The following is a 72089-nucleotide window of genomic DNA, read 5'->3' on the forward strand; positions in this document are numbered from 1 at the left end:
ATGGAATATTAGGCGGAGAAATGTAGAGATATACTTTAGTAGGAAATATAGAAAAGCAGAATATTTTTTAAATGGTGAGAGACTGGGAAGTGTTGATATTGCGAAGGACCCACCATGGCGTCCTTGTAGACAAATCACAGAAATTGAACATGCAGACACAGCAAGCAATTCAGAAAGCAAATGATATGTTAGCCTTTATTACAAAGGGATTGGAGTATAAGAGTAAAGAATTCTTACTGCAAATACATATGGCCTTGGTGAGACCACACCTGGGGTACTGCGTACAGTTTTGGTCTCCTTGCCTAGGAAGAGAATACTTGCCTTAGAAGGAGTGTAACGAAGGTTCACTAAATTGCTTCCTGGGATGAGGGCATTGTCCTATGAGGAGAGATTAAGTAGAACGGGGCTATATTCCCTGGAGTTTAGAAAAAATGAGAGGTGATCTAATTTGAAACATATAAAATTCTTAAAGGTTTTGACAGGGTAGTTGCTGGGAGGAGGTTTCCCCTAGCTGGGGAGTTTAGGACTAGAGGGTCACAGTCTCAGAATAAGGGGTCGGCCAGAGGGGATAGAAAAGGAACAGGAATCTCAAAATTGATTAAAGAAACAATAACAGTGGAGAGGAGGGATGATATGTTAGAAGGATCATCAAATGAAGCCCTATGAGTTGAATTGAAGAACAACAAAGGGGTAATCACACTGCTGGGCGTGTACTATACACCCCCAAACAGTCAGAGGGAGATAGAAGAGCAAATATATAGGCAAATTTCTGCGAAGTGCAAAGACAATAGGGCAGCACTAGTCGGTGATTTCAACTACCCTAATATTAACTGAGATAGAATCTGTGTAAATGGTATAGCGGGTGCAGAATTCTTAAAATGTATTCAGGAGAACTGTTTTAGCCAGTATGTCATCATCATCGGCGACCACTCGAATTTGAGTATGGTATGTCCTTCATCAATCATCTACTTGTGGGTCTTCAGGTGGCTGTAGAGGCCAATCCGAGATCCACAGACTCTACTACAGTGTGGGCATGTAAGACTATTGGTAGTGACTGGAGTATGGGTCTTCTTAAGTTGTTGTCTCTCCTTACGGCGCTGGCATTTATCCTCAGCGGCACGCTGGAGATTCTTATCATGCAGTGCGGCACCATTGTGGATGCATTTTCTCCAATTGTCTCTGTCCAGTGCGATTTCATCCCGGTTATTAATATCGATATGGAACTTTTTAAGGATTACTTTGATGTTATCTTTGTAACGCTTCTTTTGACCACCAGGAGACCTCTGCCCTTCCTTCAACTGGGAGTACAGAACCCTGTTTTGGGAGACGTGAGTCTGACATGCGAATGACATGTCCAATCCATCGGAGTTGATGCTGCATGATGAGCGTAGTGATGCTGTAGATATTGGCCTCTTCAAGTATACTCCAGTTGGTACGCTTGTCCTCCCAGCTGACCCTCAAGATTTTGCGTAGAGAGCATTGGTGGTATTGCTCTAAGGCTTTGAGATGTCTACTGTACGTAGTCCAGGTTTCAGCTCCATATAAAAGGGTGGGAAAGATGATGGCTTTGTATACAAGAATTTTAGTTTGGACTTGGAGGTCATGATTTTCAAAGACTCTCCTCCTCAGTTTAGAAAAGGCTGCACTTGCACAACTCAGGCGGTGATGGATTTCAGAATCAATGTCAGCTTTGGAGGATAAATGGCTACCAAGATATGGAAAGGTGTTGACATTTTCAAGGGTGTTATTATCAATCTTTATAGAGGGAGGAGTTGCAAGCTGATTAGGTGATGGCTGGTGGAGCACCTGGGTTTTCTTCATATTCATGGTGAGGCCCAGAAGTTTGTAGGCTCTGGAAAAAGCATTCAAGGTGTTTTGTAGATCATGCTCGGAAAGAGCTGTGGTGGCGTTATCATCTGCATACTGTAACTCCATAATGGTAGTGATGGAGACTTTGCTCTTGGCCTTAAGCCTGTTGAGATTGAAAAGTTGGCCATCAGTACGGTAAAGGATTTGAATTCCGGTGGGCAGATCATTGCCGATGAGATGGAGGATAACTGAGATGAACACTGCAAAAAGGGTTGGAGCAATGATGCAGCCCTGTTTTACTCCTGTCTCAACTGTAAAAGGCTCTGAAATAGAACCACTGCTGCTGAGAACTGCTGCGGACATGTTGTCATGTAGCAGCCTCAGAACTAAGATGAATTTATCGGGGCAACCAAGCTTAGACAAGATATGCCATAAAGTCTGGCGGTGGACGGTGTCAAAAGCTTTAGTTAAGTCTATGAAAGCTATGAACAGTGGTTGCTTTTGTTCACGGCATTTCTCCTGTAATTGACGTGCTGTGAAGATCATATCAGCTGTTCCTCTGGATGGTCGGAAACCACACTGCGACTCCGGAAGCACCTCCTCAGATAACGGCAAAAGTCTGTTAGCAAGGACACGGGCAAGCACTTTTCCTGTGGAAGAAAGAAGGGAGATACCTCGGTAGTTACCACACACCGACTTTTCCCCCTTTTTAAAGATAGTAACAATCAAAACATCTCTGAGATCTTGTGGAATTTCTTCCTGCTGCCATATTTTTAGGAGGAAGGCATGTATGTGTGTCAGGAGCTCAGGGCCACCTTTTTTAAGGATTTCTGCTGGAATCCCATCTGAGCCGGCAGCTTTGTTGTTTTTCATGGACCTGATGGCATTCTGCACTTCTACAATGCTTGGGGGTGCCCCCATTTCCTCCCTTTCTGGTCTCTGCGGTAATTGATTGATGGACTCCAGATTTGCGCTACTGTGTCGGTTGAGCAGTTCTTGAAAATGCTCCCTCCATCTTGTGTCAATTGCCTCCTTGTCCTTGAGCAGAGTTAAACCATCCTTAGAGCGTAAGGGGTTTAAGCCACGGTAGCTTGGTCCGAAAACTGCCTTGGTGGCACTGAAGAAGCCTCTGGAGTCCCCAGTGTCAGCCATACATTGTATTTCTAGGGACTTTTGAGACCACCAGTTGTTCTTCATCTCCCTTATTCTCTGCTGGATATCTGCCTTAACTCTAGCATGAGCCTCTCTTTTGGCCTAGCCAGTATGTAGCAAGCCCAACAAGAGAGGGGGTAGTTCTGGACTTAGTTTTAAGGAATGAAGCTGGGCAGGTGGTAGGCGCATTGGTGGATCAGCATTTTGGTGGTAGTGATCACAATTCCGTTAGATCTAGAATAGTTATGGAAAAGGTCAAAGATAGACCAGGTGTAAAAGTTCTCGATTGGGGAAAGGCCAATTTTACTAAGCTGCGATGCGATATCAAAAGTGGACTGGAAACAGCTACTTGAAGGTAAATCAGTGAGAGAGTGAGCGCAGTGGGAGGCATTGAGCAGAGGAGTCTGGGATTGTTCTTATCTTTGATCCTGAAGTAGTCAGAGGATGTGGCATTGGCGAGGGAGAGACAGTATTCCATGAGATGATTGAGCCAGATCTGTTGCTGGATGATCAAGCTGATCGTGCATCAAGTGTACTCAATTCTGTGGACTTTAGACTTGAGGCTGCGGTGGTGTGGGCTGTACCATAGGGAAGTTGGGAGTCGGAGACCTTGAATTACTTGAGGTTGTAGAAGGCAGAATTAAGGAAGCTGCTAAGTAAGTCAATGGCAGCAGCGGTATCGCAGCAGATGGAAATCCAGAGGAGGAGGAGTTAGAGAATTAGAAACTTTGGGTTTGACGGTGTCAAATACGAAGACTTTGGGGTTGAATTTCGTTGGGGGTTCTCCCAATTGTCCAGTGTAATATTGGCGAGAGATCCGCAGAAACCCTACAGAATTGGCGTAGATGCCATAAACACCATTTCTACGGGCTTTCTGCGAATCCTCCACCAGAGTTCGGGTGGGCAATCAGGAGAACCCCTGCAAAAATTCAATGCTTTTACTCGCAAGTGTGAAGTTTCCTCCCAATATCCCCGTGTTGCCCAAGTTGAGCAAACAGTTAATCACAACAGAGCCGTTATTATCGCAGTTAAGCACTTTAACAAGCAGGTTCAGAACCCCTATAAAGAAAATGAGTGTTTCACCCATGCAGAATCTTTACAGCCAAAATAGAAAAATCGTCAAGAATAGCGTTTTTTTTTACTTGTACTGTGATGAATTTAATTATGCAGACAAGAAGACAGCAATATCCAGTTCTACCACCCTCACACCCCCAATCCACAAAGAAGAAAGTCTGGAGGTCACCAGCCAGGTCACATCAGGTCCAACAGCTGTGGAGGTTGGCAGTTGGCCAGGAAAATATTCCTCGATATCAAGAAAACCAAGCAAAGTGTCAGCTGTGACTCAGTGGGTAGCAGTCTTGCCTTGGAGTCAGTAGATTGTGGGTTCAAGTCCCACTCCAGAGACTTGTGCACAAAAATCTAGGCTGACACGCCAGTGCAGTGCTGAGGGTCCATCTGCTTTCTCAGGTGGACGTAAAAGATCTCATGGCACTATTTTGAAGAAGAGTAGGGGAGCTATCCCTGGTGTTCTGGCCAATATTTATCGCTCAATCAACAAAAATAGATTATCTGATCATTATCACGTTGCTGTTTGTGGGACCTTGCTTTGCGCAAATTGCCTGCTGCGTTTCTTACATTACAACAGTGACTACACTTCAAAAGTACTTCATTGGCTGTAAAGCGCTTTGGGACGTCCGGTGGTTGTGAAAGGCACTATAAATGCAAGTTTTTCTTTTAATAGGCATGCAAGACTACAGTAGGGTGACCATAAGTCCCCGTTTTCTGGGGACAATCCCCGGATGAGGTACTGTGTCCCTGGGCAAACAATGTCTCCAGAAGAGTCCTCAGTTCCCAAAACTTGTCCCCGAAGAGTACTCCTGGGCAGTGAGTGTACCCCCCGAGCTGTCAGTTTGTGGCTCTAAAGCTAAATTAAACAGCAACTTGTACAATGGCCAGAGTGACTCACTGTGCATGCACGACTGGGCGGTCTTTCTGCGCATATGCCGGTTGTTACTGAGTTTCCAGTCGAGCGCGTGCTGCTGGATTGTCGGTGCCGGAAGTGACTGGGAGCACGGTGAGGGAGAGGCAGCTGGGGAGGGCCCAGTCACAGTCACCGGGGGAAGGGGGTGCGGGCTAATCCTAGACACTGGGGGGAATCAGGTGTGACCTCAGTCACTGGGTGGGGGGTGCGGGGGGCAGGTGTGACCTCAGTCACTGGGGGGGGAGGGGGTCAGGTGTCTGAATGCGCTTCAATAGTGTGTCGTCACATCCGCGGTAATTATATGATCATTTGTTTTGAATCTCTAGTGTATATGCGCAACTGTTAAAATATAGGCTGCTAAAAATTTTTGCCTCGCTACGCTCACAACCTACAGTTTCCGTTCTGGCTACCTTGCTGTGCTCCCACCCTGTGTGTCCCTGGATTCGGTCTAGAAAATATGGTTACCCTAGACTACAGGTGGCGTGCCTCAGAAAATCAAACTGTTCACAACAAAATAGTCAAACTCAACACAGTAGAGTAGTTTATTCAGAAAGAAAATGACAAAGACTTTTGGGGTTCATTGCATTTGAATTATTCCACTTTGTAACATTCAGTTGTGGTTACCTACAGAAAATATAGACGTTAAATGTGAAGAACGTAAAACATCAAAGGATAGTTTATTCAAGCAAACTAGTGCCATGAAGGGAGGGGGAAATATCGCTTCTCAAGCACAGCTTAATCTCTTGTTATGTTGTGAATTTTAACTCCCATGACCTTATATATCCATTTCAGGAACGTATCAGATAAACGAGTATAAATGCCTGGTTTTTTAGATTTTGCACACCCATCTCCTGATGAAATAATGCCTTTGTATACATTTTTCCTTCTGAATTTGGTTATGCATATTAATGGTCCACCAGAATCCCCCTGAAACAAAGTAGACAAAAAAATGTCAGTAAAAAGGTACATAAATTCAAACTTCATTTAAAATTCAAATTTGGAAATTAGTAATCGATCTTCTGTCACGTTGAGTGCTGGGAGTCAAGACCAAGTGTAGTTTCCAGGGGATGATGGTGAGGTAATGAGGTGGAGCACAAGAAATAAGTTAATGGTATGTTAGGTGTAAAGAGTCAAAAACAGAAATATAAAAATATTATTTAAAGTGCTAATAACAAAATAATTAAAAATCAGTCTACATGAATATAATTAAAAATATATAAAGGCCTAGAAATTCAGTTGGGCACGCCAGCCGTTAGCGCCTTAGGAGGAGTAGATCTCGAGCGCTAGGCGCTTAGCGCCCGGGCGCAGCGCGATCTGTGCCTCGCCCCAACTTCAGTACACATTTAGCGCCGGCGCAAAGTCTTAGCGCGCGCCCTGCTGCGCGCGCAGATCATGACGTCATTTACTAGTGCAACGCCCTTTGTGCGCCCCGAACCGGAACTTCACTCGCGCCGCCCCATTGTGCGTCGGGCGGCCCGAACGACTGTGAAGTGGAACGGTACACAGCCGAGGCGGGCCGCGGGGAGCGCTAATTAAAGGGCACTTACCCTGCACTATAAAGGCCAGCCATTTTGCAGCATTCACTCTTGTGCAACGGTTTTTTGGAGAGAGACCAAGGAGGAGAGCTTACTGGTTTGGACCAACACTAGGACAGGTATTTTTGGCTCAGGCCAGAGCTTAGCAATTATCTTTGCCTTCATTGAGAGCTCATTGTTTGCCAGCATATATTGGGGGCTGCATTGGGTGCCAACGCTGACTTTCAGCTTTATGCCAGAAGGGCTTACAGACGCCGTGAGAGAGTGGCAGCCCTGGCTAGACGCAGAGGGGGCAACAGGCGTCGCCAACTGAGGCCTTACCCACCCAGGGTATACCGCCAGCAGTCCTCCTATCTGACCATGTCTGCCGCGATGTGTGTAAGGAGGCTGCGATTCAGAAGGGAGGTGGTTGCAGACATCTGCCAGCTGCTTCAGAGAGATCTGCAGCCACAGCTGATGCACAGGACGTCTCTGTCGGTGGCAGTGAAGGTGACTCTCAACTTCTATGCCACCGGCTCCTTCCAATCCGCTGCTGGGGACATCGCTAACATCTCCCAGTTCGCCGTGCATTGCTGCATCCGCCAGGTGACCGAAGCCCTTTTCAGAAGGAGACATCAATTCATCTCCTTCCCCATGACCTTGGACAAGCAGCAGCAGCATGCAGTGGGATTTGCAAGAATAGCGGGCTTCCCCATGGTGCAGGGTGCCATTGACTGCACGCATGTGGCTTTGCGGGCACCTCTGGAGCATGCCGAGGATTACCGCAACCGGAAGGGCTACCATTCCCTCAACGTACAGCTGGTGTGTGACCACAGGCAGCGCATCCTAGCTGTCAATGCCCGCTTTCCAGGCAGCAGCCACGATTCCTTTATCCTGCGACAGACAACTGTGGCTGACATGTTCCAGGCACAGCCTCCCCCAAGAGGATGGCTTATCGGGGACAAAGGCTATCCTTTGTGTACCTGGCTCATGACCCCGCTCCACGCGCCCACGACCCCTGCTGAAGAGGCATACAACGAGAGCCATCAAGCGACTAGGAACATCATAGAACAAACAATCGGCGTCCTCAAGCAATGGTTCCGCTGTCTCGATCGCTCCGGGGGAGCCCTCCAGTATTCGCAGGACCGAGTCTCCCAATTCGTCGTCGTTTGCTGCATGCTGCACAACCTGGCTATCCGCAGGACTCAGGCACTGCCACCTCACGTTGGACCCCCACCTCAGGAGGAGGAGCAGGAGGAGCATGAGGAGGAGGAGGAGGACGAGGAGTACCAGCACAGGAGGGAGGCACAAGGTCCAAGGGCCGCCCGTCGGCGGCTTATTGAACGTCACTTCTAGGCCCCCTGTCAGGGAATGGCTTGTGCCAATGAAAGAACATGATTGCAGCCGCTCCGCAAGCCCTCAGCCAGTTAAGGCAACAAACACTTCAAAGATCAAACATGGACAATGTTAATAAATAAAATGCTTTATTGTACAAACTCAGGGCCCTTCCCACATGAAAACCAAAAACAGACGAAACCCCCAAAAAACACTCACACACATGACTCACTCCCACAACCTGGAGAGGATTAACAAAACAGTGCAACTAAAATGGCCGTCATCCTCGGCCTTCGTAAAAAACAAACATCACATCCTCGGCCTTCAAAAAACAAACATCCAATTCTCGGCCTCAAAAAACAAACACAACTGGCCACACATTCGACTTTTTGGCCCGCTAGGTCGATGCCTTGGCCATCTTTGTGTGGCCCCTGCCCGCCCTGCTGCTCCTCCTCAAAGTAAGGCCATTGGCTGCTGCAAGGCTGGGGGCAGGCTCCAGAGGGGCACATGTCGTGACGGCAGATGCCCTTGGGGGTCGGCCTAGTCAAGGTCTGGCCGTCGAGCGGGCGGCTGTTGAATGCTGCAGCTGTGGCTGGCCAGCATCAGTCGCTGCAGCAGCTCCTGGCAGCTCCACTGGGGGAGTGGCAGTGGCGGCTGGAGGAATGGGGGCAAGCTGGCGGATGGCAGGCGCTCGCTGGTCGCCTGAGACACTGGCACTCGCCCGGGCCAGCACTGCAGCATGCGCACCAATCTGCCGAGGGACAGACTGCTGTGCTGCTGCAGCGCGCCGGGTGCCCTGGCGATGCCTGGCTGACACAGCGAGTGTGGCAGCAGTGAGTGCCCGTGTTGACCTGTTCAGTGACCTCATCAGAGCACCCAGTGACTGCACGGCACCACTGATCAGCTGCCCACTCGCTGCCTGAGCTGCCCCGAATGCCACACGACTCGCTGCCTGATCTGCCCCGAATGCCGCCCGACTCGCTGCCTGCTCTGCCCCGAATTCCGCCAAACTGATGGCCTGTGAGGCTCCGACGTCGGTGACACTTCGAGAGAGGGACTCGATGGCCTCAGGCAACCGTGCCACTACCCCCATGAGCTCCGTGTGCTGGCGCTCCGAGTCAGCGGACAAGTTCTCGAGGCGTTCCATCTCCTCGGCGAAGACCATCTCTGGACTGGAGGCCGGACTCTCCCTCTGGGGAGAAGGCCACCGAGCTGGCCGACCCTTCCTGCATTGCTGGAGGCCGCTGGGCCCAGCAATTGGACTCCCCTCCGACCCTTCCCCCCTCTGGGGAGAAGGCCGCCGAGCTGGCACCCCCCTCCCGCGTTTCTGCAGGCCGCAGGTCCCATGAGCTCCCCTCCCCTCCGACACTTCCGCGACGCTCCCCTCCAGGGAAGACGTGTCCCCTACATTGGCATGGGTTGCCACGGCTGAGGGTTCCCCTGATGGGCCGCCTTCTTCTTGCTCCTCCTCCTCCTCCTCCTCTGAGGGGCTGTCACTGGCAAGTTCAGGGACCTCCTCCTCACCATCTGAAAGCAGGAAGGCACAAGAGTAGCTTTAGAGTGAGGAGAGGGCGTCAGCGAGGGATGCATGAGTAGTGGCATTCAGCGCATTGGTCGGACAGTGGCAAAGGATGTAGATCTGATGCGCAAGTGGGATGAGAGAGGTCCAAACATTGATGTCCTTACCATTGGTGCCCAGAACAGGATCGGCATATCCACATGCAACGGGCCCAGTCACCCGGGCACCCATGATGCGCTCCACGCGATGTTGAAGCTCGGTGAGCGGCTGGATCTGGGGTCGCCTCCCCCGGTCGCAGTCCGGCTCTTCCTATTATTAGCCAGCTTGGCCTGCAAGAGAAAGGACGGCCTCTAAGTACAGTGTGTTGCCCTGATCTTGTGTGCACTGCCTCCCATGGTGGAATAGCCTGGCCAGTGTGTCGCCCTGATCTTGTGTGCACTGCCTCCCATGGTGGAATAGCTTGGCCAGTGTGTTAAGTGCAGAATGTGCAATTGATGTTCATGCCTGTCCCATAGCTGCTGGATGAGGGCTGGCCATTAGGGCTTTCAGGTCCCTTTGCCCATAATGTGAGGTGCACATGCAAGGATGAGGAGGTCACTGGAAAGGGTACTCACCCTGACAATCCGCGTGAGGTCATTAAACTTTTTGCGGCATTGGACACTGGTCCTGGGGACCTCGCTGTTGGCTGACACCTTGCTGGCGACATGCCTCCAGGCTCTCCGGTAGGCGCGGACCGGCGCCTTCCTGCCATTGTCCGGGTACAAAATATGGCGCCTCTTCTCCACACCACCAACCAGCACACTCAGATCACGCTCTGAGAAGCGCTGCGCTCGTTCACGGGCCCTCTGCATGGCTTCAGGCGCTATTTGGGTCCAGCAGCAGTGTTCAGGCCTAGCTGGAGGGCTCCACTATCCAGGGCGTGGCAGCAGACAAAGTCGACCCTTCCCCCTTAAGAGCTGGCCGGCGCCAGGGTGTCTGCTGTCAATCACGAGATGGCCGCACCTGCGCTGCGCCCGGCCTGGGCGCTCTCGCTCAGCACCTCCGGCTTAGCACCTAAAGAGAGGCGTCCAGCACCAGTTTTAGCGCTCGAGCAAACTCTTAGGGCGAAGCTAATGAATATCGCAGAAGTGGCCTCGATTTGGCGGCGGGCGCAAACTTTAGCGGCCGCCCGACTTTAACGCCCCAAAAGTGGCTACAATGAATTTCTAGGCCAAAGACCTTATAAGAAAAATGTAAAATTATTACCCTCACATCAAGATAAAAAAACACCAGGAATTTCCTCAGTGTTCAGCTGATCGGCCACTGTAACTTCAGCAGAAGATTGACGGAAACCCCACTGACTTGTCGACCCTGGGTTTCAAAGTTATGGCGGCTGATCGGGTGAACACTCGGGGATATTCCAGGTGAATGAACCTATAACAAAAATATAAAATATTAACCCACAGGCAACTATAAAGGGATTATAGCAAAGATAGAAACATTTCAACCTACATGAAGATATAAAATTTTCATAGCAAAGATAAAAGATTTTAACTCCACTCTAGGATATATGAAACCAAAAACCTGCAAAGCATAGCCTATCTACAGCACCTGAAAGTTGTGTGTGGTTTGGGTAAAGGCGAGAGAACAATATGGGGTGAGGAATGAGACAACGTAAAGGAAGAGATGGTGTGAACTGCTCAGGTCTGATACGATGCAGTACCTACTGTAATTGCATGTTGAGGGGATGGCATGTAAGAGCAGAAACACCTTCTTTACAACGTTTGAATTTATCGAATTTGACATGAGATTCTCCAGTTTTCTGAAATCTGACGCTACCCATATCCAATCCAACCAGTTGTTGATCTAAAAGTATATTCAAAAGTGTTTCAGTATAGGTTATACTGGTAGAGTGTAGGGGCACGAAATTGGGCTCGGTAGCGCCCACTGTTAGAACGCTACGGGTGCCATTCAGGGACTAGAATGGCATCTGCTGCGCGTGCGCACACCTCTGCTGTGAATCGTGCCAGACGCCATATTGGTGAAGGCATTAGCACACATGTAGCTAATGTCCGCCGGAAGTATGCAGAGCAGGCAGATCATGACATCAATCAGCATGCAATGCTGATTTGACACCAGCGATGCCATTTTGGAGCTCCATGCCCTCTCTTAACCTCGCACAGCTGAACACGTGTTAAGCAGCATGAAGGACCCCCCACCAGCGCTATTTAAAGGGATCATCAACTACTTACAGATTACTTGTTGGTTGATTTCTTCTGGCTGTTGTTACAATTCTACAAGTGTTTGGTACTTTCCTGGTGAATCGTGGTGGTTTGCTGCATGCTGCACAACATCGCAATCATGAGGGGACAGCCTTCGCCACCAGCTATCAGGCAAGCAGTTGAGGAGCAGGAGCATGAGGAGGAGGAGGAGGAGGAAGAGGAGGAGGAAGGGAGGCGCCAAGCTGGACAGCCCCTTTCTGCCTGGGCTGTCTATGAAGAACTAATTCAAGTGCGATACCAGTAACCGCAACCCTAATTCCCCATTCACCAATAGTCCCACATTCCTTACCTTCCCTCTGTTACTGACAAATACATTGTCCTCTTGGCCACAATGCAAAAATAAAAGCTATCACAAAATAAACATTGCAAATAAAATCTATAAATGAAATCATGCCATATTCCATACACAGTTAAACCAATCACCAATGTGCATTCCCTTAGTGTCTGTCTTCCATGTGCCTTTGCCTGTCCTACTGTTCCTATGAAGTGCTACCCCAGTGACTGCAGCATGGTTGGTGGAAGGCTGCTGACTTTCAGTGGGGGAGACTACAGATGGCCTTGCAGAATGACCTCGAGTAGATCTGGGCCTAGAAGGCCCGGCTTTCGACTGCACCACCTCGGCGTGGGTGGCAGCAGTCTGGGCTGACTGGCTGACAGGCAACAGCAAGGGCGTTGGCGGAGTGACAGGGGTGGGAGGGCAAATGCTGTCATCCTGAGAGAGGACAGCAGGTTCGATCTCCACGGAGCGACTGTCACTCCCCTGGGGTGGCACCTCAGCAATCCTAGTAATCTGTTGGAGGACAGATTGCTGGACTGCTGTGACACACTGCAAGCCCCTTTCAACACTGTAATCCACAGCCATGATGGCAGCAGTCTGAGCTTGCATGGCAGCAAGCTGACCTTGCATGACTTCAGTCTGAGCTTACCTATGGCCTCCTCTTCAATTGGATTGCCAGCTGACACTGGATGGAGTGTGCTCGGCACTTGCTTTGCTCAGTTGAGTCCTAAAATGGCATTCGGATTGGCATTAGGACCCCAATTATAATACTTGTGTGACTGGCCTTGGCTACCTTTTCCAAGGACCCAGGCAAAATGGTGATGGTCATGACAATGGCTGTGTAGGCTTGGGCATCAGACTCAGGAAATAGACAAATAAGCTTTAGCAAACTGCTGTGTGTGCTGGGGGAGGGGGGGGCCATGCATCAGCTCTTGGGAGTTCTGCAGAAGGAGGCAGTCAAACCCCAGCACATGCTAGGGGTGGGGGAGTGGCTGCATGTTTCAGGGCACCATTCATCCTCACCCACATCCCTATATTATGAAGTACTGTTGGCCTGTGCCTATAACCTTTTTTGCTTTCAGTCTTAGATCATCCCCTTTTCACTGATCAACTGTGCTGGCAATTCCTCTGGCCTGAGATGATTTACCTGGCTTTGGCTAACCTTCCACCCTGGCCACCATTTAGAACTCCATTCCCCTACCTCTATTGCCCCTCAATCCCTCCGCTTTCCATTCTCCCTGTCCCTCTCCTCTCCCCTGTCCCCCCACTCCTCCTCTCCCTCCCTTCCCTCCCCTTTTCCTTTACCCCCTTCCTTCCTACTTTACCCCTCCCCTGCTCTCCCCCTTTCCTCCTCCCCACTCTTCTCCTCTTTCCCTCACCAACCCTCCCATCTGCCTCATCCCCCTCCCCCACCTTGGTCCAATAATTCCCCCATCCTCTAACCCTACTTGAGCTGAATAACACAACTGGGGGTAGATTTCCATCTTCACCGTGTGTGCAAAGCCATGGGAGACAACTAGTTAAAACTAAATGTGACCTGCAGTACATGGCTTAGATTATTTATTTTGCGGTCCAATGGACATTTATTTATATAGATTCTTTTTTTGCCACGCTCTTTTAAAACCAACACATCTGATGAAGGGTCCCATCCAAACTATTAACTTATCTTAAATTTTCAGATGCAGTCCATTTTTAGCACTGTCTGTTTTTATAACACTTTAACTTGCTGGTATGCATTGGCTTATTTCGGTAACCAAGTTTAACCTTAGGATTATTTAACTTGGAAGCATTATTTTAATATCAAAGTTAATCACAACTCAGGGACTGATTTATCTTCAGAATAAAATCTATGTTAATTGGTTCTTTATACACCACATTTGTACCAGTGTGTCATTAACATTTACAACACAGTGCAACAACAGCCAGGAATATTAATTACAATTAACTAACTTCTGAATCAAGGAAACAGGAGGAAAAAGGATTGTTTAACTTACCTTACATGAATCCTTTCTAGCTTTTTTATCACCAGCACATAACATGTCCTTTGTTATGAAAGGATTATAGTTATAGTATGCTTTACTGTTGCAGACCTTCCTGGCAATGATGGCTACATTTATTTCCCTCAGGGTATCAGATGTTTTCAGTTCTGCAGGATTAGTTGTTCCCCATCCTGCAACACTGCACTTGGTTCCAGCTTTAACATCTTCTGTTGATTTAGGCAGCTCCAGAGTTGACACGTACTTGTTCAGAATAGCCTCATGGGCCAACTGTCCCAAATTAAGAGAGAAAATAGACTTGATTATTAGTTTTAATACAAAATAAGAACTAAATACCAAGAGCACTGATCTCACTTAATATTGATACAACCGTCAGCACTGTGCATTGTTCCAGATTTGATATTATTCATTTTGGCAGCATCGGTTGGAAGTAAATTTGTTCTGAATAATCTCGCTAGCCAGTGGTTCATTTATTAGACTTATTGCACTAATAGTAGGTCTAGGTTCCTCCCACTTGAATACATTTCCACTATATGTTTTTTACTGCCTTCAATTAAGGTTCAACATTTGTTTACATAATCAAACAGTGAAGGACTGGAATGCTTTCTACATGAAAGGTTACTGTGAGTGGTAATTGCCAGCTGCTGAAGGCAGAGTAAGTATTTTGGTGGCAAATTGTGAAGCATTTTCTCAGAAATTCAAGAATTTTTGGAAAAAATTATTTTGAAAAGATCAATTCCAGCTGGTTTTTTTATGAACATGACAATATCCATTAAATACTGGGTACATTTTCCCTTCTCCTGCTAGTCTACTCACCCGTAACCTCCTCAGAATATATGGCCTATCCCCCTCAGAGCTTCTCGACAGCGGTGTTTCCCTTAATCATATAATCCAGTCAACACTGGAAAAACTCATATTTTAGTTGAAGCTAAAGTACTTTGAGTACTTCAGACTATGGGGTTGATTTTAGCCCCCGGAGAGGAACCAGGCAAAGCCACCATACCCGTCTGGGAGCGGCATAGGGCGGGCTCAGACAACTTTAACAGCTGGGCCTGATTCGAATGCCATTTGCCAACTTCTCAAACAAAAGTGGTCGGGAATTCGGCAGGAAACCTGGTCCGGCTGTTAGGTGGCCACCGCCGGGGACCTCGATCAGGGGAGCCCGGGCCAGGGGAGGCCCAGAGGTGCACTCCTGCTTCTTTTGGCCCACGAGGAAAGCTGTAAAATATTTCATAACTTACATTGCTGGGCCTCTTCAGGTCCTGGTGGGTGTTCCCGGTAGGCTTGACCTAGTGGGGAAGTCACCACTTCCCACTCGTTCAGGCCTCAGGTTACAATGGCAGATCGGGCCCCGATGATGTCACTGGGGCCTAATTTGCACTTTAAAGAGGTCCCTGCCAGCTTGCGCAGATGTCCTTGCCGCCTGTAATTTAGTATTGCAGTTGGCCAGATCAGGGTGGGAAAGTAGTGTGCAAGTGTCGGGTTCCATTTTAACTGCCCCCACACGGTTTCTGCCAGGTAGGGGAGAGTTAAAATCCCACCCCTATGAATCAAGCTGGACTCTCATATTTGGGATTTTGGTACCCTGATATGTAACATAGAAACATAGAAACAAAGAAGATAGGAGCAGGAGTAGGCCTTTCGGCCACTCGAGCCTGCTCCGCCATTTAATGAGATCATGGCTGATCATCCAAATTCAGTACCCTGTCCCTGCTTTCTCCCCATATCCCTTGATACCTTTAGCCTTAAGAAATATATCTGACTCCTTCTTGAATATAATTAATGAATTGGCCTCAACTGCCTTTTGTGGTAGAGAATTCCATAGGTTCACCACTCTTTGGGAAAAGAAATTCCTCCTCATCTCTGTCCTAAATGGCTTATCCTTTATCCTTAGACTGTAACCCCTGGTTCTGGACTCCCCCGCCATTGGGAACATCCTTCCTGCATCTAGTCTGTCTAGTCCTGTTAGAATTTTATAAGTTTCAATGAGATCCCCTCTCATTCTTCTAAACTCTAGTGAATATAAGCCCAATTGACCCAATCTCTCCTCATATGTCATTCTTGCCATCCCAGGTATCAGTCTGGTGAATCTTCGCTGCACTCCCTCCATGGCAAGAACATCCTTCCTCAGATAAGGCAACCAAAAATGCACATAGTAGTCAAGGTGTGGTCTCACCAAGGCCCTGTACAACTGCAGCAAGACATCCTTGCTCCTGTACTCGAATCCTCTCGCTATGAAGGCCAACATACCATTTGCCTTCTTAACCGCCTGCTGCACCTGCATGCTTACCTTCAGCGACTGGTGCACAAGAACACCCAGGTCTCATTGCACTTCCTCTTCTCCCAATCTATTGCCGTTCAGATGATAATCTGCCTTCCTGTTTTTGCCATCAAAGTGGATAACCTCGTATTTATCCACATTATACTGCATCTGCCATGCATCTGCCCAATAACCCAACCTGTCCAAATCATACTGGAGTTTCTCGGCATCCTCCTCACAGCACACACGCCCACCCAGCTTTGTGTCATCTGCAAACTTGGAGATATTACATCTAGTTCCCTCGTCTAGATCATTAATATATATTGTGAATAGCTGGGGTCCTAGCACCGATCCCTGCGGTACTCTACTAGTCACTGCCTGCCACTCGGAAAAAGACCCATTTATTCCAACTCTTTGTTTCCTGTCTGCCAACCAGTTCTCTATCCAAGTCAGTACCTTACCCCCAATCCCATGTGCTTTAACTTTACACGCTAATCTCTTATGCAGGACCTTATCGAAAGCCTTTTGAAAGTCCAAATACACCACATCCACCGGTTCTCCCTTATCTATTCTACCAGTTACATCCTCAAAAAATTCCAGTAGATTAGTCAAGCACGATTTACCTTTTGTAAATCCATGATGACTTTGTCCGATCCTGTCACTGTTTTCCAAGTGCTCTGCTATTACATCTTTTATAATGGACTCTAGCATTTTCCCCACTACCGATGTCAGGTTTACCGGTCTATAATTCCCCATTTTCTCTCTACCACCTTTTTTGAATAGTGGGATTACATTAGCTACCCTCCAATCCATGGGAACTGTTCCAGAGTCTATAGAATTTTGGAAGATGACCAGCAATGTATCTACTATTTCTCGGTCCACTTCCTTAAGTACCCTAGGATGTAGATTATCAGACCCTGGGGATTTATCGGCCTTCAATCCCGTCAATTTCCCTAACACCATTTCCCTACAAATACTGATTTCATTCAGTTCCTCCCTCTCATTAGACCCTATGATCCCCGACATCGCTGGGAGGTTATTTGTGTCCTCCTTTGTGAAGACAGAACCAAAGTATGTATTTAATTGGCCTGCCATTTCTTTGTAGCCACTAATCCTCCACAGTCACTTATCTAATCAAGCCAAGGTACCTGAACCAGCATAATGTCACTTTCTTTTCTTTTCCAATTAAATTGTGGATGAGGTAAACACTTTTTTACTTCCAACACCTGTTGTTTTTCTTCTTGCATCTTAGAAAGTGAATGAGCTCCAAGTATCACTTCAATCTTTTTATTTTTCCAAAATCTGGAATGATTGCAAGAGAAATAATTCAATTGAAAAAAGCATCTGAAATACAAGGGACTTGTGATTTGTCTTCACTGAAAAGTTAGCTAATGAAATTGTGAGAATGTGATTTTGTTCGTGACAAGGAAAAATCAGCAATGAATCAAGTAACAATCTTTAACACTTCTCAAGCAGCTAACAAGCTAACAAATACAAATGTTGAAAATGATTGGAAAAAAATGTTTGAATGCAAACAGAAAAAAACTCATTTAGCAATAAGCCTTTCAAGTTGCAGGTTAGTGCAGCGCTGGAGCAACAGAAATACATTCTTGGTGAGGGGGACAGCCTCCTGGGAGTCTAAGAGGGCAAGAAGCATAGCAATACATCACTGAAGGAGTGATGCTATCTCCACCACTTGAATGTCCTGGCAGGAGCAGAAATTGCATGACTTAAGTAAGAGCTCAAAAGTAAGGCAGTAGTATTACTGTAGAATAGGGGCATAGGGCATATATGGACATGCAGCACAGTAGCAATTAGATATATGTAAGAAGTGCTGTACTGAAAAATGTTAGCAAGGATGTAGCAAGTAAGATACTTGAAGTGCAAATAGCATGGTTATACAAATGATTTTATAGATGTCACGATGGGAGAGAACAAACCATAGGAAGAAATTCTGTGGGGCAAATCAAGTCTAATCCCGACTGCTCTTAAATTTAAAGGGAAACTGGCACATAACAGGAGAGGACAGCATGTAACAGTGGGTGAAGTATCAACACAATGGTTAATCATATGTCAAAATCAGTGATATCGGCAATAGAGTTCTGATTTATGCAGCCATAGGCACATTAGAACCTTCTCTCCTTAATACTCACAATCCTACTATGGATGATTTGGGGTCCAATATCCAAGCTACAGTATGTGCAACCCCTATACTATTGGTGGTCATAGGGTGTCATTTTATCCTCTTCTTACAGCCTGCAATATACCTAACAATATGATGGAGTAGAAATTAATCTGGGCCAGTTTATGGCAGAGGCAGCGTCCGCCCGAAGCAAGGGGGCCTGAGGATCGATACAAAGTGGTCCTGGGGCCTCATCTGAATAATTGGGGTGAGTTGCCGGCGATGGTCACACCTCCACGGGAGGGGAGGTGGGGGGGTGGAGATCGCGCGCCTCTGGAGGTGGGGGAGTGCTCTTGTTCCTCCTGGGTCCACAGGAAGGGATGTTATTAAAAAATATATTCTCAAACTTACCTTTTTGTTAATGGCCGCAGGTGCTGTTGAAGAATCCTGATCAGAAACTAAGTTTGAAAAGGTGTCCTTCAACAAGTGTCGGGCTCCTAATTCACTTACTCAAGGGGCCTAACACCTGTTTTAGGGATTCTGCCTGGGACATCTAAAACAATGGGCCCCACTAATTTAGCAGTGGGACCAATGCCTGCGCAGATTGGAGACCGGCTAAATTTCAGTCCTGTCATTCACAATATCGACCTAATTTAATTCAATATCATCTGAGTTTAATTGAAATAAAGTTCCACAATGATCAGTATGAAAAAGGAAGATAACAGTTCATTAAATTGTCAGAGACCCTTAATACAGCTGTTTCTGCCCAAAATATACGGAGCACTTAAGACGTTATAACCATTAACTGTGAAATTGACGCTAATGCAAATGGCTAATAGTTATCATTTTTTGGACGATATAATCGACAGCCCGTTTTAAATGTGGACATTTCAAGTGGGAGGGGCAGTAGATTTCTCAAATGAATACACTTCACAAGTAAGAGAACATACCATCTGAAATCTTTATGTCTTTAATTTATTTTATTTATGTTACTGCCTTGCCAAAAACTTGGGATCGGTGCTGGGGCCTCAATTATTTACAATCTACATTAATGGCTTGGATGGAGGGACCGAGTGTAATGTAGCCAAGTTTGCAGATGATACAAAGATGGGTGGGAAAGCAAGTTGTGCAGAGGACTCAAAGAACCTGGAAAGGGATATAGACAGGCTAGGTGAGTGGGCAACCAGTTGGCAGGTGGAGTATAATGTGGGAAATTGCGAGGTTATACACTTTGGCAGGAAAAATACAAAAGCAAATTATTATTTAATGGAGAGAGATTACAAAATGCTACAGTTCAGAGGGACCTGGGGGTCCTTGTGCATGAAACACAAAAAGTTAGCATGCAGATACAGCAAGTAATCAAAAAGGCAAATGGAATGTTGGCCTTTATTTCAAAGGGGTTGGAGTATAAAAGCAGGGAAATCCTGCTACAACTGTACAGGGTATTGGTGAGCCCACACCTTGAGTACTGCATACAGTTTTGGTCTCCTTATTTAATGAAAGGATATACTTGCATTGGAGGCAGTTCAGAGGCGATTCACTAGGTTAATTCCAGAGATGAGGGGGTTGACTTATGAGGAAAGGTTGAGCAGGCTGGGCCTATACTCATTGGAATTTAGAAGAATGAGAAGTGATCTTATTGAAACATATAAGATACTGAAGGGACTCGACAAGTTGGATGCAGAGAGGATGTTCCCCTCATGGGGAAATCTAGAACGCGGGGGCACAGTTTTAGAATAAAGGGTCGCCTTTTTAGAACTGAGATGAGGAGGAATTTCTTCTCTCAGAAGGGTCATAAATCTGTGGAATTCTCTGCCCCCGAGACCTGTGGAGGCTCGGTCATTAAATACATTTAAGGTGGAGATAGACAGATTTTTGTGAGATAAGGGAGTGAAGGGTTATGGGGAGTGGGCGGGGAAGTGGCTTTGAGCCCAAGATCAGCCATAATCTTATTGAATGGCGGAGCAGGCTCAAGGGGCCAAGTGGCCTATTCCTGCTCCTGTTTCTTATGTTCTTATGTTCTTATTATTTTAAGCAACAATAATTCATTTAAATAAAGATTATAATCTGTAATGTTCCTTCTTAATAATTATTATATACAGCAAGAGGAATATATTAACTTACTCTTTGCAGTGTGCGGCAGTCAGTACCCATCTCCGTGCGATCAAAGCACCTCCACAAACGTGTTGTTTATTCAGCTGGATAGACACCATGTATGGTCTAGAATGAGGTTTAACCTCATGGCCCCCAACAATTTCTGTGCAGACACCTACAGTAGAAGATAATAATTTACTAAAAAAGTAGTATGTCTAAGAATAAGAGCTCTGAAAAAACTGCAAATGCTGGAAATCAGAATTAAAGCAGAAAATGCTGTAAATATACAGGGGATCCATCACTGTCTGAGTGATGGAGGGTGGAGACCCTTCATCAGAACTAAAAAGAAAAAGAAGGGAAGCCCCTTTTAGAATAACAGGTTTGGTAGCTAATTACAGTTATTAGACTTACATTCTTGCCCAGTTAAAAAAATGATTTGAAAAACAAGAAACAGCACCCAAATTAAGCTGTCCATTTTGTTAGATAAACAAAGACAAAAAATGGTTTCATTTTATAGTATTGACACAAGGATGTGGTTACAGATTATATGCAAAACAATTGGCAATTTTTGCCCAAGATCTGACACTTAGAAATGCAACTACATTTAAATATCATCAGTCTACTCTCAATCATCAGCAAAGTGATAGAATGTGTCGCAACAGTGCTATCAAGCGGCATTTACTCACGGATAACTCACTCACCAATGCTCAGTTAGGGTTTTGTCAGGACCACTCAGCTCCAGACCTCATTACAGCCTTGGTCCCAACATTGATACAAGACCTGAACTCCAGAGGTGAGGTGAAAGTGACTGTCCTTGACATCAAGGCAGCATTTGATCAAGTGTGGCATCAAGGTGCCCCAGTAAAACTGAAGTTAATGGGAATCAGGCAGGGCAGGTCATTGGAATCAGGGAGAAAAATCTCCAGTGGCTGGAGTCATACCTAGCACAAAGGAAGAGGGTTGTAATTGTTGGAGGTCAATCATCTCAGTCCTAGGACATCACTGCAGGAGTTCATCAGAGCACCGTCATAGGCCCAATTGTCTTCAACTTCTACAAAAGCAAAATACTGCGGATGCTGGAAATCTGAAATAAAAACAGGAAATGCTGGAAATAGTCAGCAGGTCAGTCAAAATCTGTGGAGAGAAAAACAGAGTTAACGTTTCAGGTCGATGACCTTTCGTCAGAACTTTCTTTCAGAAAATACATGAGGAATTACGAATGGAGCTGAACACTGTGCAAACATCAATGAGCAGCCCTACTTCTGACCTTGTGATGGAGGGAAGGTCATTGATGAAAAATTGAAGGATTTTCGGAAGGCATTTGACAAAGTACTACATAGAAGGCTGGTTAACAAAATTGAGGCTCATGGAATAGGTGGGTCAGTGGCAGCTTGGATAAGGAATTGGCTTAAGGACAGAAAACAGCGAGTTGTGGTAAATGGCTGTTTTTCAGACTGGAGGATGGTAGACAGTGGTGTTCCCCAAGGGTCAGTGCTTTTTTTTTATATATATAAATGACCTGGATATTGGAATACAGAGTAGAATTTCTAAATTTGCCGATGACACCAAACTTGGGGGTGTGGCAAACAGTGATGATGGTATCAATCAACTGCAGCAGGACATAAAAAGGCTAGCAGAATGGGCAGACAAGTGGCAGATGGAATTTAATACAGAGAAGTGTGAGGTGATGCATTTTGGCAGAAGGAACAGGGAGAGGCAATATACACTTAATGGCACAGTTTTAAAGAGTATGCAGGGACAGAGAGAGCTGGAAGTTAATGTGCATAGGTCCCTGAAGGTGGCAGGACATATTGAAAGAGTGGTTAACAAAGCATATGGGGGAAAAAATTCAGTTATTTGCGCCTCCCGTTAGCGCCTTAAGAGGGCGCTAATGGGGCGCAAAGCAACTAGCGCCCGGGCGCGGCGATGTTTGCGCCACTCGCGAAATTAACTAGACATTTTGCGGTGGCGCTAAACACTACCGCCACAATCTCCTGTGCCGGCAGATCGTGACGTCAGTCAAGTGCACAATGCCCTGGTAGCGCCCCAGACCGGATATTGAGTGGCACCCCCTGCCTTACCGCCTGCCGCTAACAATGACAGGTTGAGGGGAACGTTTTGCAGTCAGAAAGGGACTGGGGGAGCGCTATTTAAAGGCGACCGCTTCCTGCCTTTTTTTGTTGGTGACATTTTTGCACCACGCATTCTGAGAGAGAGAGAGAGAGACTTCTGGAGAGATTCAATGCTGTGTGAAGGAGTTTTGGGTACTGAGCAGCACTATGCAGGTTCATTTTGATTTGCCCTTCCTTGCTTCACCAGCGCTCTGAGGTAGCACCTCGCTCCTCGGCCTTTGCGCCTTAAGACAGGTGTAGCGCCTGATTTAGCGTTCCAATCTCCTCCAGAGGCAATAAAAGCCAAGTTTGCCGTCGGAGGCGATAATTAGCGCCAGGCGCTAAACTTTGCGCACGCCGATAATGGTGCCCCAAAAGGGGCGATACTGAATTTTCCCCCCAATGGGATCTTGGGCTTCATAAATAGAGGTACTGAGTACAAAAGTAGAGAAGTTATGCTGAACCTTTATAAAGCACTGGTTAGGCCACAACTGGAGTATTGCGTCCAGTTCTGGTCACCGCACTTTTGGAAGGATGTGAAGGCCCTTGAGAGGTGCAGAGAAGATTTACCAGAATGGTTCCGGGGATGGGGGATCTTAGCTACAAGGACAGGTTGGAGAAGCTGGATTTGTTTTCATTAGAACAAAGGAGGTTGAGGGATGATTTGATAGAGGTGTGCAAGATTATGATAGGTTTGGATAGGCTAGACAGGGATAGGCTATTCCCACTTTTTGATGGTAGAAGGACTAGGGGACACAGATTTAAGGTTTTGGGTAAGAGATACAGGGGGGACGTGAGGAAAAACCTTTTTACACAGCGAGTGGTGATGACCTGGAATTCTCTGCCGACGGAAGTGGTGGAAGCGGAGACACTCACGGCTGAAAATTCAGTAGCCTTAGCGCCTCATTTGAGGCGCTAGAGGGCCTTGCGCCGGAGCTATGGCCAGTAGTGAAATTCCCTGGGGCCCTAAATTGGCGTTGCTCCGGTAGCGCTGCGCCGGCACCGATGACGTCATCGGTGTGCGCAGTGTCCCGGTTGCCGTGGTAACCCGCCCGAACTCCGAAATTGAGTTGCGGCCGCCTCGCCCGTGGCAGCCGCAACCAGCGTTTTGTCAGAGGTGCCTTACTGCAGTTAGCGCCGGCGCATTAAAGGCCCCGCAGCGGCCGGCCGCTTTCCCGCCGGCCGCCTGCCCGCAGCTCCCTCCCCGGACTTCTCTCCCCCCCCCCCGGAACAGATGCAAGCCCGGCACTTGTCCGAGGTGCCGGGCTCATTTTTAAGCAGATTTGCGCGGGCCGCGGCCGGGTGCAGGCAGCTCCTCCTTAACGGAAGGAGGAGGCCTGCACTTCCCCAGCCTGCCGCACCGCATCGGGTGCCGCAGCGCCGGAATTGCGGCGCGAAACGGCAGTTAGCGCCCTTTTCCAGGCGCTAAGACCCTTCAGTAGCGCCGGCAGCCGTTTGGGTGCGGCGCCACTGAATTTTTGGCGCGCGCAGGGGGCTTAGCGCCGGCACTAATTTCCGGCGCTAAAGCCCTGGCTAAGCCAAAACCCAATTTCTAGGCCTCAATGTTTTCAAAGGGAGACTGGATAGACACTTGAGAGAAATAAACTTGCAGGACTACGGGGATAGAGCGGGGGAATGGGACTGACTGGATTGCTCTACAGAGAGCCGGCAATGGGCTTCCTGCTGTGTGTCAGTGTATATGCTCTTTAAATTTACAACATCTCAAAATTGTTCAAGACAACGTGGCACATACGTAGGAAGCAGGCATTAACATGCATGGTGCTGTGTATGGTCACTAACCAGCTGTATATTAATGGAGTAGAACCCCTTTCAGTTTATGGAGGTCTTGATATGTAGGCTTGGCTCAGTTGCTAGCACTCTAGCTTCTGAGCCAGAACGTTGTGGGTTCAAGCCCGGTTCCACATATTGAGCATCTAACCGAGGCTAATGCTCCAAAGCAGTACTGAGAGAGTTTTGCATTGTCAGAGGTACTATCCTTCGGATGAAACATTAAACCACCACCCTATCTGCCTATTCAAACGGATGCTAAAGATCACATAGTATTTTTTGAGGAAGGGTTGGGAGCTCTACCAGTGTCCCTGCCAGTATTTTTCTTTTAACCAATACTACCAAAAATAGATTAACTGATTGATCATATCATTACTGTTTGTGCGACCATGCTGGGTTGTTGGTTGTGGTGTTTGTTTGTCTATATAACAACAGTGTCTGCACTTCAAAACAATTCATCATCCCACTGACTTGAGAGGCTCTTGTACTGAATAAGAATTGTGGAATTTCCTGCTTTCGCTGGCTTAATTCTAGAGGTATCTCTCCCTACACTTGAAGACCCCCCCCACAGGACATGTTCTTGCCAAAGTTCTCCAAGCTCAGGTAAGCAATAGTGTTTTCCTAACAGAGAGAGAGTGTGTGCACTTCAAATAAAACAAACAAATATTCTTCTTTTGTGGACTTCTCAGTAGTTTGGGTTGGAGACTTTCTAAACAAGGTGATGGGTTCTAATCCATGTCAGACCCAGGTACACAAATGAAAAACTTTTACAATACAATAACTCCTCTAATTTACCTTATTTTCACTTGTTAAAGTATTCAATTTGAATAATTTCAAATAACATCCCATTGAATGATTTAATTTACTACTGGCTATAAATTCAGATTCAGCAGATGCAACATTAGGTTTCAGCACCTTGTTAGTAATTGTATGTGGTCCTCGCCACAAACACTATCCAAAGTACATTTGTGCACAACAGCCCAAAAATGGGGCTAAATGGTCCATTGGTGCATGTTTACTGCCATTTGCAGGGTGCTAGCTGAACTTTTACATTGTGGTTGGTGTCTTCACTGGAGCTAGAGCACTAAATATATATCCCATTTACATGAATAATGAAAGGTCAGAGAACAATTAGGAAGAGAAAAGGGCTCTCTGTAAGTAAAAAAAAGTTTAAAAAGTAGCAAAATGTTGTAACAGATCCCTTCACAGGAAATAAAACGAAGCGCAATAGTGCTCTTACATTGCCACTTTCGTATCAAAGCAAAGCGGTTAGGGCTGCATGTAGATACAAAAGTGATAATGTAGTTTGGGAGCCAGGTTTCACTCTGACTCAGAGTGAGACCTACTCACACCTCTTGGGCATTCTACTAAGTGTAATTTAACTCCAGCTTGGTACAGAACTACATTTAATGTGTCCAGGCGGTCCATTAGTTTTCCTGGACATTTTATAAACATAATTTTGAATCATTTTAGTGTTAGGAGAGTTATAATACTCTCACTTGTGCACTCCTAACACTAAACAATAGCTGACCAGGGATGAGAGCTCCGTAGATGTGTTAAAATGTGCATGTGCAGAGCTTGCCGTTGCACCTTCTTGGGTAGAGTTTGAGGTGTAGCAAGGCACAGCCAGCAGTGTAACTCAGGTATGCTGGCTGTGCATCATGCTCTCTGGATCCCAGTTTTAAATCAGTAACTGTCAGATAACGTCAATGCGACAGAGAAAATGGAGTATATAAAAAGGAAGAGAGTAGCAAAAGCAAGCATTGGACCCTTAGAGGCTGAGACAGGAGAAATTATATTGAGGACCAAGGAAATGGCAGAGACTTTAAACAAATTATTTTGTATCTGTCTTCACAGTAGAAGACACAAAAAGTATACCAGAATTAATGGGAAACCAAGGGGTTAATGAGAGTGAGGAACTTAAAGTAATTAATATCAGTAGAGAAAAAGTCCTGGAGAAACTAATGGGACTAAAAGCTGACAAATCCCCTGGACCTGATGGCCTACATCCTAGGGTTCTAAAAGAAATGGCTGCAGAGATAGCGGATGCATTGGTTGTGATCTTCCAAAATTCCCCAGATTCAGGAACGGTCCCAGTGGATTGGAAGGTAGCAAATGTAACCCCACTATTCAAGAAAGGAGGGAAAGAGAAAACAGGGAACAATAGACCAGTTAGCCTGACATCGGTCATTGGGAAAATGCTGAATCCATTATTAAGGAATAGGTAACAGGGCACTTAGAAAAATCATAATATGATCAGGCAGAGTCAATTTGGTTTTATGAAAGGGAAATCATGTTTCACAAATTTATTAGAGTTTTTTGATGATGTAACTAGCAGGGTAGATAAAGGGGAACCAGTGAATGTAGTATATTTGGATTTCCACAAGGCATTCGATAAGGTGCCACAAAAGGTTGTTACACAAGATAAGGGCACATGGGGTTGGGGGTAATGTATTAGCATGGATAGAGGATTGGTTAACGGACAGAAAACAGAGAGTAGGGATAAACGGGTCATTTTCAGATTGGCAGGCTATAACTAGTGGGGTGCCGCAAGGATCAGTGTTGGGGCCTCAGCTATTTACAATCTATATTAATGACTTAGATGAAGGGACTGAGTGCAATGTATCCAAGTTGGCTGACGATACAATGCTGGGTGGGAAAGTAAGCTGTGAGGAGGACACAAAGGGATATAGACAGGTTAAGTGTGGGCAATAAGATGGTAGATGGAGTATAATGTGGGAAAATATGAGGTAATTCATTTTGGTAGGAAGAATAGAAAAGCAGAATATTTTTTAAATGGTGAGAAACTATTAAATGCTGGTGTTCAGAGATATTTGGGTATCCTAGTACAAGAAACACAGAGAGTTAGCATGCAGGGACAGCAAGCAATTAGGAAGAAAAATGGCATGTTGCCCTTTATTGCTAGAGGGTTGGGGTACAAGAGTAAGGAAGTCTTGCTACAACTGTACAGGGCTCTGGTGAGACCACACCTGGAGTAATATGCACAGTTTTGGTCTTCTTACCTAAGGAAGGATATACTTGTCTTGGAGGCGGTGCAATGAAGATTCACTAGAGTGTTTCCTGGAATGAGAGGGTTGTCCTGTGAGGAGAGATTGAGTAGAATGGGCCTATACTCTCTGGAGTTTAGAAGAATGAGAGGCGATCTCATTGAAATATATAAAATTCTGAGGGGGCTTGACGGGATAGATGCTGAGAGATTGTTTCCCCTGGCTGGAGAGTCTAGAACTAGGGGGCATAGTCTCAGGATAAGGGGTCGGCCTTTTAAGACTGTGATGAGGAGGAATCTTTTCACTCAGAGGATTGTGAATCTTTGGAATTCTCTGCCCCAAACAGCTGTGAATGCTGAGCCATTGATTGTATTGAAGGCTGAGATCGATAGATTTTTGGACGCTAAAGGAATCAAGAGATATGGGGATCGGGCAGGAAAGTGGAGTTGAGGTCGAAGATCAGCCATGATCTTATTGAATGGTGGAGCAGGCTCGAGGGGCTGTATGGCCGACTCCTGCTCCGAATTCTTATGTTCTTAAAAGCATCATAGGACCCAAAAAGAACAGTCCAAGAGAATGGGAGAGGTGGCATGAATGCCAACTTCACAATGCACCTGGAAGCAGTGCCAAAAGAAATTTAATGGCCCAGAAATTCGGGTCGGGGGCTTCCCGCAGGTGCAAGCCCCAGACCTGCACTTACCTAGCGCGCCGTTGTGCTGTGGGCCCGCGTGGGATTCTGATCCTGGGCCTCCTCCAACTGCTGGCGTGCAGTGCTTGCGTATCCCAGGGGCGCAGTTAGTTCGATGTGTCCCCTGGGATCACGTGGGCCATGGAGAGCCAATGGCAGCAGGGAATGCTTCATTCATAAAATTGACAGGAAGAGCTGTCAAAACTATAAATGCTATAAGCCCCAAAACATCACTAAAACTTCAAATAATTTTTTTTTAAATCACATTTTTAAAATAACTATAAATTACATAAAATAACTACTTTAAACAATAATTTAAATTTTTGGAAAAATTAATTACATTTTCTAACTGGGCTAAAAATAAACTTACCTTTCTTTAAAGTATTTAAAAATAATAAACCTGTGGAAAAAGTGTTTTAATTTTAATTAATTCACCACTTACCTTGTTAAAAGCAGGCCTTGTGCCTGCTTTTTAAAAGTGTAACTCCTGGAGACTTACCTTCCCGGAGAAACCTGCAAAAAAAACATAAGTTCCATGCGCACGTGCTACCTCTCCGGCGCACGCGTTCGACCTCTGAACCCCTTCCGTTAAGGGAACAGAAGTTCCAGTTTCCTGCGCATGCGTAGTGCATGCAAGAAACCGGCACTTCCGTTGGGCCTACGGGTGAGTACACAGTGCGTACTCACCCGTAGAGACCCGAATTTCTGGGCCAATAACAGATCAGCTAGGGTAAGTAGAACTTACCATCATCTCCCAGTAATGTAGTGTACCAAGTGTGTAATTACCTTACTTTCAAACTTTGCCATGAATACCCCCAACCTTCATCTGGAAGTGTTCCTTCACTAACATTTTTTAATGCATTTCGTCTCCCTTGTAATGTAGCTGAATGTTGTATGCGCCTGTCATCACATCTACTATGAAATGGGTTTTACTACATGTCATCATGACAATTACAATAACTATGCAGCTTGCAGAGGACAGCCCATATCAATAGAGGGAGAAAATTTTAGGGCCACCTCAATCCCAAGAGGTTCCCATGAAGACACACACAGTACTCCTGTCATTGAGATAACATAGATGTAACACAGGAGGTTTAAGAAGCTTAAGATTATACATTACCAAGGGGAAGCAGCATGGAATAAAACAGTAGACATTTTCACAAGACATGTGTGGGGGCACTTGTTGGTGAGGGCACAGTGTCTGGTGCAGCCTGACCCACCTGGCATCCCTTCATAGAAACATAGAAGATAGGAGCAGGAGTAGGCCATTCAGCCCCTCGAGCCTGCTCCGGCATTCAATGAGATCATGGCTGATCATCCAAATTCAGTACCCTGTCCCTGCTTTCGCCCCATATCCCTTGATCCCTTTAGCCTTAAGAAATATATCTAACTCCTTCTTGAATATATTTAATGAATTGGCCTCAACTGCCTTTTGTGGCAGAGAATTCCACAGGTTCACCACTCTCTGGGTGAAGAAATTCCTCCTCATCTCTGTCCTAAATGGCTTACCCCTTATCTTTAGACTGTGACCCCTGGTTCTGCACTCCCCCGCCATTGGGAACATCCTTCCTGCATCTAGTCTGTCTAGTCCTGTTAGAATTTTATAAGTTTCAATGAGACCCCCTCTCATTCTTCTAAACTCCAGCGAGTATAAGCCCAATCGACCCAATCTCTCCTCATATGTCATTCCTGCCATCCCAGGTATCAGTCTGGTGAATCTTGGCTGCACTCGCTCCATGGCAAGAACATCCTTCCTCAGATAAGGCGACCAAAACTGCACACAATACTCAAGGTGTGGGCTCACCAAGGCCCTGTACAACTGCAACAAGACATCCTTGTTCCTGTACTCGAATCCTCTCGCTACGAAGGCCAACATACCATTTGCCTTCTTAACTGCCTGCTGCACCTGCATGCTTACCCTCAGCGACTGGTGCGCAAGGACACCCAGGTCTCATTGCACTTCCCCTTCTCCCAATCTATTGCTGTTCAGATAATAATCTGCCTTCCTGTTTTTGCCACCAAAGTGGATAACCTCGCATTTATCCACATTATACTGCATCTACCATACATCTGCCCAATCACCCAACCTATCCAAATCATACTGGAGTTTCTCAGCATCCTCCTCACAGCACACACGCCCACACAGCTTTGTGTCATCTGCAAACTTGATTGATTCATTGATCTTTCAGTTCTTCCAAAAAACACAAAGGGGAATTTCCATGGGAAAATCCATTATGATACTGTTATTGTGATAGTTGAGGAATGGCAGTGCCTGAATAATTGATTCAAATGCTGCAGACAACTTTAGTGGTAAAAGAAAAAAAAAATAGAAAAACAGTGCAGAAATGGCCTCAAACACACCTACCAGTGAATTTACAAAGTTATTTCCAGAAGCAGCACAATCTCTAGCAACTGCGAATATCCAGTTTTTGTGGACACACAAAATGGTGCTATGGCACTGTGAATGCTGGGAAATTGCATTCATGATTTTTCTCAAGTCGTTTTGGCCCATGTCATAGAATCATACAGCACAGAAGGAGGGAACTTGGCCATCGTGCCTGTGCCGGCTTTTTGGTAGTCCTACTCCCCTGCTCTTTCCCCATAGCCCTGCAAATTTTTACTTTTCAAGTATATATCCCATTCCCTTTTGAAGGTTACTATTGAATCTGCACACACCACCCTTTCAGAGTGAATTCCAGATCATAACAACTCGCTGCATAAAAAATTTCTCCTCATCTTGAAAGGATAATTACTAGTCCTAGCCCTTTTCAGGCTACCCGAGACGTTCACCTTCAACTAAAGTTAGAGATAGCCGAATTCTATAAGACGCTTAATTGGGTCTAAAGGTTCAGACTATCTCTCCCTAAAGGAAAGGAATGACCTGAAGATATTACCATCCTCCAGATAGCACTTTTAATAAGTTTAACTAAACTGTAACCTTCCGGATATTATGAGGGTCCAGAATACTTAATAAACATCGAAACATTGAAGATAGGAGCAGGAGTAGGCCATTTGGCCCCTCGAGCCTGCTCCACCATTCAAAGCGATCATGGCTGATCATCCAAATTCAGTACCCGGTCCCTGCTTTCTCCCCATACCCCTTGATCCCTTTAGCCTTAAGAAATATATCCAACTCCTTCTTGAATATATTTAATGTATTGGCCTCTACTGCCTTCTGTGGTAGAGAATTCCACAGGTTCACCACTCTCTGGGTGAAGAAATTCCTCCTCATTTCTGTCCTAAATGGCTTACCCCTTATCCTTAGACTGTGACCCCTGGTTCTAGACTCCCCGACCATCGGGAGCATCCTTCCTGCATCTAGTCTGTCCAGTCCTGTCAGAATTTTATAAATTTCAATGAGGTCCCCTCTCATTCTTCTAAACTCCAGTGAGTACAAGCCCAATCGACCCAATCTCTCCTCATATGTCATTCCTGCCATCCCAGGTATCAGCCTGGTGAATCTTCACTGAACTCCTTCCATGGCAAGAACATCCTTCCTCAGATAAGGTGACCAAAACTGCACACAATACTCAAGATGTGGTCTCACCAAGGCCCTGTGTAAATGCAGCAAGACATCCTTGTTCCTGTACTCAAACCCTCTCACTACGAAGGCCAACATGCCATTTGCCTTCTTAACCGCCTGCTGCACCTACTCCCCCAGAATCTGCAACTCCTCACCAAAGAGTGTACAGAAATTGAGTTCATGAGTTTGATACAGAAATACTACTTGAGACAATTCTAAAAATATATAGATTTATTTAAGAACCGACATACAGTTAACAGCTGATGAGTCAATCGTGACTTTAACAGTTCAAAATACAAATAGCTTACATTTCTTATTCTCAGAGATCCTTATTCTCAAATCTTAACTTTGTTACATTTATACATTTCTTATTATTTCTAATCCAGAATATCCACCAAAATCAAATAAGAGTACCTTTTTGATCCCCGAGACTCAAATAATTAAAAACTTACAGAGCGTGCCTCTGAAGTTGAGAATTGCTTGCCCTTTCCAGCTAGTTCTGACTTTCCATCTGAAAAGATCTATTTTTATACCTGTTTTTAGTGGTTTATCCTTTGAAGTTTTCTGCTGATGTAAGCTAATTATCTCTAGTCATCTTCTGTTGAATTCTTTTCTATTCTTACTGTTAATTTAGCTGTTGACTCTCAGAATCTTGTCTGCTGTATAGGTGTTTCAAAAACTTATCATAAAATGGCTACAACAGATTTATCTCTTTGATGTCATTTTAATCGAAGGTCTTCCATTCAATTTCTAAATCACTTCTGCTGTTTGAAAGCAGACATCGTGTCTACTAATTGTTCCATTTTCAATACAAACACAATGTAATTGCTTGGTGTACCTATTGAAGTTATATCTACAAAGTCTTCTGTAGGTATCATATTTACAATATGTAAATCAAAACCACTTCAACCAGGGTGTTCCATGTATTTCTTAGCTACTTCAATTGATTGCATATATAATTGTGTTTCCTGTTTCTCATTTGATCTTACTTTTACAAAGGCACATGGTTTTTTAATATTCTGTGTTCCTGTTCGAAGTGTAAGTATTGAACACTTTACTTGGGCATTGCTATTACATAGATACATAGAAGATAGGAGCAGGAGTAGGCCATTCGGCCCTTCGTGCCTGCTCCGCCATTTAATGAGATCATGGCTGATCCTTTAATTCAGTATCCCGTCCCCGCCTTCTCTCCGTAACCCTTAACCCCTTTTGCCCGTAGAAATATATCTAATTCCCTCTTAAATATATTTAATGAGCTGGCATACACTGCCCTCTGTGGCAATGAGTTCCACAGGTTCACCACTCTCTGAGTGAAGAAATTCCCCCTCATCTCTGTCCTAAATGGTTTAGCCCTTATCCTTAAATTATGTCCTCTAGTTCTGTTCTCACCCGCCAAGGGAAACATTCCTTCTGCATCCAGTCTGTCTAGACCTGTCAGAATTTTATACACTTCTATGAGGTCCCCTCTCAATCTTCTAAACTCCAGTGTGTACATCCCTAAACTACATAGTCTCTCCTCATAGGTCATTCCCGCCATTCCTGGTATCAGCCTGGTGAATCGCCGCTGCACCCCCTCCATGGCAAGAACATCCTTCCTCAGATGAGGCGACCAAAACTGTACACAGTACTCGAGGTGTGGTCTCACCAGTGCCCTGTACAGCTGCAGCAAGGTATCCCTGTTCCTGTATTCTAACCCTTTTGCTATGAAGGCCAGCATACCGTTTGCCTTCTTGACCGCCTGTTGCACCTGCATGCTCGCCTTCAGTGACTGGTGTACAAGAACACCCAGGTCTCTCTGTACTTCCCCCTCTCCCAATCTATTGCCATTTAAATAATAATTTGCCCTCCCGTTCCTGCACCCAAGGTGGATAACTTCGCACTTGTCCACATTATAGTGCATCTGCCATTTATCCGCCCAATCGCCCAGTCTGTCCAAATCGCTCTGGAGCTTCCTGGTCTCTTCCTCTGAGCCCACCCCCCCTCCTAGTTTAGTGTCGTCTGCAAATTTGGAAATGCTGCATCCGACTCCCTGATCCAGGTCATTAATGTAAATTGTGAACAGCTGGGGGCCCAGGACAGATCCCTGTGGTACCCCACTTGTTACTGCCTGCCATTCAGAAAATGAGCCGTTTATTCCAACTCTCTGTTTTCTATCTGACAGCCAGTTCCCTATCCACGCCAAAACTTTCCCCTTTATCCCATGAGCCTCAATTTTCCATGCTAATCTTTTATGTGGGACCTTATCGAAGGCCTTTTGGAAGTCCAGGTACACCACATCTACTGGCTCTCCCCCATCTATTCTACCAGTTACTCCCTCAAAAAATTCCAATAGATTAGTCAAGCACGATTTACCCTTTGTAAATCCATGTTGACTCTGTCCTATCCTGTCCCCATTTGCTAAGTGCTCCGCTATTTCATCCTTAATGATGGACTCCAGCATTTTGCCCACAACTGATGTAAGGCTTACAGGTTGGTTCCAATGTTCAGACATAGAGGAACCTCCAGCCTGCTGTTTCAACAGGGCTATTGTTTTAGTATTAACAATCAATTCCCATTTCAAAAGCTTGTGTGGTGTTTACAACTTTTGTGTTAACACTTCATCTTATCTCAGAAGCCTGTATTGACAGCCTGTGTCGTTGAGGCTTCTAGATTTTTAAACCCAGTATATCATGTATTAATAATATCAGAAATCTGTTCATTGGATGGTGTATCTCTTTGAATATGGCTATTTCCTTTACAATCTCCCCTCTGTTTTTTTTGCCAATTATCATGGTTCCACACACAAACTGGCAAGCACTTTGGCAACCATCAAACTTAATATCAGGAAATTGGACATAGAGCTGAATGCATGGAGATCGTGCTTTGCAGATCTTCCACCTAATTTCTGGTTGTTTTTGCCAAATATTGACCATTTATCAGGAAAACCAGTCATAGCATCTACGCTGAGGAGGCAAGTACAAAATGAAGGGATTGATGGGCTGAATGGTCTTTTCTTGCTCCAAACTTTCTTATGTTCTTATCTAAATTTTATATAGCTCTAAGTGATAAATAGAGCAAGTAGGTCTCTTTTTAATCCTTTGATACTTAATAGTGACTTCAGTTTCACAAACTACTTCTGAAAAGCACTTTTCTAAATTTGTAATAACTGACATTGTAAAGAGCAATTAGAAATCTGTATAGAATCTGGGACTTTTGATTTTGCAGCACTCATCTAAGTGTTAAATTACCTGTTAACAGATTAATACGCAATTCAATTCTGTCAAACTGACGTTATATTTTGGATAGTAAATTACTCAGAGTATAAGCAAATCTATCTACCCCGCTCCCACACACATTTAATTTGTTGTTAAACTCTGGTGTTATTGTTTCAGACTGGAAAATTAATTATTTCAATCTGGTTCATCCCTTGAACACAACTCACCAATTTTGTTATTACAATAGTGTCAAAGCCGTTCAAAAGTTATTAATTTATGAGATTGTTATTTTCCTCTCTCTAAATTTTGCTTCGCCCTGGCAGTTTGTTTCTTGTCTCATCATTCAAGCAGTACAACTTTACCCGTTCCAGTCAAGGTAAATGGTGATCTAGGCATTTTGATTGAATTCATCAACAACAAAAACTATTATAATGTTCATATTTTCAAATGAATCTGTCAACTAAGAAATTACCTATCCAACCATTATTGATCTAAAAACATCCAAATAGAAGTTGCATTATTAGCTAACGCTCACCATTACATTAGAGCCATAGAGCTCGATTTTGACAGGCCCAATAAGGCAGGATTGGAGGCGTGTGAGGTGTTAAAATCGCAAAAACTGGCGGGCAGGCCCGATACCACCTCCATCCCATCTCTGAGCAATTTTCCTACATGTGAGTTTTCTGACCTCGTCTCCATCCCGCCTCCAAGAGGCGGGATAGGCCCTTAAGGCCCTTAGCAACCAGTTAAGTGCCTCTATAATCCCATTTTGAGAGGCCTTTCTGATTTTAACAGTTTTCCCATGTGCTGCACGCCTCCTCTGAAACACGCCAGTGAAACCTGGCGGCAGCACAAGTGGATTGCTTACTAACAGCTGCAGCTCCACCATTAAAAAGGAGTTTTCACCAATCATCATTTGCAGGTGGCAGAACTTTGTTGTCTCAGGTCTGGGGGAACTTTTAAGAGGCCTACTCATTGTGGAAGTTTGGAGCCTGACACCCATCTCCAGTGTGACCTTCTGGGAAACCCCTCTCCCCGCCTTGAATGAGCATTTCTTCAATTGAGGTATATACCAGAAGAATGGGAACCATTTATTTCCTTTCCCCCTGGACATCAGATTCGGACGAAGACCAGCCGCGGCAGCAGCAGAACCCTGAACAACAGCAGCACCAACTGCAGGAGCAACAGCAGGAGCTCCAAGCTGCTGCTCACCCACCTGAAGCTGCACAGGCCAGAAGGCGCCAGCGCATGGAAGCCCGTCAGTGCAAGAGATACCCCCCAAACAGGGTCTACAGACAAAGAATCAGCTACCTCAACATGACTGAGCAGCAGTGCCAAAGGAGGCTCTGACTTTCACGAGAGGTAGTGGGTGACATCTGCGCAATGCTGCAGCAAGACCTGGAGCCCAGAGGACCAAGTGGACACCCCTTACCAGTGGCCGTCATAGTCACCACCGCACTCAACCTTTTTGCTTCAGGCTCATTCCAGGGATCAGCAGTAGACATCAGTGGCATCTCCCAGGCGGCTGCACACACTTGCATCACGCAGGTAACCGATGCCCTCTTTGCCATCGCGCACAATCACATCCATTTCTCCAAGGATCAAGCCAGTGTAACTGTGCGTGCGGTTGGGTTTGACAATCTGGCAGGCTTTCCAAGGGTGCAGGGCGTCGTTGACTGCACACATGTGGCCCTTAAGGTACCCCATCACAATCCAGCTATTTTTGTCAACCGCAAGGGCTTCCACTCCCTGTGTGACTACAAGAAGGAAATTTAGCATGTTTGTGCCAAGTACCCTGGCAGTTGCGATGACTCCTTCATCCTGTGCCAGTCTAGTGTGCCTCCGCTCTTCAGTCCGCCAGACCAACTTTTCGGATGGCTACTTGGAGACAAGGGCTATCTCCTGAAGATGTGGCTAATGACGCCATTGAGGAGCCATCCACCAAAGCTGAGGAGCGCTACAACTCCAGCCACATTTCCACCAGATCCATAATCGAGATGTGCTTCAGATGCCTTGATAGATCAGGTGGAGCCCTGCAGTACTCAACAACCAGGGTCTCCAGAATGGTCGTGGTTTGCTGTGCACTTCACAACATGGCACAGCATCATGGCTTGCAGATGCCTGCGGAACAAGTGGCTCATCACATAGCCTCCTCAGATGAGGAGGAGGAGGAGAGTGACAACGAACAGCTTGCAGAGGCGCATCAACCAGTGGCAGCAGCATGTGAGCACATTGCTGCCCAGGATGCAAGGCACGCGCTCATTTTATTCAGATTTGCTTAGACTGCACAATCAAACACTTTTGCCTCGCACCTTCTTATCAGACCCTCAACAATGGCCAGGAACCTGCGGGTTCCTACCATTCTGACCACTTTACTGACAATTGCAAGTAATCCTAAGCCCTCAATGTGGAAGTCCCATTAGCGACATGACACAGGCCACAACTGCAAAGGTTTGCCATCAGAATTTTTAATGGCAATAAGCATCTGATGGCTTTTCAACATTAAACATAACATTACACCCAAGTGACTACCCTTGTGACTACTTGTGCATTATCTTCTTCTTACGTGTGCTCCTATGTGGTGCTTCCCCTGTGGCTTCAGCAGATGTTGAGGCCCCTTGCTCACTTTCCTGCTGCTCCTGTCTCGACATCTTTGGCGGGCGTCCTCTGGGGTTGCGAACCTGTGAGGGCTCGGCAACAGTCTGCTGCTCCTGCGGCTGTGCAGGGGTTGAGACACTGATCTCAGTTGGGTGGGGACTCTGGTGGGGCTCTGACCGAGGGCTTTGCAGTGTCATTGTCGTGTGAGCACTTGGAGAGGAGCCCTCACTTCCTTGTTGTCTGCCACCAACATCCCTCTCATGGGTCAGCCCCACTTCAGAGCTAGCAAGTGGCTTGACAGCACCTTGCTGCACTTCAGGGGGGCCACGAGGACCCGTTTCTGTACTGGAAGTCCTACTCCTGAGGACTTGCATGAATGTCTGGTTTGTATGCTCAATAGCTGACCATCGCTCCTCAAGAGATGCCGGTCTATTGTGAACAATGACCATGTTTTCACGACCCTGGCGACTAAGCTCCTCCATGGCCATAGCCATCCTCTCCCTTACGGTAGCCATCCTTTCCACGGAGGTTGCCATCCTTTCCGTGGTGATGCATTCATTCGCCAACGCCTCCACAAAGGCTCTGCTCATGTTCGCGATGGACTCCTCCATTCGCTCCACACTCGCAGCGACCCTGGAGACAAAACCTGTCAGAGACTCCTGCACCTCTTCCTGGAGTTCCAGCACCGCTCCTCTTCTGGATGGACCCGGAGGCAGAGGGTCGACATGCAGCTGAGCCGACTGGGAGAGTCCTGTGCCCTCCGACTAGGACACTCCACTGCTGCCCCTGTCTCCACAATCTGCTGGTGCTCACTTGTGAGCTGTGATACACCAGGTGACAACACTGCACTATCTCGCGAAGGTTCCACCGAGGTGTGAGTGTCTGCGCTGGTCCTGGGTGCTGTAGTGTATGTACCTTTAAGACAGAACTACTTTTACAGCTCCTGTATACTGTAGTACCGGCAGTGACCACACCTGTATATAAGCCATGCGCATGCCCCTGTACCCCCAGTCTTGAGACTACCCTCCTCCAGTAAATACCTGTTGATTGTTAAGTTACAGCATCCGTGTGGTTATTGAAAAACATCATACTCTCAGAATCACGGATCTAACAGTGGCGACGAGTGTCGATTCGAATCTACCTGCAACTCTGCATTTCCCTTCGAGGATTCGCTCCGGGAGGGCGGTGGAAGAAAGTCGAGGCCAGAAACACGGGCGTCGACCACGAGCAACCGCCCAGTTGTCCGGCAGAGAGTGAACATCGCTGGGGAGGCTGTGGAGAGCCGGGCTTGGTTCCCCAGCCACGACGATCAGCAAGAGACTGACGACAGGTCCAGCGCAGACCCTTCCCGGACAGCGGCGACTGGAGCCGACCGACGGCGGAGACAAAGCCGAGCAACGTCGATGGGGTAAGACAGAGGGTGAAGCGCACAGGGCGCAGCCGGGGGTTGAAAACCGAGCGGCGTCGAGGAAAAACAAAACAAAACGGAGAGAGGGTAAAGCAACAGCTGGGTTCAGGACCGAGCGGCGGAAATGAAAAAAGAAAAAACGCGCAGAGCACGGCCAGGGCTCAAGGGCTGAACGGTGTCTCAGAAAAGTGCGAAAATAATAGGGTAATAATAGTGGGGGATTTCAACTTCCCCAATATTAATTGGGATAGTCAGAGTGTGAAAGGCTTAGAGGGTGCAGAATTCTTAAAGTGCATCCAGGAGAGCTTTTTGAGCCAACATGTGGAAAGTCCTACAAGAGAGGGGGCGGTACTGGACCTAATTCTGGGGAATGTAGCCGGGCAAGTGGTGGAAGTGTCAGTAGGAGAGCATTTTGGCGACAGTGACCATAATTCGGTGAGATTTAAGGTGGTCATGGAAAAAGACAAAGACGGCCCGGAAATAAGGGTTCTAAATTGGAGGAAGGCCGATTTTAATATGATAAGGCAGGATCTGGCCAAAGTGGACTGGGAGCAGCTACTTATAGGAAAATCCACATCAAAACAGTGGGAGACTTTCAGAAGGGAAATAGAGAGAGTACAACGCCAACATGTTCCTGTAAAGGTCAAGGGTGGGACCAACAAGCAAAGGGAACCTTGGATGACAAGGGATATACAAAAATGCATTAAAAATAAAAGGGGGGCTTTTGGCAGTTACAAAAGACTAAAGACGGAAGAAGCCCTAGAGGAGTATAAAAAGTGCAGGGGCATACTCAAAAAAGAAATTAGGAGGGCGAGGAGGGGCCATGAAATAACACTGGCGAGCAAAATAAAGGAAAATCCTAAGATGTTTTATAAGTATATTAAGGGCAAGAGGATAACCAGGGAAAGGGTAGGGCCCATTAGGGACCAAAGTGGCAATCTGTGTGTAGAGCCAGATGATGTAGGCGGGGTTTTAAATGAATTTTTTGCATCTGTGTTCACTATGGAGAAAGACGATGCAGACATAGAAATCGGGCAAGGGGACTGTGACATACTTGAACATATTAGCATCGAGAGGGAGGAGGTGCTAGCGGTTTTAGCAGGCCAAAAAGTGGATAAATCCCCAGGCCCGGACGAGATGTATCCCAGGCTGCTGTGGGAGGCAAAGGAGGAGATTGCAGGGGCTCGGACACAAATTTTCAGAACCTCTCTGGCCACAGGGGATGTACCAGAGGACTGGAGAACAGCTAACGTAGTACCATTATTCAAGAAGGGTAGCAGGGATAAACCAGGGAATTACAGGCCAGTGAGCCTAACATCTGTGGTAGGGAAATTATTGGAAAAAATTCTGAGGGACAAAATTAGTCTCCACTTGGAGAGGCAAGGATTAATCGGGGATAGTCAGCATGGCTTTGTCAAGGGTAAATCATGTCTGACAAATCTCATTGAATTTTTCGAGGGGGTGACTAGTGGGGTGGATGAGGGAAATGCTGTGGATGTGGTTTACATGGACTTCAGTAAAGCTTTTGACAAAGTCCCGCATAGGAGACTGGTCAAGAAGGTAAGAGCCCATGGGATCCAGGGTGCCTTGGCGCGTTGGATCCTAAACTGGCTGAGTGGCAGGAGGCAGAGGGTGATGGTCGAAGGTTGCTTTTGTGACTGGAAGCCTGTGTCCAGTGGGGTACCTCAGGGATCGGTGCTGGGTCCCTTGTTGTTTGTGATCTACATAAATGATTTGGATGAGAATGTAAAAGGTATGATCAGTAAGTTCGCAGATGACACGAAAATTGGTGGGGTGGTAAATTGCGAGGAGGAAAGCCTCAGGCTACAGGACGATATAAACGGGCTGGTCAGATGGGCGGAAAAGTGGCAAATGGAATTTAACCCTGAAAAGTGCGAGGTGATGCATTTTGGACGGACAAATAAGGCAAGGGAATACACAATGAGTGGTAGGACCCTAGGAAGTACAGAGGGTCAGAGGGACCTTGGTGTACATGTACATAGATCCCTGAAGGCAGCGGAACAGGTAGATAAGGTGGTTAAAAAGGCATATGGGATACTTGCCTTCATTAGCCGAGGCATAGAATATAAGAGCAAGGAGGTTATGATGGAGCTATACAGAACGCTGGTGAGGCCACAGCTGGAGTACTGTGTGCAGTTCTGGTCGCCTCACTATAGGAAGGATGTGATTGCTTTGGAGAGGGTGCAGAGAAGATTCACCAGGATGTTACCTGGGATGGAGCGCCTCAGCTATGAAGAAAGACTAAACAGGCTGGGGTTGTTTTCCTTGGAGCAAAGAAGGCTGAGGGGGGACCTGATTGAGGTGTATAAAATGATGAGGGGCATAGATAGGGTAGATAAAGAGGAACTTTTCCCCTTAGTAGGGGGGTCAATAACAAGGGGGCATAGATTCAGGGTAAGGGGCAGGAGATTTAGAGGGGATTTGAGGAGGAACTTTTTCACCCAGAGGGTGGTTGGAATGTGGAACTCAATGCCTTAAAGGGTGGTAGAGGCAGGAACCCTCACAACATTCAAGAAGCATTTGGATGAGCACTTGAAATGCCATTGCATACAAGGCTATGGACCAAATGCTGGAAAATTGGATTAGACTGGACAGGGATGGATGGGCGGCGCAGACACGATGGGCCGAAGGGCCTCTTTCTGTGCTGTAAAACTCTATGGTCTAGAAATTGGGTTTTGGCTTAGCCAGGGCTTTAGCGCCGGAAATTAGTGCCGGCGCTAAGTCCCCTGCGCGCGCCAAAAATTCAGTGGCGCCGCGCCCAAACGGCTGCCGACGCTACTGAAGGGTCTTAGCGCCTGGAAAAGGGCGCTAACTGCCGTTTCGCGCCGCAATTCCGGCGCTGCGGCACCCGATGCGGTGCGGCAGGCTGGGGAAGTGCAGGCCTCCTCCTTCCGTTAAGGAGGAGCTGCCTGCACCCGGCCGCGGCCCGCGCAAATCTGCTTAAAAATGAGCCCGGCACCTCGGACAAGTGCCGGGCTTGCATCTGTTCCGGGGGGGGGGGGGGGAGAGAAGTCCGGGGAGGGAGCTGCGGGCAGGCGGCCGGCGGGAAAGCGGCCGGCCGCCGCGGGGCCTTTAATGCACCGGCGCTAACTGCAGTAAGGCACCTCTGACAAAACGCTGGTTGCGGCTGCCACGGGCGAGGCGGCCGCAACTCAATTTCGGAGTTCGGGCGGGTTACCACGGCAACCGGGACGCTGCGCACACCGATGACGTCATCGGTGCCGGCGCAGCGCTACCGGAGCAACGCCGATTTAGGGCCCCAGGGAATTTCACTACTGGCCATAACTCCGGCGCAAGGCCCTCTAGCGCCTCAAATGAGGCGCTAAGGCTACTGAATTTTCAGCCGTATGACTCTATGGCCTAGAAATTCAGTCGTGTTTGCGCCCACTTATTGGCTATAGAGTGGTTTGCGCCGGAAGTTTTTTAGCGCCCGAAATTCAGTTGGTCCCTAACATCGGCGTTAGCTGGTAGCGCTGCACCGGCACCGATGACATCATCGGTGTGCGCAGTGCCCCGGTTCCAATGCTATTCCGTGCCGATGGCCAAATTCAGTTGCGGCCGCCTCGCCCGTAGCGGCCGCAAACAGCGTTTGATAAACGGTGCCTTGCAGCTCCGAGAGGCCGGCGCATAAAGGTGGAGGGGCGGCCGGCCGCTTTCCCGGCGGCTGCCTGGCCGCACCTCCCTCCCCGGACTCCTGCACCACCCCCCCACAGCATTGTTGTCTGACTCCCGCGAGCCCGGCACTTCTCCGTGGTGCCGGGCTCATTTGCCGGGGGAATCCAGCGGCGATCTCACGGCTGCAGGCAGCTCCTCCTTAAGAGAAGGAGGAGGCCTGCAGTACCCCAGCCTGCCGCACCGCATTGGGTGCCGCAGCGGCAGCTGGACGCCTGAAACTGACTTTCATCGCCCCAAACGAGGCGGCCAAACCCTGCAATAGCGCCCGCCTCCGTGTTGGGGCGGCGCAACTGAATTTCAGGCGGGCGCTGCGGGAATCCGGGCGAGCGCAAAATTTCGGCCACTAAAGACCTGGCGCGGCGATACCGAATTTTTAGCCCTATGACTCTAAGGGAGAGTGCGGGAGATGCCATTGAGCCGCGGAGAAGAAGGAAGAGCACAGGAGACGCCATTTATAGAAGCCGCAGCGGAGAAGAAGGGCGAGCACGGGAAGGAAGGAAAGCACGGAAGGCGCCATTTTGTGCCAGTGGAGAAGAAGGGGAAGCGCGGGAGATGCCATTTTTGACAGTTAAATCACACCCAGGGATGCCGAAGAGTGGCAGTATCTCTACGTTCGACAATGAAGTCGAAGATTGGGCGACATATCTGGAACGTATTGAGGTGTACTGCAGGGCGAATGAACTGCCAGATGCTAGGAAAGCACTGGTTTTGTTAAATTCCATGGGTGCAAAAACTTATGGGTTACTGCGAAACCCCAGAGAAGCCGGTGAACAAGAATTTCGAAAGCATAGTAGAAATCCTACAGGACCACTTAAACCCCACACCGCTGCTGATAGCAGAACAATTTAAGTTCCATAAAAGGAACCAACACAAAGACGAAAGCAATGCTGAGTACCTAACGGAACTGCACAAGCTATCGAAACACTGCCAGTTTGGAGTGGGGCTAGCAGATACGTTAAGGGACAAGTTTGTGTGTGGCCTGCAAAGTGAAGGAACCCAGAAATGGCTTCTATCAGAAAAGGATCTTACGCTGGACAAGGCTTTCAGTATGGCAGTATCACACGAAGCAGCCGCAAGGGGCGCTGCAGAGATACAATGGAGACCGCAAGAATATGGCACCAATGAAATGTCATATGGAACAGGGAAGTGCTATCACTGCGGCAGAACAACACATGACCAGAAGGATTGTTGGTTCAAGGACTAAGTGTGCAGACAGTGTGGAAAAACAGGACACATAGCAAGAGCCTGCAGGTCTGGGAAGAAAACCAACAGTAAGAAATCTCTACAGGAGAAGTACAAAAAGGCACACCAGGTGATGGACAGTAGTTCAGACAAACAGAAAAGTGACACAGACTCCGGAAGCAAGGAGCTGGGTTGTCTGAAACTACATAAGGTAATCAAAATGGAGGATCACCAGACTATCTGGGTTACACTCAAGATAGACGGAGTCCAAGTGAAAATGGAATTGGACACAGGATCAGCCCTAACAGTCATAAACCAAAGGGACTATAAACGGCTATTTTCACATATACCCTTGAAAGCTACAGAGATTGTCTTGAAGACGTACACGGGGCAAAAAGTCTACCCCAAGGGAAAAATAAGGGTGAAAGTGATATATAAAGGCCAGGAAATACCTAAAATGGATATATATGTATTGCCAGATGGAGGACCACCACTGCTAGGATGTGAATGGATCCAGAAGATACAATTGGATTGGCATTCCATACAGGCACTGAAGGTGGAGGCCAAAAAGGATGACGACGTCACAGCTGGACGACTGTCAAAAATGCTAACTGACGCAAAAGAAGTGTTCCAGGAGGGACTCGGAACACTAAAAGGCATAACAGCAATGATTAAAATAGAGGAAAATGCAAGCCCAATGTTTCTTAAGGCCAGACCAGTGCCTTATGCCATCAGACCAGCTGTCGAAGCAGAGCTGGAAGGGTTGAAATGTTCAGGAGTACTGTCCAAAGTAGACTGGAGCGAGTGGGCTACACCCATCGTTCCTGTAATGAAGAGGTCGTTGAGTAATACGCCTGGGGAACCAAAGAAGGTCCGCATCTGTGGGGATTTTAAGGTGACAGTGAACCCAATCCTTCACACGGTACAATATCCGCTTCCACGAATTGAGGATATTTTCGCCTCGCTATCTGGAGGTAAACGCTTCACCAAAATTGATCTAGCCCAGGCGTACTTGCAAATGGAGGTAGAAGAAGCTTCGAAACAATACCTTACGATTAACACTCATAAAGGTCTCTATCAATACAACCGGCTGGTGTTCGGGGTAGCATCGGCTCCGGCTATTTGGCAAAGGGCAATGGATCAAGTCCTGCAAGGGATTCCAGGGACCCAGTGTTATTTGGACGACATCCTGGTCACGGGCGAAAATGACAGTGATCACCTCACCAACTTGGAGAAGGTGCTCACCAGATTAAAGGAGTATGGGCTACGAGCTAATCGCCACAAGTGCGAGTTTTTCCAGAAACAGATCTCGTATTGTGGCCACGTCATCAATGAAGAGGGGTTACATAAGTCCCCTGAAAAGATTGAGGCAGTAGTCAAGGCTCCAGCACCGGAAAATGTGTCACAACTGAGGTCGTTCCTCGGGCTGGTAAACTACTACCACAAGTTCTTACCAAATTTGTCGACGGTATTACACCCACTGAACACCCTACTGCAAACAGGGGTACCATGGAAGTGGAATGACGAACGTAGACGAGCTTTCCAGAAGTGTAAAGAATTGATCACATCAAAAGAGGTGTTGGCCCATTTCAACCCAGCACAACCAATTCGTTTGGCATGTGATGCATCACCCTATGGTATTGGAGCAGTGCTGTCACACAAATTCCCAATCGGGTTGGAGAGGCCAGTAGCCTTTGCGTCTCGGTCACTAACCTCAGCCAAGTGCAACTATGCCCAGATTGACAGGGAGGCCCTCAGCCTAGTATGGGGAGTAAAAAAATTCAACCACTATCTGCATGGGCAGAAGTTCACCTTGCTGACTGACCACCAACCACTTGTCTCCATCTTTAATCCTAAGAGGGGCGTTCCAGTGATGACTGCACAACGGTTACAAAGATGGTCCCTGTTTCTAGGGGCGAATCAATATGAAATAGAATATAAAGGCACGAAACAGCATGGAAACGCTGATGGGCTATCGCGCCTGCCACTGCCTACTGTGGAGGAAGCACCAGCAGTGGACCCTATCGAGATATTTTATTCGTCAATAATTGAACAATTGCAAGTAACGAACGCGGATATAGAGAAGGAGACCCGCAATGATCCGACGCTGTCTTGGGTATACGATTTGACGGTGAGGGGATGGCCAACACATGGCGACTCACTGTTGCCAGCATTCTCATCCAGAAGAGAACAGCTGTCAGTATGCCAGGGGACAGTGATGTGTGGATCCAGAGTGGTGATTCCACCCAAGTTAAGGGAGAGAGTGCTAAATGAGCTACATGAATGTCATCTGGGGGGAGTGAAAATGAAAAGCCTTGCTAGGGCTTATGTGTGGTGGCCGGGAATCGATCAACAAATCGAAGGCCTAACCAATAGCTGCTCAGGATGCCAGAAGTTCCAAAATGCACCACCACATGCCCCTCTACACCCATGGGAGTGGCCCTCCTCTCCATGGCAATGGGTGCATATTGATTTTGCTGGTCCATTCATGGACTCAATGTTCTTAATAGCAGTGGATGCTCATTCGAAGTGGCCTGAGGTGATAAAAATGTCCTCAACCACTACAGAAAAAACGATTGCAGTCCTACGGACCATATTTGCCAGAAACGGCTTGCCAGAGCAGATTTGCTCTGATAATGGACCACAGTTTGTGTCCGAAGAGTTTCAAAAATTTATGAGAAGGAATGGGGTAAGGCATTACACATCCGCCCCGTATCATCCAGCCACAAATGGATTGGCTGAGAGTTTCGTACAAACCTTTAAGAAGGCGATAAAGGCCATGTGTGACGATGAAATTCCACTACAGCATAAGGTGGACAATTTCTTATTAGCTTACCGAAACGCGACACATGCAGTTACCAACCAGACCCCGGCTATGATGTTCTTTAACCGAAGGTTGAGATCTCGTCTGGACTTGCTCAGACCAAATGTGCGAAGAAATGTTGAGGATAAACAATTCCAGCATATCAATGAGAAGCCGACAAGGAGCTTCAATGTAGGACAACCAGTCTTGGCACGTGACTACCGAACAGAGAAATGGCAACCCGGAACGATATGCACAAGGCAGGGGCCATTAATGTACACAGTGGATGTCGGGGAGAACACTGTGAGATGCCACGTCGATCAGATCTTAGCGTCACAGGAACGAGTCAACCCCATGTCTCGAGTACCTGGGGATGAACCCGACATACCGGTAGCAACTACCTCAGAACCAGTAGCAGTGGAAACCGATGAACTACCCGATGAAAATGGGCCAAAATCGCCTCCGCACCAAGAACAAGAACCTCAGGAAAGGCGCTATCCCGAAAGGATCAGGAAGCCGCCCCAAAGACTGAATCTATAAATGGACTATTGTTGTTTAATGTACATGTTAAAGTGTTAATTGTTATTTGAATATTAGGGGTACTACTAATCTAAAAGGGGAGGAATTATAGTGTATGCACCTTTAAGACAGAACTACTTTTACAGCTCCTGTATACTGTAGTACCGGCAGTGACCACACCTGTATATAAGCCTTGCGCATGCCTCTGTACCCCCAGTCTTGAGACTACCCTCCTCCAGTAAAGACCTGTTGATTGTTAAGTTACAGCATCCATGTGGTTATTGAAAAACATCATACTCTCAGAATCACGGATCTAACAGGTGCGCTGAATTCTGCTGACGCTGTGCCCTCAGAGGTTGCAGCTTCCTCTGAGGAGTCTGGAGGCTCAGGCTGTTCCTCCTGGATATTGGGGACAGGGGATTTCAAAGGTCCTGTGGGCGAGTAAAGGAAATAGTCAGAGATATGAGGCCAAGGTTACATGCACATTGAATATTGCAGATGATCAAAAGTCAATCTGTTAGAGCTTCAGAATCATTATCAGTGAATCATGCAAAGTCAATGAGAGAGATGATAAACTATTCTGTCACCAGCTTGCTCTGTTGCACCCGTCTGTCCGTCCCCCATTTGCGCATCCTCCCCCACTCCCACGATCTCCAGGGCCGCCTCCTCCCAGAGGGTGAGCTGGGCTACTGAGGGTGGCCCTCCTCCTGTCCTCGCTCTTTCCCTCTTATTGTGAGCTCTCTTTTCCTGCAATGAAGGAGACAAGTGAAGTTTGAGTGAGAATGAAGGAGTGAGTGTAGAGAATCCATATCATTGATGGTTAGAAGGAGACAAAGACGGAGTGAGATGGCAAGACAAAGGGCCCTCCCTGTGAGTTGTAAGCTGTTTTCATAGCATCACAGCGATAGGGAGTGTGAGGGCTGTATAGTCGAATAGTTAGGTGAATGTGACCAGAGAGAGAGAGGGAATGGGTAAGGGTGCAGGGATGTCAGTGTCAAGTGGGATGTGGAAGAAGAAGTTGTCAAAGCTGAGTGCTGGTGAGGAGAGGCAATGGGGATCAGATTGAGGGTGATGGGAAAGTCATATTCACTTTTCCAGTGCGCAGAAGGTCATGAAACCTCTTCCTGCACTGCAGCCAGGTTCTGCGGCACATAGAGAAAGAGTTCACCTCCTGGGCCACTTACATCCACACAGCTTTCGTCTGCTGGGGAAGCTTCTTCCTCCCTGAGGAAGGGATAAGTACCTTCTTATTTCCTCTTGCTCCCTCCACCAGAGCTTGCAGGGCGGCGTCATTGAACCTTGATGCAGGCTTTGGCCTACTGCTGGACATATTGGCTGGAGGAATCTATCACAGCAAAGGACATAAGGTTTGCAGTCTGCAGAAGAAGCAAGGTTGCTTGCAGGCCTTAAATCCAGCAGCATTGATGACATCATCGGAGGCGACTTTCAGGATGGAAAGACTAAGTGGGCCAGGGGTTCCAACAAACTGGAAATCAATTGCCCAATTAGGGGAAACTCGCATATTTATCCCATATCAAATTGGAGTCAGGTGGCTAACATGAAAAGTAGCTGACACGCCCCCAGCCCGCACCAATGGCAAAATCGAGCCCATAGAGTTATACAGCACAGAAAGGAGCCCTTCAGCCCATCGTGTCCACACCAACCATCATACCCTGTCTATTCTAATCCCATTTTCCAGCACTTGGTCCATAGCCTTGTATGCTATGGCGTTTCAAGTGCTCATCTAAATGCTTCTTGAATGTTGTGAGGGTTCCTGCCTCTACCACCCTTTCAGGCAGGGAGTTCCAGATTCCAACCACCCTCTGGGTGAAAAAGTTTTTCCTCAAATCCCCTCTAAACCTCCTGCCCCTTACCTTGAAACTATGCCCCCTGGTTATTAACCCCTCTACTAAGGGGAAAAGTTCCTTTCTATCTACCCTATCTATGCCCCTCATAATTTTGTGCACATCAATGAGGTCCCCCCTCAGCCTTCTTCTGCTCTAAGGAAAACAACCCCAGCCTGTCCAGTCTCTCTTTATGGCTGAAGTGCTCCAGCCCAGGTAACATCCTGGTGAACTGCACACAGTATTCCAGCTGTGGCCTAACTACCATTTTGTACAGCTCCATCATAACCTCCCTGCTCTTATATTCTATGCCTCGGCTAATGAAGGCAAGTATCCCATATGCCTTCTTAACCACCTTATCTACCTGTCCTGCTGCCTTCAGGGATCTATGTACATGCACACCAAGGTCCCTCTGATCCTCTGTCCTTCCTAGGATCCTGCCATTCATTGTGTATTCCCTTGCCTTGTTAGTCCTCCCAAAATGCATCACCTCACACTTTTCAGGGTTAAATTCCATTTGCCACTGTTCTGCTCATCTATCCGACCCGTCTATATCGTCCTGTAGCCTGAGGCTTCCCTCCTCGCTATTTACCACTCCACCAATTTTCATGTCATCTGCGAACATACTGATCATACCTCCTACATTCATATCTAAATCATTAATGTACACTAGAAACAGCAAAGGACACATCCCTGTGGTACACCACTGGACACAGGCTTCCAGTCACAAAAACAACCTTCGACCATCACCCTCTGCCTCCTGCCACTAAGCCAATTTTGGAACCAATGTGCCAAATTTCCCTGGATTCCATGGGCTCTTACCTTCTTGACCAGTCTCTCATGTGGGACTTTGTCAAAAGCCTTACTGAAGTCCATGTAGACTACATCAACTGCACAACCCTCATCCACACACCTAGTCACCCCCTCGAAAAATTCAGGCAAATTGGTTAGATGTGATTGCCCCCTGACAAAGCCATGCTGACTATCCTTTATTAATCCTTGCCTCTCCTGACTAATTTTGTCCCTCAGAATTTTTTCCAATAATTTCCCTACCACTGATGTTAGGCTCACTGGCCTGTAATTCCCTGGTTTATCCCTACTACCCTTCTTGAATAATGGTACTACGTTAGCTGTTCTCCAGTTCTCTGGCACCTCCCCTGTGGCCAGAGAGGTTCTGAAAATTTGTGTCAGAGCCCCTGCAATCTCCTCCCTTGCCTCACACAGCAGCCTGGGATACATCTTGTTTGGGCCTGGGGATTTATCCACTTTTAAGCCCACTAAAACCGTTAGTACCTCCTCACTCTCAATACTAATTTGTTCAAGTATATCACAAACCCCCTGCCTGATTTCTATGCCTACATCACCCTTCTCCATAGTGAACACAGATGCATAATATTCATTTTAAACCTCACCTACATCTTCCGGCTCTACACACAGATTGCCACTTTGGTCCCTAATGGGCCCTACTCTTTCCCTAGTTATCCTCTTGCCCTTAATATACTTATAAAACACCTTGGGATTTTCATTTATTTTGCCCGCCAGTGTTTTTTCATGCCCCCTCTTCGCTCTCCTAATTTCTTTTTTATGTACCTCCCTGCACTTTCTATACTCCTCTAGGGCTTCCACTGTTTTAGTCCTCTGTATCTGCCAAAAGCCTTCCTTTTTTCCTAATCCATTCTTGTATATCCCTTGACATCCAGGGTCCCCTGGGCTTGTTGGTCCCACCCTTGACCTTTACAGGAACATGTTGGCGTTATACTCTCTCTATTTCCTTTCTGAATGACTCCCACTGCCCTGATGTGGATTTTCCTACAAGTAGCTGATCCCAGCCCACTTTGGCCAGACCCTGCCTTATCATATTAAAATCGTCCTTCCCCCAATTTAGAACCTTTATTTCCGGTCCATCTTTTTCCTTTTCCATGACTACCTTAAATCTCACCGAATTATGGTCACTGTCATCAAAATGCTCTCCTACTGACACTTTTACCACTTGCCCGGCTACATTCCCTAGAATTAGGTCCAGTACCGCCCCCTCTCTTGTAGGACTTTCTACATGCTGGCTCAAAAAGCTCACCTGGATGCATTTTAAGAATTCTGCACCCTCTAAGCCTTTTCTTACTCTGACTATCCCAGTTAATATTGGGGAAGTTGAAATCCCCTACTATTATTACCCTAATGGCCCAGAAATTCGGGTCTCCACGGGTGAGTACGCATGGGGTACTCACCCGTAGGCCGAATGGAAGTGTCGGTTTTCTGCATGCACTGCGCATGCGCGGGAAACCAGCACTTCCGATCCTCTGAACGAAGGGGTTCAGAGGTCGAACGCGCGTGCAGGGGAGGCTGCACGTGCGCTTTGAACTTAGGTTTATTTTACAGGTTTTCCCGGGAGGTTAAGCCTGCAGGATTTACACATTTAAAAAGCAGGCGTAAGGCCTGCTTTTTGCAAGGTAAGTGGCCAATTAATTAAAATTAAAACATTTTTTCCACAGGTTTATTATTTTTAAATACTTTAAAGCAAGGTAAGGTTATTTTTAGCCCCGTTAGAATATAAAATTATTTTTTCAAAAATTTAAATTATTGTTTAAAATAGTTATTTAATGTAATTTATAGTTTATTTAAAAAGTGTGATTTAAAAAAAATTTATTTGAAGGTTTACTGCTATTTTGGGGCCCGTAGTATTTATAAGTTTTGACAGGTCTTCCTGTCAATCTTATGAATGGGCTTTTCCCTCCTCCGATTGGCTGCCCATGGCTCACGTGATCCCAGGGGACGCATCGCACTAACTACGCCTCTGGGACACGCAAGCACAGCGCGCCGGCAGCTGGACCAGGCCCCGGAGCGGAATTCCACAGGGCCCTACAGCTCAACTGCCAGCGCGCAAGGTAAGTGCAGGTCGGGGGCTTACACCCGCGGGAAGCCCTCGACCCGAATTTCTGGGCCATTATTTCTACACTTCTCTGAGATTTGCCTACATAGCTGTTCCTCTATCTCCCCCTGACTGTTTGGGGGCCTATAGTACATTCCCAGCCAAGTGCTTGCCCCCTTTTTGTTTTTAAGTTCTACCCATATGGCCTCATTAGAGGAACCTGCTAAGATATCATCCCTCCTTACAGCAGTAATTGACTCCTTGCTTAATATTGTGACACCCCCTCCTCTTATACACCCCCCTCTGTCTCGCCTGAAGATTCTATACCCCGGAATATTGAGCTGCCAGTCCTGCCCCTCCCTCAACCATGTCTCTGTGATAGCAACAATATCATACTCCCATGTGTTCATCAACACCTTCAATTCATCTGCCTTACTCACAAGACTCCTTGCATTAAAATAAATGTCATCCAGCCTTGCCATACTCCCTTGTGCAGTTACATATTTGCTCTGCCTTCCAGGCTGACTTGTTTTTTCCTCTATATTTGGCTGTGCATCACCCCCTACTATAGCTCCACTCCATATCCCATCTCCCTGCCAAGTTAGTTTAAACCCCCCCCCCCCCAACAGTACTAGCAAACCTCCCCACAAGGATGTTGGTCCCGTTCCGGTTCAGGTGCAACCCGTCCGACTTGTACAGGTCCCACCTTCCCCAGAAACAGACCCAGTGATCCAGGAAACTAAAGCCCTCCCTCCTGCACCAACTCTTTAGCCACGCATTCATCTGCTCTATCCGCCAGTTCCTATACTCACTAGCACGTGGCATCGGGAGTAATCCAGAGATTACAACCTTTGAAGTCCTGCTCTTTAATCTGCTACCTACCTCCCTAAATTCTTGTTGCAGGACCTCATCCCTCTTTCTACCCATGTCGTTGGTACCAATGTGAACCACGACCTCTGACTGTTCACCCTCCCCCTTCAGAATGCCCTGCAGCCGTTCAGTGACATCAAATCACATATATTGCCTGTACAATTGCAGGTATGGTAGGTGAGGGAAATGTGGTGGATATGGCGTACATGGACTTTCAGAAAGCCTTTGACAAGATACCACACAGGAAACTATTGGAGGTGATTAATAGGTATGGAATAAAGGTAAAGATAGCAAATTGCATTAAAACTAGTTAGAAGGAGTAGAGGTTAAGGGTGGTGATTAGAACTGGGTAATCATATCCCATAGGTTGTCTGAGTACATCAATAATTTGGATATGTGGCTAGAGGGGGTGGTGTCCAAATTTGTACACAATACTAAAATGAGAGGCATATTAAATAGTTCTGAGGACCAAAGGAAGCTAAAATGGGTTTATTGAAGATATGGTGGCATGGGCAAAAATGTGGCAGATGGAATTCAATGTCAGTAAAATTTCAATGTTAGATTTTGGTAATAAAAAATGTAATAATTATACTTTGAATGAGGGAAAGTTGGGTGATGTGGAGGAGCACAAATATTTGGGGACTAAGGTTCACAAGAAAAAGAAAGAGTACCAATTTGCAGACTGGAAGGTCCCACAAACAGCAATGAGATAAATGACCAGATAGTCTGTTTTAGTGACGTTAGTTGAGGAATAAAGGTTATTTGAGTAGTGCCATGGGATCTTTTACATCCACCTGAGAGAGCAGACAAGGCTGCGGTGAATATCTCAAAAGACAGCACCTAAGAGAGCACAGCATTCCAACACTACTACACTGAAATGACATTCTAGATTATGTGATCAAGTCTCTGCAGCCACAACTTTCTGATTCAGAGGCAAGAGTGCTACCGCTGAGCCAAGGCTGACACAAGATGCTAAAGCCAGCACTACAAGTGGATAAGGCACTAAAATATGCTAATGTTTTATAAATGGATAAGGCCGGTTTTCGGTGAAAAAATGGTAGCCGCCTTGCTTCCGCCCACTTCCTGTGCAGAATGCGGCAGCCGCCATTTTGGAGAGGCCAGCAGCACTGACTTTGCTTGCGCTCGCTGCAAGTATGGTAATTAGTCAGTTTGTGATGTGAGTCAGCGTGCGATGCTGGATTAACACACGATCTGCTATTTTGGACGTCGCCGCTCCTTTTAATGCCCTCTCCAAAGCACGCAGAGCTGAACATGCATTCAGCTGCATGACAGACCCCCCCACCAGCGCTTTTGTACTGGTATCTTTACATTTTATTTGAGTAATGGCTTGGTGTAAGACATTTAAAAAGTTGTTAAAGTGTGAAGGTAGTGCAAGGAGTGCTCCTGGATGTTTGCAAGGCTTTGGCTCTTAAAGGAAGGCTGCTGAGACCATCACTTGCTCCCAGTCCTGGGGGCTCTCAGTCCCCTTTGGGCTGCAGCACGACATGGAGGTGCAACAGACGCAGAAAAGAGGACAAGCTGCTTGCACATGGAGGAGGAGGAGGAGGAAGTGGAGGAAGAAGCAGAAGAGGAAGAAGCAGAAGAGGAGGAAGCGGAAGGAAGGAGGCAACCCAGACAGCACCTTTCTGGCCGGGATATCAGGGATCAAATCATCCGCCTGCAGTACCAGTGACCACAACCCCAATTCCCCTTTCAACATTTGTCCCACACTGTACCTTCCCTCTGTGACTGACCATCACAGCGTCCTCTTGGCCCCAATGCTGAAATAAAAGCCACCACAAAGCAAACACTCCAATCCAACTTTATCCAAATATGCATCCAGTATTACATCAAAAAATCAACTAATCACCCTTATGCATTCCCTTAGTGACTGTCTTGCGTGTGTCTTTCCCCATCCTAGTGTTCTTACGCAGTGCTATCCCAGTGGCTGCAGCATAGCTGGTGGAAGGCTTCTGATTTTCAGATGGCCTTGCAGGACCACTTCGAGAGGCTGGTGGCTGGGAGTGTGAAATCAAGTGACAGTGTTTCCTCTTCTTCTTCACTTTCCTCTCCCTCTTCTTGGGTCAACCACTGGCGGGGCCGGCTGCATTTCTTGGGTGTCTGAAATGCAGAAGGTACAAGGGTAGGTGTGTGGTGAGAGGAGTTTTTTTTAAAATTCATTCCTGGGATATGGGCATCGCTGGCACTGCTAGCATTTATTGCCCATCATTAATTGCCCTTGAAAAGGTGGTGGTTGAGCCGCCTTCTTGAACCGCAGCAGTCCGCGTGGTGAAGGTACTCCCACAGTGCTGTTACAGAGGGAGATCCAGGATTTTGACACAGTGACAATGAAGGAACGGCGATATATTTCCAAGTCAGGATGGTGTGTGACTTGGAGGGGAATTTGGAGGTGACGGTGTTCCCATGCGCCTGCTGCCTTGTCCTTCTAGGTGGTAGAGGTCGCGGGTTTTGGAGGTGCTGTCAGAGAAGCCTTGGTGAGTTGCTGCAGTGCATCTTGTAGATGGTACACACTGCAGCCACAGTGCGCTGGTGGTGGAGGGAGTGAATGTTTAAGGTGGTGTGCCAATCAAGCTTTGTCCTGGATGGTGTCGTGTTCTTGGGGCAGCACTCACCAGGCAAGTGGAGAGTATTCCATCACATTCCTGACTTGTGCAATGTAGGTGGTGGAATGGCTTTGGATACCCAGCCTCTGACCCGCTCTTGTAGCCACAGTATTTATGTGGCTGGTCCAGTTAGGTTTCTGATCAATTATGACTCCCAAGATGTTGATGGTGGGGTATTCGGCAATGGTAATGCTGTTGAGTGTCAAGGGGCGGTGGTTAGACTCTCGCTTGTTGGAGATGGTCATTGCCTGGCACTGGTGTGGCGCGAATGTTACTTGTCACTTATCAGCCCAAGCCTGAATGTCGTCCAGGTCTTGTTGCATGTGGGCATGGACTGCTTCATTATCTGAGGAAAATCCCCACTTCTGACTTTATGATGGAGGGAAGGTCATTAATGAAGCAGAAGATGGTTGGGCCTAGGACACTGCCCTGAGGAACTCTTGCAGCGATGTCCTGGGGCTGAGATGAATTTGACCTGCTGCCTGAGGTCCTTTCAACAGGCATGGGCATATCGTGGTGCCCGTGCCCATTTTTCTGCGTTATCGAATTTCACCCTCACTGGGTTTTATGGAAACAGGTATAGAATATAAAAGTTGAAATGTAATAGTGAATCTATGAAAAACCTTAGTAAGACCACAGCTAGGGAACTGTGTGCAGTTGGGGCCTGTACACTGTAGAAAAGATGTTAAGGCAATAGAGTGGATACAGCACAGATTCACTAGTATGTTGCCTGGTAAGAGGCAATACAAATACAAAGAAAGGCTTGAAAAATTGGGGCTGCTTTAATTAGAACAAAGGAGATTACAGGGTGATTTGATAGATGTGTTTAAAATTATGAAGGAATGGGACACAATAGATAAATAGAAATACCTGTAGATGGTTTCCTGTGACTGAGAGGATATAGATATAAGATATAAGAGAAACATTTCTACACAAAGGGTTGTGAAGCTGCCTAACACACTACCAGTGTTACTGATTGAAGCAGAGACCAGGACAACATTTAAGATTAGCAACATTGAAACAGGTGAAGGTCATTCAGCCCCTCGAACCTGTTCCGCCATTCAATTAGATCATGGCTGATCTGTATCTTAACTCCATCCACGTGCCTTGGATCCATATCCTTTTATACTCTTGTCTAGCAAAAATCTATCAATCTCAGATTTTAAATGATTAATTGAGCTAGCATCTACTGCTTTATGTGAGAAAGAGTTCCACACTTCTACCACCCTTTGCGTGAAGAAGTGTTTTCTCACTTCTCTCCTGAATGGCCTGGCTCTGATTTTAAGCTTATATCCCTTGTCCTAGACTCCCCCGCCAGCAGAAAACGTTTCTCCCTGTCTACCCAATTAATTTCTTTCAAAATCCTAGAAACCTCAATCAAATCACCCCTTAATCTTCTATATTCCAGGGAATACAAGCATGGTTTATGTAATCACTCCTCATAATCTAATCCTTGGAGCCCTGGTAACATTCTGGTGAATCTGCGCTCACTCCTTCCAAGCCCAATATATTCTTTCTAAGGTGCGGTGCCCAGAACTGTACACAGTACTATAGATGAGGTTCAAACAATGCTCTGAATGGCCGTAGCAATACTTCCTCCCCTTTATATTCTAGCTCTTTAGTTATAAAGGCTAACATTCCATTAGCCTTTTTGATTATTTTTTGTGCCTGACTACTACACTTTAGTGATCTGTGTACATGGACCCCTAAATCTCTTTGGACCTCCACTGTTCCCAGCTTTTCATCATTTAATAAATACTCGGATCTATCCCTTTTGGTCCAAAATGGATGACCTCAAACATACCTGCGTTGAAATCCATCTGCCACAGTTTTGCCCACTCACTTAATCTATCAGTGTCTCTTTGTAATCTTATGCTTCCATTTATACTACTTACTATGCTACCAATCTTTGTGTCACCAGCAAATTTGAATATATGGCTCTCTATTGTGTTATCTAAGTCATTAGTAAATATAGGCCTAGAAATTCGGTTTTGGCGCAGCGAGGGCTTTAGCGCCGGAAGTTAGTGCCGGCGCTAAGTCCCCCTGCACGCGCCAAAAATTCAGTAGCGCCGCGCCCAAACGGCTGCCGGCGCTACTGAGGGGTCTCAGCGCCTCAAAACTGGCGCCACGCGCCGCATTGCGGCGCTATTCCGGCACTGCGGCGCCCGCTGCGGTGCGGCAGGCTCGGGAAGTGCAGGCCTCCTCCTTCCGTTAAGGAGGAGCTGCCTGCACCCGGCCGCGGCCCGCGATAATCTTTTTAAAAATGAGCCCGGCACCTCGGACAAGTGCCGGGCTTGCTTCTGTTCCGGGGGGGGTGGGGGGGAAGTCCGGGGAGGGAGCTGCGGCCAGGCGGCCGGCAGGAAAGCGGCCGGCCGCCGCGGGGCCTTTAATGCGCCGGCGCAAAGTTCTGTAAGGCACCTCTGCCAGAACGTTGCTTGCGGCTGCCACGGGCGAGGCGGCCGCAACTCAATTTCCGAGTTCGGGCGGGTTACCATGGCAACCGGGACGCTGCGTACACCGATGACGTCATTGGTGCCGGCGCAGCGCTACCGGCCTAACGCCGATTTAGGGCCCCTGTCAATTTCTAAACTGGCCATAACTTCGGCGCTAGGCCCTCTAGCGCCTCAAAAGCGGCGCTAAGGCCAGTGAATTTCTAGGCCATAGTAAATAGTTGAGGCCCCAGCACAGATCCTTGTGGGACATCACTAGTCACTTCCTTCCAATTTGAGTACATACCCATTATCTCTACTTTCTGTCTTCTACCGTCTAACCGATCTTCTAACCAGGTCAATAATTTGCCCTCAATTCCTCGAGCCTTAATTTTAGCTAACAGTCTCTTATGTGGAACCTTATAGAATGCCTTCTGGAAGTTCATATAATTTACATCCATAGAGATTCCCTTGTCTGCAACTTTAGTTACTCCTCAAAAAATTCAATTAGGCTTGTTAGACATGACCTAACTTTTACAATTACATATTGGATCTCTCTAATCAGCTCAAATTTCTCTAAGTGCTCAGTCACTCTGTCCTTAATTATAGATTCCAATAACATCCCCACAACAGGTGCTGTACTAAAAGGTCTATAATTTCCTGGTTTCTCGCTCTCAGATTTCTTAAATAATGGAGTTACATTTGCAATTTTCCAATTAAAAGGGACAATTCCTGAATCGAGAAAGGTTTAGAAGATTATGGCTAAAGCATCTGCAATTTCCTCATCCACTTCCTTTAAACCCCTGGGCTGGAAACCATCAGGTCCTGGGGATTTGTCAGTCTTTAGTGCCATTATTTTTTCTGATACTGTTTTCTTGCATATGTTAAATTTAGTGAGTTCCAGTCCTTGATTCATTGTTAATTTCCCTGAAATGTCAGGTATATTATCCTCTTCCTCTACTGTGAAAACTGACACAAAAGCCGGAATTTTGCCTACCTGGGCGGGTCCGGTGTCTGTGGCGGGTCGCGACTCCACTGCTGGCTCCATCCCGCTGTTGAAAATTAACTTACCTTAATGGGGCCTATTAGCCTGGCAACACGTCACCTGGACCAATGAGATGGAGCGGGTCAGGTGACGTCATTCATGACGCGTTTTCAGCCGGGATCCTTAAAGGGACCATGGCCACATTGTATTTGAAGTTTAATCTAACATAGTGCTGTCAGTGCACTACAGCATTGGAGTGCTGCAAACACTGACAATGACTGCACAGAGGCAGAGGGCTACATCTAGGTACTCCGATGACTCCCTCCATATGCTTATGGAAGGAATCAGAGCACGCAGGGAGGTCCTCTTCCCTTCCAATGGGTGGAAGAGACCTCCCCAGGAGACCAAAACAGCCTGGTTGCAGCTTGCAGCGGAACTCACAAGCAGGGATGTGGTCAGGAGGACCTGGGTGCAGTACCGCAAACATTTCAATGGTCTCATTAGATCAGGAAACGTTAGTACAAGGCCACTCAACTACATCCTGCTGTGCCACTTGTTACATCCCCATCAGTCTGTCTTCCCTACCCTACTCCTGCACATCCTTACTCACACCAACTTACCTTGCACCTCCACCCATCCCTCTCTATCTACATTATCACATCCCCATCTCACTAGCCACTCCTCACACTCACTCTCATCCTAGTCCAATCATACCAACTAACAACACACAAGGGTAGCCACTTGGGTGTTTTATGCAATGTTTATGTAAAGTTTCTGTTAATGTGCCGTCAAACATAAAAATCTTTATTTTCAACACTTTCTGATCTTGGACAGATTTGTGTGCACCTTTGGAAGTGGCTTAGTGAGTTGCAGTGAATGGTGAGACATAACAGTACCCCCTTGCAATGGTCATAAGTGTGAAAGGAATGGCTTGGGCATTGTAGGGATGCTTTCTGGTGCTGGTATGGGGTGGTGCCAACCTGGTGCATCATGTGGCAGCCAGGGTGTACAGCGTCAAGTGAAGTAAATCTGGCCATGATGAGGCCATCCCTCGCCTCCCAGGCAGCAATGTGGTTGGGTGCTGATGCCCTGTGTCCTGTGCAGCATCAGGTGATTGTGGAGAAGAATGGTGTTGTTGTTGGTCCTGCTGCTGCTGCTTGGTGCTGCTGGTGTTGGGGCTGATCGTGGTGGGATTCTGAGGACCAAGGTGAGACAGTATAAACGGCGCCCATGTTGATGGAATAAAAATGACAGAAGCATTCTGTCAATAGTGAGAGAGTTCTTCCAATGAGGTGACACTGGATGGAGACTTTGCTGGAAACACTTGCAGCCTGCAGAATCTGTGCTGGAAATGGACTGAGCAACAGCTTCTGCCTGAGGAAAGTGATCATTTTTCAGGTGGGAGCTTTCACTGAACATTTGATGCTGTCAAGTAATCAGCTGGAACAATGACCACGGAACTCCCACCTCAGGTTGACAGACGTGGTTCCCGAGCTGCTTGAATCCAGTGGCCATGCAAGGAAATTTAAAAAGTAAGTGAAAAAAGGCTCTGAACTGCCTGTAAACTACCTGATAATGATTTCAATTGGTTCCCCCGCCTCTGCCGGTCAGGTTGGCTCCACGATGACAGATACACCTGGGGGACAGACGTGTGGGAGCGAGATGTCAGCGGGTTCCTGACCCGCTGTCAAAAATAACAACTTTCCCACCTGACCCACCACCGATCACACCTGCTACCACCCCGGAAAATTCCAGCCAAAGTAATTATTCAACAAGTCTGCCATTTCCTTATTTTCATTTGCAATATTAGCACCATCTGTTTTTAAAGGGCCCACATTACCGTTTAGGTTAGATGGGGGTTGAAGGAAAAAGAACTAAAGGGGTATGAGAACAAGACTGGCACGTGGGATTAGGATTACTATTCGTGTGGATGATAAACACCAACCTGTTTACGTGTTGTAATTTCTGTGCAATTGTATGTAGTTCTAGAGAGTGCAAAGCAAGCAATGACGCAGTTACAGAGAGGCAGACATCTGTTTAAAAAAAATTGATCAATGTTACAGGAATTAGACTAGTGTATGAAATATAAATTAATTAAGATAAGGTCTTTGCAAGGATTGCTTTTAATGAAACACTGTATATTTTTGGTAACTACATTTTGAATAAAGCACAAAATCAAACATTTGCATAATCATGCTAATATTTTCCACACTGGAAACATTTATTAATAACGAATCAATTATCACTGGCAATGCGACAGCTCAAATAGAGTTCGAGAGAAAATATCTATTTAAAAAGGTAATTACTAAGCCTTGAAATTATGCAATAAAATACTGGTTTTAATGGAGGTGTTAAGTTAACTATTTTAAGCTAAAAAAAATAATAAAGAGAGAGAAGATGAATTATGAGAGTAAACTGGCAAGAAATATTAAAACAGAAAGTAAGAGCTTCTACAGGTATATAAAAAGGAGGAGAGTAGCTAAAGTAAACGTTGGTCCCTGAGAGGGTGTGAATTGGGAATTAATAATGGGGAACGGAGAAAAGGCAGAGATTCTGAACAAATATTTTATATCTGTCTTCACGGTAGAAGACACTAACAACATCCCAATAATGGACAATCAAGGGGCCACATGGAGGAGGGAACTAATGACAATCTCTATCACTAAGGAAAAAGTACTTGGTAAAATAATGGGACTAAAAGATGACAAGTCCCCTGGACCAGATGGCTTGCATCATAGGGTCTTAAAAGAAGTGGTTGCAGAGATAGTGGATGCATTGGTTGCAATATATCCAAATTCCTTGGACTCTGGAAAGGTCCCAGTGGATTGGAAAACCACAAATGTAACACCCCTATTTAAGAAAAGAGGGAGACAGAAAGCAGGTAACGATAGACCAGTTAACCTAACATCTGTCGTTAGGAAAATGCTGGAGTCCTTCATTAAGGAAGCTGTAGCAGGGCATTTGGAAAATCATAATGCAGTCAAGCAGAGTCAACATGGTTTTATGAAAGGGAAATCATGTTTAACAAATTTGCTGGAGTTCTTTGAGGATGTAACAAGCAGGGTGGATAAGGGTAAGCCAATGGATGTGGTGCATTTGGATTTCCAGAAGGCATTCGATAAGGTGCCACATAAAAGGTTACTGCATAACATAAGGGTTCACGGAGTTGGGGGTAATATATTAGCATGGATAGAGAATTGGCTAACTAACAGAAAGCAGAGAGTCGGGATAAATGGGTCATTTTCCGGTTGGCAAACGGTAACTAGTGGATTGCCACAGGGATCGGTGCTGGGGCCTCAGCTATTTACAATCTACATTAATGACTTGGATGAAGGGACCGAGTGTAATGTAGCCAAGTTTGCAGATGATACAAAGATGGGTGGGAAAGCAAGTTGTGCAGAGGACTCAAAGAATCTGCAAAGGGATATAGACAGGCTAAGTGAGTGAGCAAACATTTGGCAGATGAAGTATAATGTGGAAAAGTGTGAGGTCATCCACATTGGCAGGAAAAATAAAGAAGCAAATTATTATTTAAATGGAGAGAGATTACAAAAGGCTACAGTTCAGAAACACCTGGGGGTCCTTGTGCATGAAACACAAAAAGTTAGCATGCAGGTGCAGCAAGTAATCAAAAAGGCAAATGGAATGTTGGCCTTTATTGCAAGGGGGTTGGAGTATAAAAGCAGGGAAATCCTGCTACAGCTGTACAAGTTATTGGTGAGACCACACCTGGGGTACTGCGTACAGGGGGAGATGGTGGTCTGGGGGGGAGATGGTGGTCGGGGGGGAGGATGGTGGTCGGGGGTGGGGAGATGGTGGTCGGGTGGGGAGGATGGTGGTTGGGGGGGAGATGGTGGTCGGGGGGAGTGAGATGGTGGTTGGGGGGGAGATGGTGGTCAGGGGGAGATGGTGGTCTGGGGGGGAGATGGTGGTCGGGGGGGGAGGATGGTGGTCGGGGGTGGGGAGATGGTGGTCGGGGGGAGATGGTGGTCAGGGGGGGGGTGGAGATGGTGCCGGGGAGATGGTGTTCGGGGGAAGTGAAATGGTGGTCGGGGGGAGATGGTGGTCGGGGGGGGAGATGGTGGTCGGGGGGGAGATGGTGGTCGGGGGAGTGAGATGGCGGTTGGGGGGGAGATGGTGGTCAGGGGGAGATGGTGGTCTGGGGGGGAGATGGTGGTCGGGGGGGGGAGGATGGTGGTCGGGGGTGGGGAGATGGTGGTCGGGGGGAGATGGTGGTCGGGGGGGGTGGAGATGGTGCCGGGGAGATGATGTTCGGGGGAAGTGAGATGGTGGTCGGGGGGAGATGGTGGTCGGGGGGAGTGAGATGGTGGTCGGGGGGGGGGAGATGGTGGTCGGGGGAGGGGAGATGGTGATCGGGGGGGAGATGGTGGTCAGGGGGGGAGATGGTGGTCGGGGGGGTGATGGGGGTCGGGGGGTAGATAGTGGTCGGGGGGGAGATAGTGGTCGTGGGGGAGATGGTGGTCGGGGGGAGATGGTAGTCGGGGGGTGATGGGGGTCGGGGGGTAGATGGTGGTCGGGGGGGAGATAGTGGTCGTGGGGGAGATGGTGGTCGTGGGGGAGATAGTGGTCGTGGGGGAGATGGTGGTCGGGGGGAGATGGTGGTCGGGGGGTGATGGGGGTCGGGGGGTAGATGGTGGTCGGGGGGGAGATAGTGGTCGTGGGGGAGATGGTGGGTCGGGGGGAGATGGTGGTCGGGGGAGGGAGATGGTGTTCGGGGAGAGTGAGATGGTGGTCGGGGGGGGAGATGGTGGTCGGGGGGGGAGATGGTGGTCGGGGGGGGGGAGATGGTGGTCGGGGGGGGAGATGGTGGTCGGGGGGGGAGATGGTGGTCGGGGGGAGATGGTGGTCGGGGGAGGGGAGGTGGTGGTCGGGGGAAGGAGATGGTGTTCGGGGGGAGTGAGATGGTGGTCGGGGGGAGATGGTGGTCGGGGGAGGGGAGGTGGTGGTCGGGGGAAGGAGATGGTGTTCGGGGGGAGTGAGATGGTGGTCGGGGGGGGAGATGGTGGTCGGGGGGGGAGATGGTGGTCGGGGGGGGAGATGGTGGTCGGGGGGGGAGATGGTGGTCGGGGGGGGGAGATGGTGGTCGGGGGGGGAGATGGTGGTCGGGGGGGGAGATGGTGGTCGGGGGGGGAGATGGTGGTCGGGGGGGGGAGATGGTGGTCGGGGGGGGAGATGGTGGTCGGGGGGGTAGATGGTGGTCGGGGGAGGGAGATGGTGTTCGGGGAGAGTGAGATGGTGGTCGGGGGGGGAGATGGTGGTCGGGGGGGGAGATGGTGGTCGGGGGGGGGAGATGGTGGTCGGGGGGGGAGATGGTGGTCGGGGGGGGAGATGGTGGTCGGGGGGGGAGATGGTGGTCGGGGGGGGGAGATGGTGGTCGGGGGGGGAGATGGTGGTCGGGGGAGGGAGATGGTGTTCGGGGAGAGTGAGATGGTGGTCGGGGGGGGAGATGGTGGTCGGGGGGGGAGATGGTGGTCGGGGGGGGAGATGGTGGTCGGGGGGGGAGATGGTGGTCGGGGGGAGATGGTGGTCGGGGGAGGGGAGGTGGTGGTCGGGGGGAGTGAGATGGTGGTCGGGGGGGGAGATGGTGGTCGGGGGAAGGAGATGGTGTTCGGGGGGAGTGAGATGGTGGTCGGGGGGGGAGATGGTGGTCGGGGGAAGGAGATGGTGTTCGGGGGGAGTGAGATGGTGGTCGGGGGGGGAGATGGTGGTCGGGGGAGGGGAGGTGGTGGTCGGGGGGAGATGGTGGTCGGGGGGAGATGGTGGTCGGGGGGAGATGGTGGTCGGGGGGGGAGATGGTGTTCGGGGGGAGTGAGATGGTGGTCGGGGGGGCAGATGGTGGTCGGGGGAAGGAGATGGTGTTCGGGGGGAGTGAGATGGTGGTCGGGGGTGGAGATGGTGGTCGGGGGGAGATAGTGGTTGGGGGGAGATGATGGTTGGGGGGGAAATGGTGGTTGGGGGAAATGGTGTTGGGGGGGAGTTGGTGGTCATGAGGGAGATGGTGGTTGGCGGGGAGATGGTGGTCGGGGGGTGATGGTGGTCGGGGGTGAGGTGGTGGTCTGGGGGGAGATGGTGGTCGGGGGGGGAGATGGTGGTCAGGGGGAGATGGTGGTCGGGGGGTGATGGTGGTCGGGGGTGAGGTGGTGGTCTGGGGGGAGATGGTGATCAGGGGGGGAGATGGTGGTCGGGGGGAAATGGTGGTCGGGGGAGATGGTGGTTGGGGGGAGATGGTGGTCGGAGGGAGATGGTGGTCAGGGGGGGAGATGGTGGTCGGAGGGAGATGGTGGTCAGGGGGGGAGATGGTGGTCGGGGGGGAGATGGTGGTCGGGGGGAGATGGTGGTCGGGGGGGAGATGGTGGTCGGGGGGGGAGATGGTGGTCGGGGGGGAGATGGTGGTCGGGGGGAGATGGTGGTCGGGGGGGAGATGGTGGTCGGGGGGAGATGGTGGTCGGGGGGAGATGCTGGTCGGGGGGAGATGGTGGTCGGGGGGGAGATGGTGGTCGGGGGGGAGATGGTGGTCGGGGGGGAGATGGTGGTCAGGGGGAGATGGTGGTCGGGGGGAGATGGTGGTCGGGGGGGAGATGGTGGTCGGGGGGAGATGGTGGTCGGGGGGAGATGCTGGTCGGGGGGAGATGGTGATTGGGGGGAGATGGTGGTCGGGGGGGTGAGATGGTGGTCAGGGGGAGATGGTGGTTGGGGGCGAGAGATGGTGGTCAAGGTGAGCTAATGGTCAGGGGGGGAGATGGTGGTCGGGGGGGAGATGGTGGTTGTGGGGGGAGATGGTGGTCGGGGGGAGATGGTGGTTGTGGGGGGAGATGGTGGTCGGGGGGAGATGGTGGTCGGGGGGGGAGATGGTGGTCGGGGGGGGAGATGGTGGTCGGGGGGGGAGATGGTGGTCGGGGGGGGAGATGGTGGTCGGGGGGGAGATGGTGGTTGTGGGGGGAGATGGTGGTCGGGGGGAGATGGTGGTCGGGGGGGGAGATGGTGGTCGGGGGGGAGATGGTGGTTGTGGGGGGAGATGGTGGTCGGGGGTAGATGGTGGTCGGGGGGGGAGATGGTGGTCGGGGGGGAGATGGTGGTCTGGGGGGGAGATGGTGGTCGGGGGGGAGATGGTGGTCGGGGGGGAGATGGTGGTCGGAGGGAGATGGTGGTCGGGGGGGAGATGGTGGTCGGGGGGGAGATGGTGGTCGGGGGGGAGATGGTGGTCGGGGGGGAGATGGTGGTCAGGGGGAGATGGTGGTCGGGGGGGAGATGGTGGTCAGGGGGGGAGATGGTGATCAGGGGGGAGATGGTGGTTGGGGGTGAGAGATGGTGGTCAGGCGTGAGCTGGTGGTCAGGGGGGAGATGGTGGTCGGGGGGAGATGGTGGTTGGGGGGGGAGATGGTGGTCGGGGGGGAGATGGTGGTCGGGGGGAGATGGTGGTTGGGGGGGAGATGGTGGTCGGGGGGATATGGTGATTGGGGGGGAGATGGTGGTCGGGGGGAGATGGTGGTTGGGGGGGAGATGGTGGTCGGGGGGATATGGTGATTGGGGGGGAGATGGTGGTCGGGGGGGTAGATGTTGGTTGGGGGGGAGATGGTGGTTGGGGTTGGGATGGTGGTCGGGGGGGAGATGGTGATCGGGGGGGAGATGTTGGTCGGGGGTGAGATGGTGGTCATGGGGGGTGATGGTGGTCAGGGGGCAGATGGTGGTCTGTGGGGGAGATGGTGCAGGGGGAGATGGTGTTCGGGGGGTGAGATGGTGGTCGGGGTGGAGAAGATGGTGGTCGGAGGGGAGATGGTGGTCGGGGGGGAGAAGGTGGTCGGTGGGGGGTGATTATGGTCGTGGGGGGGAGATGGTGGTTGACATAAATCGTGCAATTATGTAGAAATGCCTTATGAAATACACTGGGCGGCCTGCTGGTGGCGCTGTCCAGGGAGAGTATAAATACTCCGGCATGGGCCCAGCTTGCTCAGGGACATTTTCGAAACAGGAACTAGTGAAGGATAGCTAGACTTCCATGTTGTCAAACAGTCGATTAAAGCCTTGTAGGTGCACTACAAGTGCCTAGTAGTTTTCTTACGTCAATTTAATCGACTCTGTATCGGCTCCACGCTCTGAGTGATTTCAGGAACAGCCAGCTACGATTTCAACTGTAGAAGGGAACTCCGACGTAGTAATCAATCCATCATGGACAAACTACTCAGACCCGCCCATCTTGACCTGGGCCCGAATTCACCTACAACTGCTAAGGTATGGAAACACTGGTATCGTACCTTCAGCAACTTCCTCAGGGTGTGTGGTAAAAATGTTTCTGATAAATTAGAGATACTTGCCAATTACGTATCTCCTCATGTGTTCGACTATATCGAAGACTGTGAGACTATGACTCCGCTATCCTAATATTACAGCGACTATATGTTAAGGCCCCAAACGAAATTTTTGCTCAGCATCTACTGGCCACAACTCGACAACAACCCGGGGAATCACTTGACGAATTCCTTCAAAAGCTTTGCAGGCTCAGCAAGGATTCTTAAAACTGTCACAGCTGAGCAGTACCAGATGGAGTTAATTCATGATTCCTTTATTAATGGGATTGCATCCCCCTTCATACACCAGCGTCTGTTGGAGAATAAAACCCTCGAGTTACAGGCTGCCTATGACCAGGCATGTTCTCTGGACTTAGCAAAGAGGAATGCAGATACCTATCTTTTACCACGTGCACGGGCTGCTGCTATCACTTTTAGTGACTCCTTCGATAGGCCTCAGGCGGAAGCCCTCACTGATGATGACTCTAACCTAGCTGATGACAACCTTACCCTAGAAGCCTTCGCTGATGACGACCCTGCCCTAGCGGCATCTTGGCAATCTGGAAGGAAGTGTTTCTTCTGTGGAGGTGCATTCCACTATAGGAAATTTTGTCCTGCTCGTAACGCAACCTGCAGTCATTGCAGTAAGAAAGGTCACTTTTCTAAGGTATGTCAGTCAAGAGCCTCTGTTAGTAAGAAAGGTCACTTTTCTAAGGATACCGGTCAAGAGGCCCTGTTAGTTTTGCAGCTGCTATCTATAAAACTGCTTCTCCCGCAAAAGCCACTACTAAGGTTACAGCTGCTATCTATAAAACTGCACCTCCCCCAAGAGCCACTACTAAGGTTACAACTGTCAAGGGTAAAACTACTCCTCCTCCCATCACAGCTGTTTTTCCCCAAAGCCTGTCCCATGCGGCCACGAAGGTTTCGGTAAATGGACACATTTTGAGTGCACTAATCGACTCATGCAGCTCTGATAGCTTCATCAGTGAGCAGGCTGTCAGTAAGTTAAAACTGCGTATTTACTCCTCGGACAGGGAAATTGCAATGGCTCTGACGACACTGACCACCAACTCTTCCGGCTTTTGTCTTGTCGACCTTATTCTCAATGGCCACACTTATTCCTCCACCTGGCTCGGGGTGCTCAAAAACCTATGCAGTGATGTACTCCTGGGACAGGATTTCCGGAAACAACACAAAAGACTCACTTTTGAGTTTGGAGGGTCAAAACCGGAGCTTACTATTTCCAAAGTACCATTTTGTGCGCTTTTGGCTGCTTCGCTCGATGAGCCCTCCTTGTTTGCCAATCTTTCCCCCCGATGTAAGCCCATAGTCACTAAATCACGACATTTCAGCCAAGATGATCTATCCTTTATCGCGGGGGAGATCTCTCGCCTTCTAGCTGACGGTATCATTGAGCCATGTTCATCTTCCTGGCAGGCTCAAGTCGTCGTTGTTAAACATCCTCTGAAGCAACACAAGAAATGTCTTTGCATCGATTACTCGCAAACTATTAACCAGTATACCGACCTGGATGCCTACCCACTACCACGCATCGATGACATGGTCAATAACCTTGCCAACTACAAGGTATTTTCAACTTTTGACTTAAGAGCGCATACCATCAAGTACCGTTAAAGAACTCTGACAAAAAGTGTACAGCCTTTGAGGCCAATGGTCGGCTTTACCAGTTTCGTCGCCTTCCATTTGGGGTCACCAATGGGGTGGCCTTCTTCCAACGGGCAATGGGTAGCCTAGTCAAACAGGAGAACTTAACAGATACTTTTCCATATCTGGATAATATCACCATTGCTGGTCATGACCAGAAGGAGCACGATGCCAACCTCCAGAAATTTCTTGACGTTCTCCGACGTCGCAACTTAACCTTAAATGAGTCCAAATCTGTGAAATCAGTACCATCAGTCAACATCCTTGGCTACTGGGTGGGCAATGGTGTCATCAAACCGGATCCGGAGCAACCTCGTCCGCTTCAGGAGCTCCCTCCTCCTACAAATCTTGGCTCTCTTCGTCAGGCCCTCGGCATGTTCGCCTATTATGCGAAGTGGATACCTCACTTTTCCGACAAGATCCAGCCCCTGCTTCACGCGAAGTCATTTCCTTTGAAGGCAATGGCTATTTCAGCTTTCGACCTCCTCAAGCAACAACTGGAAAAAGCCACGCTTCGTTCCATCGATGAAAATCTCCCTTTCATGGTCGAGTGCAATGCATCGGAGGTGGCGATCTCAGCTACCTTGAAGCAAGGTGATCGACCCATTGCATTTCTGTCCAGAACTTTGCAGGGTAGCGAGCTCCATTATCCTCCTGTCGAGAAAGAGGCTACAGCTATCATCGAAGCAGTACGTAAATGGAGTCATTTTTTCGCTCGTCGCCATTTCACGCTTATAACCAATCAGCGCTCCGTGGCCTTTATGCTGGATAACCGTAAACGCACTAAGATCAAGAATAACAAAATACAGCTCTGGAGGATGGAATTGGCCGCCTTTAGCTGCACCATACATTATCGATGCGGCAAAGAGAATGTGGCCCCGGATAGCCTCACGCGTGCATTCTGCTCTTCCATGTCAACTTCGACTCTTGTGGATCTTCATACTGACTTATGCCATCCTGGCGTTACCCGTATGTTACACTTTGTGTGATCTAAAAATCTCCCATTTTCTATGGAAGACGTGAGAAAAACATGCTCCACTTGTAGAATTTGCGCGGAATTAAAACCGCAATTCTTCCGTCCGTCGGATGGCTCACTCATACACGCTACACAGTCTATGCAGCGACTCAGCAATGACTTTAAGGGGCCACTGTCTTCCTCAATGCGAAACACCTACTTGCTTACTATGGTGGACGAATATTCACGCTTTCCTTTTGCTTTCCCCTGTCCCAATATGCTTACTTCCACAGTGATCAAATGCCTCGATCAAGTCTTTTCCCTTTGCGGTACGGCCAATTTCATCCACTCTGATCGGGGTCCCTCCTTCATGTCAAGCGAACTCAAAAGTTATCTTTCCCAATGGCGAATCACCACAAGTAGAACGACACCGTATCATCCTATTGGAAACGGACAGGTTGAGAGATACAACGCTATCATTTGGACCGCTGCTCGTCTTGCACTGAGGTCACACAACCTATCCGACCAGCAGTGGGAAACTATGCTCCCTGATGCATTGCATTCCATCAGGTCTCTTCTTTCTACATCCACCAACACTACTCCTCACGACCGATTCTTTGGGTTCCAGCGTCGCTCCACTCATGGGACGTCCTTACCATCATGGTTGGCAGCTCCTGGCCCCGTGCTGTTCCGAAGATTCGTCTGATCCTCTAAGAGTGAGCCCCTCGTCGACGAAGTGGAACTGACGGATGTCAATCCCACGTATGCACACGTGCGGTACCCTGATGGCCGGGAATCCTCAGTGTCACGCTGGGATCTGGCTCCCTGCCCAACCGGTCCCACGGACCCAATCGAGGGTGGGGCCCGTATCAATGATGCCGATACCCTGCGCTCCTCTGAGGATGACGCCCTACCCGGGATGACAAGGGATCTGCCAGCTATTCCGTCGGATCTACCCAGGGAACAGAGCGCACCTCGCGGGATGGCCACCCGAAGCCAGGACACCGGTCAGTCACCGACTACTGGGCAGGGTGAAGCCAGCTCTGCGTCTGTGGGGGCCCGCACCCGGAGCCATGATCTCCCCAGTCCCCCTCAGGTCAATCAAGGCGACACAGACTCTGCCAGCCCGCTGGTACGAACTAAACGACCCAGGGACCAAAACACTGTCCGAGGAGACGTGCCTTCCGGCCACCAACAGATATCCAAACGCACCCGGAGCCACGATCTCCCCAGACCCCCTCGGGTCGATCATGGCGACACGGACTCTGCCAGCCCGCTGGTACGAACTAAGCAACCCAGGGATCAAATCACGATCCGAGGAGACGTGCCTTCCGGCCACCGACAGAGATCCAAACGGCTGCATCTATTCTTAGTCCGCCTAATTCAGTAGAAAGAAGCCGCCGGACTTCCAATCTTTCAGGCGGGAAGAATGACATAAATCTTGCCATTTATGTAGGAAGGACTTATGAAACATACTGGGCGGCCTGCTGGTGGCACTGTCCAGGGAGAGTATAAATGCTCGGGCACGGGCCCAGCTTGCTCATGCACATTTTGTAAACAGGAACTAGTGAAGGATAACTAGACTTCCATGTTGTGAAACAGTCGATTAAAGCCTTGTTTAATACTCTGACCAAGTGCCAAGTAGTTTTCTTACGTCAGTGGTCGGGGGGGAGATGGTGGTCGGGGGGGAGATGGTGGTCAGGGGGGAGATGGTGTTCGGGGGGGAGATGGTGGTCGGGGGGGAGGGGAGATGGTGGTCGGGGGGGGAGATGGTGGTCGGGGGCAGGGAGATGGTGGTCGGGGGGGGGAGATGGTGGTCGGGGGGGAGATGGTGATCCGGGGGGGTGGAGATGGTGGTCCGGGGGGGGGGAGATGGTGGTCAGGGGGGGGAGATGGTGGTCGGGGGGAGAGATGGTGGTCGGGGGGGGAGATGGTGGTCGGGGGGGGGGAGATGGTGGTCGGGGGGTGGGGAGATGGTGGTCGGATGGGGGGACGGAGATGGTGGCGGGGGGGAGATGGTGGTCTGGGGGGGACAGAGATGGTGGCCGGGGGGGGAGATGGTGCGGGGGAGATGGTGGTCAGGGGAGTTGATGGTGGTCGGGGGGGAGATGGTGGTCAGGAGGGGAACGGAGATGGTGCAGGGGAGATGGTGGTCGGGGGGGTAGATGGTGGTCGGGGGGGAGATGGTGGTCACGGGGGGAGATGGTGGTCAGGAGGGGGACGGAGATGGTGGTCGGGTGGCAGATGGTGATCCAAGGGGGGGAGATGGTGGTCGGGGGGGGCAGATTGTGGTCGTGGGGGGAGATGTTGTTCCGGGGGGTAGATGTTGGTCGGGGGAGAGATGGTGGTCAGGGGTGCGGGAGATGGTGGTCGGGGGGGGGAGATGGTGGTCGAGGGAGTGAGATGGTGCTCGGGGGGCATGGATGGTGGTCGGGTTGGGGGGAGTGAGATGGTGGTCAGGGGGGAGCGAGATGGCGGTCGGGGGGAGCTTGCAAGGCCTTGGATGGTAAAGGAAGGCCTCTGAGAAGACAGAAAATGCTGCAAATACTCAGCAGGTCAGGCAACATCTGTCAAGAGAGAAATAGTTCACGTCTCAGGTCGAGATGCTGCCTGATCTGCTGAGTATTTCCAGAATTTTAGGTGAAATATTCGGGGGCTTTACGCCACCCGTTACCGTCAAAAAATGGTGAAAAAGCGGCAACG

At 48.3% G+C, this 72089-nt stretch overlaps 1 protein-coding gene across 2 annotated transcripts; it reads right to left on the reverse strand.

The window, feature by feature from the left end:
• Positions 1–5460: 5460 nt before the first annotated feature.
• LOC147123396 (granzyme K-like) lies at positions 5461–58513 on the reverse strand. 2 transcript variants are annotated; one of them, XM_085972326.1, is made up of 6 exons: positions 58470–58513; positions 21263–21405; positions 20352–20496; positions 17254–17407; positions 13843–14115; positions 5461–5869 (listed from the first exon to the last, which is right to left on the reverse strand). In XM_085972326.1, exons 2-6 carry the CDS (start codon positions 21303–21305, stop codon positions 5678–5680), a joined length of 807 nt encoding a protein of 268 aa, XP_085828452.1. In that variant the 5' UTR covers positions 21306–21405; positions 58470–58513; the 3' UTR covers positions 5461–5677. The 2 variants fall into 2 exon arrangements, with proteins under 2 accessions (XP_085828452.1, XP_085828443.1); XM_085972317.1 differs by lacking the exons at positions 21263–21405; positions 58470–58513 and adding an exon at positions 20733–20817.
• Between the last annotated feature and the right edge of the window lie 13576 nt (positions 58514–72089).

This window comes from Somniosus microcephalus, chromosome 2 (assembly GCF_052327205.1).
Source record: "Somniosus microcephalus isolate GS21.2 chromosome 2, FLI_Smic_1.0, whole genome shotgun sequence".
In the NCBI taxonomy this organism is placed as follows: Eukaryota; Metazoa; Chordata; class Chondrichthyes; order Squaliformes; family Somniosidae; genus Somniosus; species Somniosus microcephalus.

Bases quoted from the DNA above. Each gene is read 5' to 3' on its own strand.
- LOC147123396 (XM_085972317.1), bottom strand. From the start codon at position 20,796: ATGGACAGCTTAATTTGGGTGCTGTTTCTTGTTTTTCAAATCATTTTT. The intron at 17,408-20,351 runs GTAAGTTAATAT...CAATCATTCCAG, and splicing joins ACTGCCGCACACTGCAAAGA to ATTTTGGAAAAATAAAAAGA. The intron at 14,116-17,253 runs GTACCTTGGCTT...AATTTGGGACAG, and splicing joins GTGACATTATGCTGGTTCAG to TTGGCCCATGAGGCTATTCT.